General features: G+C 34.0%; 6 protein-coding genes across 8 annotated transcripts in view; 3 read left to right on the top strand and 3 right to left on the bottom strand.

Moving 5' to 3' along the window:
• Window positions 1–9,288: 9,288 nt before the first annotated feature.
• Window positions 9,289–11,576, bottom strand: LOC145091963 (uncharacterized). 2 transcript variants are annotated; one of them, XM_079029808.1, is made up of 10 exons: window positions 11,397–11,576; window positions 11,254–11,323; window positions 10,865–10,932; window positions 10,727–10,788; window positions 10,560–10,641; window positions 10,231–10,464; window positions 10,012–10,140; window positions 9,873–9,934; window positions 9,575–9,694; window positions 9,289–9,486 (listed from the first exon to the last, which is right to left on the bottom strand). In XM_079029808.1, exons 1-10 carry the CDS (start codon window positions 11,445–11,447, stop codon window positions 9,453–9,455), a joined length of 912 nt encoding a protein of 303 aa, XP_078885934.1. In that variant the 5' UTR covers window positions 11,448–11,576; the 3' UTR covers window positions 9,289–9,452. The 2 variants fall into 2 exon arrangements, with proteins under 2 accessions (XP_078885934.1, XP_078885935.1); XM_079029809.1 differs by having other exon boundaries at window positions 9,289–9,482.
• A 3,008-nt stretch (window positions 11,577–14,584) lies between these two features.
• PAM68 (PAM68-like protein (DUF3464)) lies at window positions 14,585–15,393 on the top strand. The gene has a single exon (XM_079029806.1). It carries the CDS (start codon window positions 14,734–14,736, stop codon window positions 15,322–15,324), a length of 591 nt encoding a protein of 196 aa, XP_078885932.1. The 5' UTR covers window positions 14,585–14,733; the 3' UTR covers window positions 15,325–15,393.
• Window positions 15,394–15,406: 13 nt separating this feature from the next.
• LOC145091961 (uncharacterized) lies at window positions 15,407–17,669 on the bottom strand. Its single transcript, XM_079029805.1, has 5 exons — window positions 17,238–17,669; window positions 16,093–16,188; window positions 15,977–16,025; window positions 15,758–15,860; window positions 15,407–15,564 (listed from the first exon to the last, which is right to left on the bottom strand). The coding sequence occupies exons 1-4, from the start codon at window positions 17,589–17,591 to the stop codon at window positions 15,766–15,768; spliced, it is 594 nt and encodes a 197-aa protein (XP_078885931.1). The 5' UTR covers window positions 17,592–17,669; the 3' UTR covers window positions 15,407–15,564; window positions 15,758–15,765.
• Window positions 17,670–28,946: 11,277 nt separating this feature from the next.
• LOC145091960 (adenine phosphoribosyltransferase-like protein, putative (DUF2358)) lies at window positions 28,947–30,497 on the bottom strand. Of its 2 annotated transcripts, none has more exons than XM_079029803.1 (8): window positions 30,341–30,497; window positions 30,080–30,210; window positions 29,894–30,000; window positions 29,748–29,813; window positions 29,580–29,662; window positions 29,457–29,503; window positions 29,307–29,385; window positions 28,947–29,208 (listed from the first exon to the last, which is right to left on the bottom strand). In XM_079029803.1, the coding sequence occupies exons 1-8, from the start codon at window positions 30,401–30,403 to the stop codon at window positions 29,122–29,124; spliced, it is 663 nt and encodes a 220-aa protein (XP_078885929.1). In that variant the 5' UTR covers window positions 30,404–30,497; the 3' UTR covers window positions 28,947–29,121. The 2 variants fall into 2 exon arrangements, with proteins under 2 accessions (XP_078885929.1, XP_078885930.1); XM_079029804.1 differs by having other exon boundaries at window positions 30,080–30,202; window positions 30,341–30,483.
• A 6,356-nt stretch (window positions 30,498–36,853) lies between these two features.
• On the top strand, window positions 36,854–40,314 carry LOC145091959 (uncharacterized protein At4g15970-like). The gene is made up of 4 exons (XM_079029802.1): window positions 36,854–37,168; window positions 37,975–38,340; window positions 38,915–39,399; window positions 40,060–40,314. Exons 1-4 carry the CDS (start codon window positions 36,926–36,928, stop codon window positions 40,118–40,120), a joined length of 1,155 nt encoding a protein of 384 aa, XP_078885928.1. The 5' UTR covers window positions 36,854–36,925; the 3' UTR covers window positions 40,121–40,314.
• A 30,625-nt stretch (window positions 40,315–70,939) lies between these two features.
• Window positions 70,940–72,089, top strand: part of LOC145091958 (SH3 domain-containing protein 1-like) — a 2,598-nt gene continuing 1,448 nt past the window's right edge. Inside the window, exons 1-4 of the mRNA XM_079029801.1 lie at window positions 70,940–71,234; window positions 71,624–71,728; window positions 71,839–71,908; window positions 72,007–72,089. The exon at window positions 72,007–72,089 is cut by the window's right edge and continues 66 nt beyond it. Coding sequence (XP_078885927.1) covers window positions 71,175–71,234; window positions 71,624–71,728; window positions 71,839–71,908; window positions 72,007–72,089 — 318 coding nt within the window. The 5' untranslated portion in view covers window positions 70,940–71,174. The remainder of the gene's footprint in view (window positions 71,235–71,623; window positions 71,729–71,838; window positions 71,909–72,006) is intronic.

Below are 72,089 nucleotides of genomic sequence, written 5' to 3'. Positions count from 1 at the left end.
AAATCAAAGAGTATTTACTAGAATCAACAAAAAAATCGGTAGATTATGTTCTTGTTTTGTATTATAATAATCGATTCTCCAAGAGTTGTTTACTGAAGTTGCATTACGATATTTCGAAGAAGAAAATTTGGAGTAGAATGAGGAGTACAAGGTCGAGTGCTTTCAAGACGAAATTTAAGAACACACCAGCAACGGTGTTGAATCTAGATGAAGACGATGATGATTTCGTTTCTCCCCCTAAAGGTAATTTTTGTTTTTTTATTTTCGGTTGAATCCTTAAAATTTTGTTTGAATGTTTGAACAATGTAGTATTTGTATGTGTTTTTGAAGTTGTATAGAACAAAGTTGATAAAATATATGCCAAAGAGGCGTAATTTTTTTATTAGAGTTTTGTCAAATTGAAAACAAAAAATCTTTTAGAATGTTTGAATAATAGGGGATGTGATTGTGGTTATGTAATAACAAGGGATGTGATTGTGGTTTTGTTATGTATTTTTGAAGAATATAAAGTCAGTTTTTGTTATGTTTCATGGTTGTGACTTTGGGGGTTTTTTTATTGGTTATGTTATGACTTCCATAATTTGTATTTGACTTTCAATTCTTTAAGAATAAGTGATCGTAAATGTATCGCATTCTGTCGGAATCAAAACATACATATTATTGTATGTGGTTGAATTATGGATCATTATTTTGGAAAATATTACTAAGTAAATGTATTTCTTTGATTCTTCAGTTGTTGCCCACGCTGAGCAAGAGCCTATTAATGTTGTTACTACAAGTGAAAAAAAACATCAAAAGGAAATATTGTACAAGATAAACACCTGTACAAGACAAGATCATTTCTCCACCTAGAGGTAGTTTTCTGCATTTAGTTTATGATTTATAATACAAAATTATTTTAGAATATGTTATAATGTTAATATATGGTATCCTTTAAGAATTAATGTACACTTTATCATTCTATCAGAATGAGTTATATTAATTGTATATTTTATTCACTTATAATTTAATTTTGAAAAAAAATATTTTGTTAAAATAATTTGAAATTAACTATATGTTTTTATTTGATGAAGCAGTTGGTGAACAAGGTGAACAGATTCATATTAATATTGTTGGATCAAGTAAAATAAAGGTAAACAGGAAAAATTCTTCAAGATCAGAACCTAGAAAAGATAATATAGCTTCTGGACATTCAGGTAATTTCTTAATTTGGTTTATTTTCTTATTAGGTCCAGTAAAACTTGTAATTGTATAATATATAATTCTGTTAGAATTATTGTACAATTAAGTGTTCTAACATACTGATTTATAATATATAATTATGTTAGAATTAGTATACAATTAGAACTTGTAATTGTATAATATATAAGTCTGTTAGAATTAGTATACAATTAAATGTTCTAACAAACTGATTGATAAAACTTCTATTATATATTTAAATAACAGTTAATGGGTTATTAAATAATTATTGTGTAATAATGAGTGGAGCATAACTAAGTATGTTTATGTGATTCAATAGTTGCTACCAAAGTGAACATGAGACGATTAATATTGATGGTACTAGTGTAAAAAGGGTAAAAATGAAGTATTCTGCAAGAACAACACCTAAAAAGGATAAGAATAATTCTGTAGAAGCAAGGCATGAAAAGAAAAAAAAACAAGCAGTTTGAATGAATTACTTGTGGAGAGTATGAGTGGATCAAAGAGAAAAATGAAAAGTTAGAAATTGGTATGAATGTGGAAGTTAAGGAAGTTGTTGGTAAAGGTAAAAAGGTAGTGAATGATCCACAGTCAAAGCAATCTCCAAAGAGAAAAAATGGGAAAAAAGAATATGAGAATGTGAATGTGAAAAAGATGGAGGGCAAGGTTAGAAAAGTTAGTAAGGAGCATCCAGAAGGTTTAAGAAAACTTGCAACTAGAATGAATCTTGGAAGGGTTAGTGCAGCTGTGAAAGTGATGTCCCCTGCACAAAAAAATGGGAATGTGTCTATGGGTTTTGGATCACTTCTGAATATGGACATGGACACTACTATGGGGTTACTTAACTACTATCTCTTAGATCACTATGATCCACAAAGTAGCCATCTAGTTCTAAAAAATAATGTTATTACAATTACCAAAGAGACGGTGCATGATATGTTGGGGTGACCAAATGATGGGGAAAACTTCATGAACATGCCTAGTTGTGAAAAAGACAATGAAATTTTGCAAGAATGGAAAAATCAATATGAAAAAAGGTTTAATGGTGAAAAAAATACCTGAAGAGAAAAAAAACACAAAGCAAGACAATCTTCTGTTTAGGCTGAATTTCCTTACCCTTTCCATTAACACATATGGAATCAACATTGAGTGGTACAAATCAAATAAATGTTGTAAATTAGTTGGTGTTGGTGAAAGACTTCTCGAAGATTGATTGGTGTAAGTATATTCTAGATTGTTTGGTTAGCGGAAAATAGTTGTGGAGAAGGGATGATAAGACATGCTATTATAGTGGACCTATACTCGTTTTGACGGTAATCTTATTGTTTTAAGTAGATTTATACTTTAATGTATATTGAATTATATATATTGAATTAATAAATCTACATTTTTTTTGTGATGTAGCTGGTGTATGTGTATAACATGAAGTTCTCAAACGTGAAGTTAACAAAAAGGGTATTGTTTGTCCGACATGTTATGGGTGATGTTCTTGAAAAAATAGAGAAGTTGGAGATTAGTATGGGAGGGTTTGGAAGGAAACTACAGGAGGACTTTGAAGATGTTTATGTTGATGATGAAATGATGGATGAAAATGAAATGTTGGATGGTCTTAAGCGAGATTACGGGGATGAGGAGGTAAGACATAAACTTATAATAAAAAATATGTTATATTTATAAACATTGAAGTAGATGTGTATTTTTAAGGTAAAAGTTAAAAGTAATAGGTAAAATTATTTTGTTGACAACTAATTCTATTCGAATTTTGGCACTCATAATTTGATCTACCATTTTCAGGCTTATGCGACTATTATCGAGCATAGCTATGGAATAATTTTGTCCGAAAAAAGACTATACAAATGGCTTTGAAAGTTGGAATGGAAAATTTTCCAGATAGTATGCTGTTGAAGGAGTGGTACGAAAAAAACAATGAATTATTCAACGAAGTCAAGAATGAAGGAAGTGGAGGAAGGAAAGATAAAGAACATGGTTTTGATGATGATGCTAACAAAGGAGCGGACGATGATGGTAATGAAGGAGGAATTTCTCCGATTAGAGCTTTGGTAGTTTATTGGGATAAAAAGGATGATGGTGGAAGTTTTAATACTCCTAATGTGGAAAAAAGTTGATAATACAGACCATAAAACCTGTTCACAATATTTGGAGCATCTTGAAGTGTTGGTGAATGCCATAAAAATGATAGATGAGGCTGTGATGAACAGTTATAGAAGAGAAAGGAAAAAAGGAAAATAAATCTTGGAAATAGTGGCAGTAGATAGAGAATATAAAACCAGAAATGTAGGTACGGAGATTGCAGAAGGTGTGGAAGATGATGATAATAAAAAAAGGGGGGAAAGAGGACAAAAGTTAGTTGAAAGTCACCGTTTGTTGAAAGAATCGTTCGAATAGGTGACAAAGTGAAGAAGGATGAGATGACATTATACAATTCAATTTTTGCATCAAAAAGAGAATATGTGTAATTGAGAAAATATATTATATTGGTTTGCTTATTAAAAATAATTGTATAATGGATTTGATTAAAATTGTTGAGCAGGGACGAGATTTGGAACATTGGGAGCGGTCATGTATTGCATCAATGATTTGCATATCATTTTAAAAGCAACACATTTATACATTCTATAATCATTGACTGTTGGACAATGTTACTCTAAAAAATGGAGGAACTAAGGGATGTAGGATCGGTTGCTAGAGTTTTCTTTGATACAAACTTTTTGGTACGTAGTAAATTTAAGTTTATTATTAAATAATAATTTGGGTTTTATGATGAATAATTTATTGTTTCATTTATGTATACAGGCAGACGAGATACTGGATATATTGGTCAACACCATTGCAAGAAGTAACACTCATTTGGAAACAAGTATTTTCAGAATCTGAAATCTCTTTCTGAACCTGATAATGTAATGCTTGGTCCATGTATGAATTAATTCTAAGTATTTTTTATAAATATTGGAAGGAACTCAACGAGTTGGGAGGCTCCAACTCGACGAGTGGAAAGCTTTCCAGCCACGTAGATTGGAGGACCTACTCGACGAGTTGGGGAGCCCCAACTCGACGAGTTGGTACTGGAAAGGAAAACCCTAATTTTTTCGGGTATTGCACCCTATTTAAAGGACTTAACTCTTAGGGATGGCCTCCTTACCAACCTCCTTGCCCAGAGAAAACCCTAGAATCGCCTTCCTCCTTATTCATTGAGTTTTGTGAGTGTTCGAGTGATTGTTGAAGATCTTTGAAGGAGGTTTTGAAGAGAGAAGTATCAAGCTTGTAGAAATGAACTTGGATCCAGAAACTCTACATCAAAGGCTAAATCTCTGAGGTATAAAGTCATAACCTTGACATGTAGCTTATTAGATCTCATTCCTTGTAGTTTTGGCTTGGTTTTGGGACTTTAACTTGAGTTGCCCAAAGAACAGAGGTTTTCAGGGGTTGAGGGTGTAGATCTGGCCTCTACATGACCTCTAGAGGAATAAAGTTGCAAACTTTAATGGCCTCCATGTCCCATTCATGCAATATGTTCATTTTTAAGCCTAAAGTGGACCTTGGAGTGTGTTTCAAGCATTCATAGGCGTAAAGTTAGAAACTTTACGTGCTTTGTCCACCCTTGGACATCAAATCTGTAATTTGGAACGTTGTAGTAAGGGTTTGAGGGCTTAATGAGTCAAGACCTTCCTTAAAGGGACTAGGGTTTGGGTTTAGAGCTTATTTGGTGAACCTTGAGGGTAAATGTCACACCCCCGAACCAGACGGCGGAAACGTCCGAGGGCTCGCGTGACTTTAATTGAATACCATCACAATGAATATACATGAATCATAACATAAACGTCACCATGCATCAATATATTACAACTGGAATTGTTCACATCAACTACATTGTTTTAACATTACACATTCATAACATAAATAGTTTGAGTGTTTTTAACAACATAACATCTAACATTACTTCATAATACTCTTCTGATTACTTGTTACCTGAGAATACAAGTTATTTTGGAAAAACGTCAACATATGAAATGTTGGTGAGTTCATAAGTAATGTTGTGATAAAATGATTTGTATAGTTGTAAAACCCAGAAAATCCAATATTTTCTGAAAAGACTTTTGTTTATCATAGTGTGAAGATCCATAAATTGATGCATGAATGATTTCAAAAACATATATATATATATATATATATATATATATATATATATATATATATATATATATATATATGAAGGGTATTTTGTATTATAGTTATGAGATTTCAAGTGAGTAGTATTGAATTCCCCGGAAAACCCGATATTGAAATGTATTCGTGATTACTGATTTTTGCATTGTCTTAACGAATGAATATTGATTAATCCACATGGTATATCATCCTAATTTTGTATGTATTAGGATCGTTCCATGTGAACGGCCTCCCAGTTCAGGTGTTATTTGATTCGGGTGCATCCCGATCATTCGTTTCCCTTGCGCTTAGCAAAAAGTTTCATGAGTCATCGGGCGAGTTAGATTGCCCTTTGGAGGTAGAGATTGCTGACGATCGATCGGTGCGAGCATCGATGGTATTTCGAAATTGCGTGTTGCGTTTGTTTGAGGAACGCTATTTGGTAGATTTGGTTCCCATTCCGTTGCGTGGGAACAAGGTGATTATAGGCATGGATTGGCTGAGCCCTAATGGGGCGGTGGTAGATTGCGCGCAGCAGCTAGTGCGGGTCAGGACCCCAAGCGGGGGGGAGTTAGTGATTCATGGAGAGAGGCCTCAGTGTGGACCCACTGTATGTTCAGCTGTGAGGGCTAGGCGCTACCTTCAACTGGGATGCGCAGGTTATGTCGCGTATGTGATGGATACCCGGGAGACGGGTAAGGCGACAGTGAGCGAGGTTCCGGTGGTCCGAGACTTTGCAGACGTTTTCCCAGAGGAGCTTCCTGGGATACCTCCGGAGCGACAGGTGGAGTTCAGGATTGACCTTGTTCCTGGCGTGGCTCCGATAGCCAAGGCGCCGTATCGGTTGGCTCCTCCCGAGATGCAGGAGTTGTCTACGCAGCTGCAGGAGCTGCTAGACAAGGGGTTTATTCGCCCGAGCAGTTCGCCCTGGGGAGCCCCGATTCTGTTTGTGAAGAAGAAGGACGGGTCGCATCGGATGTGTATAGATTATCGGGAGCTGAACAAGGTAACGGTGAAGAACCGTTACCCGCTTCCGAGGATTGATGACCTCTTTGACCAGCTTCAGGGAGCATCTTGGTTCTCTAAGATTGATTTGCGTTCGGGTTATCATCAGATGAGGGTCAAAGAGGAGGATATGCAGAAGACCGCGTTTCGGACACGCTATGGCCATTATGAGTTTGTGGTGATGCCGTTTGGGCTCACCAATGCTCCTGCCGCGTTCATGGACCTCATGAACCGCGTATGCAGACCGATGCTGGATCGGTCTGTGATAGTCTTTATCGATGACATCTTGGTTTATTCCAAGACTCAGGAGGAACATGAGGAGCATCTGAGAGAGGTGTTAGAGACCCTGAGGAGGGAGAGCTTGTATGCCAAGTTCTCCAAGTGTGAGTTTTGGTTGCGCGAGGTGCAATTTCTAGGACACCTCGTCAACCAGAACGGGATTTTGGTCGATCCGGCCAAGGTCGAGGCCGTGATGAGATGGGAGGTTCCGAAGTCTCCATCTGAGATTCGGAGTTTCCTGGGATTGGCAGGCTACTATCGGAGATTTATCCAGGATTTCTCCAAGATAGTCGTGCCCCTGACACGGCTGACGAAGAAAGCCGTGGTCTTTCGGTGGGGGCCCGAGCAGCAGGCTGCATTTGAGACGCTGAGACAGAGATTGTGTGAGGCGCCGATCTTAGCCCTGCCAGAGGGCGTAGAGGATTTTGTGGTTTATTGTGATGCGTCCATTTCTGGGTTGGGCGCGGTACTGATGCAGAGGGGGCATGTCATTGCCTACGCTTCGAGACAGCTCAAGCCTCACGAGGCGAACTACCCGACGCACGATTTGGAGTTGGGGGCGGTGGTCTTTGCCCTCAAGATTTGGCGGCATTACCTCTATGGGGTTCGATGTACCATCTACACGGACCAAAAGAGTTTGAGGTACCTCATGGATCAGCCGAATCTGAACATGAGGCAGCGTCGGTGGTTGGATGTGGTAAAGGATTATGATTGCGAGATCCTTTACCACCCGGGGAAGGCCAGTGTGGTGGCCGATGCGCTTAGCCGCAAGGCGGCGCCGATCAAGGACGTCTGCTTGAGGATAACCGTGGTGACTCCCCTGTTGGGGCAGATTCGGGAGGCTCAACAGGAGGCTATCAAGGACGACGAGTTAGGGCTACCAACTCGTTGAGTTGCTCTAGAAAATCGAATAGTTTAAATACATACCATGAACCAGGCGTTACAAACAATGTGTTGAAATGTTACATATGTCTCATGAATTCTTTGTTCGACTATGTGTGCATTTTAGAGTAAATTATTCATTAAAGGATAGTAAACATGTATCGTTTGAGGAAAAGATGGCTATGTTTTTTATGATGATCGGTCATGATCAACGTGACGAAGTTATCGAGCGTACACTTAAAACAAATAATTCATAAAAAAATTATATGAAGTGTTGGATAAAATGATGTTTTTTCGCAAAAGATGTGATAGTACCAACTTCTTTCAATCTGAATACAAACATTCAGGGACATAATAAAACGCTACGACATGTTTTCAAAGGAGCAGTTGGTGTACTTAATGGAATTTTAATACATGTTATTGTCCCTACTAACAAACAAGATTTATATAAAGTAAGGGGAAAAGGGGATTATTATCAAAACATATTGATAATTTGTGACTTCAACATGATTTTTACGTTTTATTGAGGCTAGTTGGAAAGGGGTAGCACATGATTCAATAATATTATCAGAAGTATTAGTGAATCCACATGCACAATTCCTGTTTCCACCACCAGGTATGTTTATGGTTTGTTAAATATTTATATTTTAGTTTAAAATTATAATTAATTATTTATATCTTTACAGATAAATATTATCTTTGTGATGCCGCGTATGCACACACTCTAAGATTTATGGTGTCGTATCGTAATGTGAAGTATTGGCTTTGAGATTTTCCTCAGACATCCATTGACTAATAAAGAAAAATTTAACCATACACATGCAAAACTTTGAAATTTCATTGAACGTGCTTTTGGTGTCTTGAAATATGATTTCCTATATTGAAGAAGATGACACCATTTTCTTTGGTTAAACAAAGGAACATTACCATTGCATGTTTCGCGCTATATAATTTTATACGGAAAGAGGGGTTGAGTGATGAGTTCTTTACTCAATACGAGCAACCCAATGTATCGTTTCAAAGTAACCATGTATGCATTGATGTTAATGAAGATGGGGTTCATGGATATAGTATTGCACTAGATCGAGATTACATGGCTAAGTTACGTTATGAAATTGTTGAACAATTAATGTAAAATATGAAATGAATTATTTTAAAATAATGTTATTGTGGTTGTATGATTTATATTTCAATGTTGGAAAACTAAAATTATTTAAATTTCAATGTTGATCTTTAAAAAAAAAAGTTGTTTAAATTTCAGTTTATTTTAACAGTCTGTAAACCTTATAAAAAATAGTCTTTTTCTTACGGACCGCAAAAGTTTTCCACTAAGTGTTAACAAACCATTTTACGTTATTAATGGAGTAGAAATCAGTTTTGGGAATTATTCCAAGTTACAGAAATATGATGGAAATGGTATGTTATGATAAGACTTGGATATTATAATCATTATCCAGTTTAATAGAAGACAAACAAAGTCAAAGTTGACATGATATTGATAAGCTATCATGCAAAAACGCATATTGATCCCGATCAATATTATGCATATCAAACTCATTGGAGGTCCATAATATTATGTATAATACAAACATTTTATCATATTAGTCTTTATGGCTAAGCAAACCGAATAACAATATTTGTATATTAATGTTATGTGGTTATGAAATTTTCCACCTTATTCCTTATGTTTATATATAGGTCAATTAGTTTACACGACAAGAGATGGAATTTGGAAAGGGTAGGAAGAACATTTTGACCTTAACAAAAAAGTCAACCTATGATTTCAATAATGTTACATAATAAATATATAATTTTGGGCAATACATGTTATGGAACACTCTTTACAACATTAAACAATGTTAAAAATGAAAAATACTTGTAGCAGGAAAATTGTAAAGAACTATAGCATCATATACCAGGCATCAGCCTATTTTTGTAGTACTTCCATCTCTCTTCCTTGCAAAACAGAGTCAAAATTATTAAAATTTCAAGAATTGAAAGATCCCAACTTTATGTTTTTAAATTTTAATGGAAAATGACTTACCAGCCTAACACTTCTTCTTTAGGAAGATTCTTGTTGTATAAAGGAAACTCAAACAGAAAACCTACTTTCAACCATGAGGGCAAGCTTCCATACACCACAGGAGGCAGTGGAATGAGAGGACTGAAGAATTTACAAAAAAAAAAAAAAAAAACAATTAATTAATTTGTTTGTTATAACATCATACTTTCATTTTTTTTTTAATATTATAGCAATAGTTGGATGGTTTTTCAAAGTATAATGTCATAATAAGAAAAAAGTTGAAAGTACAATGCTGTGATTGGGTAGAATTTTAACCAACCTTGTTGTGTTTTTATAATGTCGATATGCAGCCACGTTTCCATACTTCTTATCTGCAGAAACCTGAATCCATGTTTTTGATAGATTTAATCAAAGTGAACAATTACAATATTTATTAAAAAAATAATAAAATAGCAAACCTCAAGAAGGGGTATCCCACTAACGAAAAGAAGCAACAATGTTAAAAACACTGGCCCAAGTACAACTAGCCATTCAGCACCATCTAAAACAGGGGTAGACCCCACAAAGATTCCCCACCAAAGAAAAATCTGCATCCCCAATTTCCCAAGATTTATTTAATTCTCAACATATATATGTGTAAAAAAAACAAACAAATAAATGACTTAACAACCACTAACCTCGCCAAAGTAGTTAGGATGACGAGAATACCCCCATAGTCCAGCATCACACCATTTTCCTCTGTTTGCTGGAGAATTTTTAAACATTAACTTTTGTTGATCAGCTGTGGCTTCAATTGTGAGGCCCACACCCCACATAATCCATCCAATTATGTCGCGAGCTTCAATTCCTGGATTTGAGTCACTTGCATTCACAATTGTCACAGGTAAACTTACTGTCCAAACCCATACAGCCTGTTATATAATAACATAACAACAATTATTATTTACTAAAATACCCTTTTTTTCATTTTGGCAGTGATGTTTATTTATATACATAACACAGAAACCTGAAAGATCCAGAAAACCGCTAATTTTCCCAAATTTTCACGCATCTCATCAAAACGTCGATCTTCTCCCCAATTCAAGATCCTGAAAAGATATGTGAAAGTGGAAAGCAATGAGCAAAATGGATTTTTGATTGTTTGAGAATGAACAATTGTATATTCATCATTACCTCATTAATAGAAACACTCCAAGGCGAAGACCCCATACTACAACAAAGAAGCTCAAAACCACCTGAATGAATATTGATACATTATTTTTAGAAATATAAAATTATGAAGAAAAAATAGATAACAGAAGGGCTGGTTACCTGTCTAACGTGCCATGATCCTTTTAGAATCAATGTTAATAGAGCGAGTATGACAAAATTTGTGCTTCCTGTTATTTTAAAAAAAAAAATATAAGGTTTAGATCAGACTGAGTAAATTCTTCCAAAGTGATGAATTTCATCATGAATCTCTAACAAAAAGGAAAACAATAAACATGAATTTCATCTATACATGTTCAAACAAACTTGGGTACAATAAACTGATCAGAAATCACATAAACCACAAACTGAGAAAGGTTTAATATAAAACAAGTAAAAAGCAGATAAGAATTATACAGCTGAAAAGTAAAAGCCTCCCGCTGTCTTGGGGAGAGAATTTACAGAATACAGGTATGGAGTGAGTAAAATTGAAGCAATGGGAAAAGGTATACCTGCAAAATCAGTGACTTTATCGAATTTGAGAAGTGCTGTGACTACGAAGAACGACAACTGATAGCAAAACTGCAAGGAAAGAGAATGATTAGAGTTATTTACAATATGATTGAAATGCAGGAGGGAGAGTGTGTGTTTGTACAGTAACGATGGCTGTGAGTGCCAAGAAATGAGAGTCGATGACGGTGCCCATGACAATTGATAATCTTCTTCAGGCTAACCAAGTTTCCTCAGTGTTTTCATATAGAAGAGAAGAGAAAAGTCATCAATGGGGATTTCCGTTGACGATACGAGCGTTCGTGGACCGGAGAAGACGGATGTGTGGTTGAGGACTTAACGCGACGGATCACCCAATACCGCATACGTTTGGATTCGAATAAATCGTCCCTCGAATATCATCCAACTTCGCCTTTCAGTCCCTATTTACTTTTTCTTTTTTCTACTTTCTTATTAATATTTTTATATTTTTATTTTAGGAAAACCATTAATATTTACAACAATATATTGAAAAGTCGTTATTTTATTTTTATATCAGAAAAAAACCACTTATAGAACTTTCTAGAAGACCATTTATATTTAAATACATTTTTCAAGAAAAACAATTTTTTATATTTTTTTTTCATTTTTGAACATAAAAAGGATCACCATTAGATTGAGAATGATTCGCTTTATTAAAACCAAAACTGAATAGAAAGATTTGGTTTTTTAGTTTGAAGAGAGCAAACTATTGTTTTTTCGATTTATGTTTAACGTGGGTTATAGTGACTTTATAATACATATAGAAGATATGATAGATAATATATTGACTCATATTCATGTTCAAATTCTGACACAAAAACAAACCTTATTTTAATTAACTCTTGTCTTTTTTTTTTTTGTTAATATCCCTTGTGTTATTTTACTCGATTTGGATAGGGATGACTATTTTTTTACTTAATTTGGATAAAGCCATAAAGGTGACTTGAGTGGTTGTTAAACCAAAATAAACATGATATTAATGTTTAAAACACTAACAATTTGCTCAATAGATTTCACCTTAGAACTATTTAATTTACATTTGTTTTTCGGAATAATAAAATAGACATTTAATCTTAGATTTTTATGTCATCCAAACAAATATCATTATTCACTTTGTCAACAGTCTAACCCACATGTTCTTATCGGTCATATCTAGTTATTTTTAGAGAAAATGGATGGTTAAGAATTACTTATTTAAAATATTTAAAATACCAAGTGAGCTTATCAAGGCTTTGTTTAGTGACGAACTGTTTTCAATTTCAGAAAAACAAAATGAGTTTTTATTTTTAATTTCTGTAGAAAATTTAGAAAACATGTTTAATTAAAACTGATTGAGTTTCATTTTTTATTTTAAAAAATTATAAAATATGTTTAGATGTTTATTTTCTATCATTTTATTTTTTTAGTTTTAATTATTTCAAATAACATACATACCCACCCACTTATTCCCCTATACCATGACAGTCATATCTACCATACTCTCACCTATACCCACACATCTCACCAGCCTTAATAAGAAAATTTATGAAGAAATGGGGTGTAACCAAGATGAATATTTGTGTATTTTAGAAAAAATTTAGAGCTATAAATTTGTGAAAAAACAACCTTGATTGTTTTTTCAAAGTTCTTTATAATTTTGTAAAATGATAAATTTTTCTTTAATTAGAAAATTTATGAAGAAATGTTAACTAAACAAGTTTTCAAAATTCTTATTTATCTTATAATTTTTTTTTTCTTTCAAAAAACACCTTATTTCACGGAGCCTAAATTTTTTGTAAAGTTCAAATGTTTTTCATAAATATTATTTTAGAAACGTCATTTGTAAAATAAACCCATATATAACTTTATATTTGGTTATAAACGTGGATCATAAATTATTGGAAAAACCCTCATTTTTCAAAAATTCTTCTTTTAGGAAAAATCTTCTCTTTTGCCAAAAAAAAATGTTTGGACAAATTTTCATTTCGACTAATAATTCAATTTTTATGTTATTATTTATGGTGTTTTTTTTTTTTTGATGTTTTCTAGATTAAAATTTGAAAGAAACATTTTATATTTTCTGAACAAAGAAAAATGATTTCGTATTCAATTCTTGTTACCAAAATTCATATCAAAATCTATTTGCATGGTACTAAAAGATCGTAGAAGTTGAAGAACTACAGTCTAAATAGGCTTAGCATCTTAGAGTGTTTTCAAAATTAAGAAAAAAAAAACAACTTTCAAACTCCTATGGAAATTGGAATCTATTTTTTTAACTTTCATATTTTCCACGTTAGAAACATTTTTAATCTCAAAAGTAATGTGACGGATTTTTGTTATTGACATGACAAAAGAATTTGTTAACTACGTTATTGATATAACTACCGGGAAAAAAATGAGTCTTAAAAAATCTCATGATGTACATCACAATTTAGGTACAATGAAGGGTTTGATGTATGTCATTGTTTGTATGAGATCGAATATCGTTCATTCATTGAGTGTGTTTCTTGATATATGGCGTATCCAAAAATGATCTCATTAATGGAGGTGCTCGGAGTGTTTGGTTGTCGAGTATTTGGATTTAGATTATGCTTGGAACTTAGATGCAAAAGATCGCTTATGAGTTATGTGTTTATGATTGTGAGTCGGAAGGAGACACTTCAACCTTTGGTGGTGTTGTCAACTACCGAAGTGGAGTACATGGCATTGACAAAATGGTTTGGTTGAAAGGATTGATTAGTGATCTTGGGATTAGTCAAGATCAAGCTTGAGTTATTGTGATAGCATGAGTACTTTATGTGTGACTAAGGATTAGACACAATAGCATTTCTCTTTGTCTTGAAAAAAATCACTTGTTTAGTTAATGTTCTAATGCTGATGAAAAGCACCAAGTATAAACAACGAAAAGAAGAAGAAGAATAGGAGAATTATAAGTCGATAAAAAAGTTAGTCCAAACAAAAAAATCATTACCTATGAGGATTTTTTTGGAAATTTTTTGTGAAATATGAGAGTTTTTACAAAAAGGAAAGTTGAGAGTTTTTTTCGAAATATTTTTTTTAAACCATAATATTAGCCGGTAAACCTACTAAAATAGCCACACGAAAAAAAATGTAAGACTTTTTTTGAATAAAAAAATGTTTAACTTTTAAACGGAAAAAATTATAAAAAGTGAAGTCCATTTTCAAAATTTGTATCCTGAGCATTTATTTTACATACAATTTGTCCTAATTTATTTATGAAATTCTGATCTGTTTACTATTTTTTTTAATTCATTTTTTTCTTTTTAAAGGTTCGTTCAGTGGAGTCGTGGTTGGGCTCGCCAAACACATCCCACAAGATGATCAATGATGAAGTGATGTTCGGACTTCGGCCATCAGAGGGGCAATTCAGTAATTCCTGATAATCTCTATGAAGATAAACTATCTAATCCAAAACTCTGGAAACAGATGCAGTGAAACAAAAGCATCCGCAAAACACAGAAATGGAAACCACCACTACTACCTTCTGTTCATACCAGTTCTCACGTTCTCCAAATAACCTCTCAAAACCCCCATTTCAAGTTCCAATTCCAAAGCCACCCCACAAAACTAATCAGAATCGCCAATTCCGATTCTCACCCATCTCAGCCACATTCAACTCCCCCAAAGGATTCGGCCCTCCTCCCCCCAAGAAAATCACCAAAAAGACCCTCATCCCAAAGAAAGACGAAGACGAGGAAGAAGAAGAAGAGATAGAGAGAGAAGCAGGTGTGATTCCAGAGATAGTAACCAACAGAATGATGGGTAGAATTGGGCTTTCCGTTGGAATCCCATTGTTTATAGGCCTATTGTTCTTTCCATTCTTTTACTATCTAAAAGTAGGGTTGAAGATCGATGTGCCCACTTGGATACCCTTCATTGTGTCATTTGTGTTCTTTGGGACAGCCCTAGCGGGTGTTAGTTATGGGATTGTGTCCACCAGTTGGGACCCTATGAGGGAAGGCTCTTTATTGGGTTGGAATGAAGCTCAAAAGAATTGGCCTGTTTTCTGGCAATCTCTTTGGGGTTCACCTGGTTCTAAAAACAAGTTCTGATTTCTCAATCTTTTTTGTATGATATTGCTAGCTATTTCCTAATAATAAAGATAAACAACATTTTGTATACTTTGGAAAGTAGTTAGCTTGCAAAATTAACTGATCCATATCTTTTAAGTTTTAACATCTTCACATGTATTGACAAGTAGAAAGTCATAGTGATCTAAGTAAGAACATTAATTTGAAGGGAAAGTTTATCACCTGTTCGGCGACTAACAAGACCTTATTCATGATGGATTCCTGATAAAAAGTGAATATGCATGGTATGATATTAGTATTGTACTTTCATTTCTTTCTATTACAACATTGTACTTTAGATTTTTTTTCCTATTAAAACATTATACTTTAAACTGGGTTGATTTTCAAAGTACAATGATGTAGTATTAAGAAATGAAAGCAGGTTGTTATAATAACGATATATAGTACTACTTACCTGCAAAGCTATGATGAAGTTGATGCAATCCCATAACGACTCTTCAGAGCATCAATGGATCTATCCACAGACTGCAGAAGTTCAGGAATGGTTGTTTTGCACACTGGAATCAACAAACAAACAAACAAACAACTTAACAATGTTATACAACAATTGTAATAAGAAATTGGTTATTGGTTATAAATATGTTTTCTTGGAAGTTAAGTCATAGAAACATACCACGATTAGTGCTGGCTTGTGTTTCTGCTATCAACTCCATATATGATGCCTGAAAATGTGATCATGTTATAAATGTGAAAGTTCAAATTATGAATGTATGATTACATGAAAACTACCTTCATTGCATCACGGGTTTCCTTTATTCGGTCATTCATCTTCATGAATTCCTTCTCTGCTTCATTCATTGTTTCTTGACATGCTTGGTTTTGAATCTTCAAAACAACAAGGAGATAAGAATCTAAAGTATCAATGTATCATATTATAGTAACAATCACAATATGACATTACTGAAACTTTTTGTAGTATCATCTATATAGTGTTGATATCTGTAATTCACTACATTTACTTCAAATACTCATAGAAATCATAATGTATTGCATTATAGAATATCAAGCTGACAAAAAGAAGTTGTTTTCACATAACCTTTTCTTCTGTGACTCATTATTATCATAGTTCTTCAATAATACACCATGTATATCCTACTTAACCTTTACTTGCACCCCCCTTGTTTGATTGGCACTTACATATTTCTCAAGAATGGGAAGTCATAAATTAGGTCTGCCTCATTAAAAACCAAAAATCTTCATAGTACACATCAAATAACAGACACATCACACATTAACCTAAATGGGGACCTGATTTTAAGCAGTATCCACATAGGTCATTCATCACAACATTAAGGTCCAATTCAAATTCTGAATATCAACCTAGTGCCTTACAAATTCAAAATGTACATTGATGTTGCTAGTTTTGTAGATGGAAGATTTCAATTTTAAGAATATTCAATTCTATAATCGAATATAGTCATCAGTTTTACCTCTACAGATGAATTCATTTTCTCATCAGTATAGAAGAGTAGCACATTGGTGCTCCAAGTCAAATCTAACTTTGGTACAGGGGACGCAGACATGAACTCCGTTTCTCATCAGTTTTAAGGAGTAGCACATTTGACGCTTTAGAACTTAGAAGTAAAAAAGTGGACTCTAATATGGGGACAAGAGGTAACATTAGCAATTTAGCATAAATGAACTCTTCGATAACTGATTTCTTCGGACCTCACTTTGTGTTCAATCAATTTTTATGGAAATACCTTAGTAAGCAGAAATATTATCCCGAGGCTAACTGTATGTAATATGTGATCTCGATATCAATAAGCACAAACGTTTCCTACAACTAAGGATTTTTTTCAGGAAGATATCTACGATAGAAAATTGAAATTTCTGTAAAAAAATGAACGAAACAGCAAACAACAGAAGTTAACCTTAAATCTCTTGTGAAGACGTGAGTGAGAAGCTTCCATGTCCTTGAGTATCTCGGAGTGCGAAAAATCCAAGTGACGCTTGATAGAATCGACGTTGGAGGACGCCATTTCCTTCAGATCAGCGATTGTGCTAGGTGCTTTGCTCAGTGACGTTAGTGGAGGCGCAGGTGATATTCCGGTAGGCGGCTCTGGAGATGATATGATATTCAGGTTGCTGGTGTTCTTCATTGGCGACGAGTATGATGTAGAAACGTTATTGAAGCAGCTGAAATTGAACTTGAACTTCGGCGGAGATTCGCTTGGTGATCGATTTGAAGTCGCCGCCGATGACTTTCTCGTTGATCTCTTCTTCATCTCTCAGGCCTCTACAAAATCTTCTGCAATGGTTGAACCTCCCTTTCCAAATTTCAACCGATATTTAAAAATCAAGGCCTATTCAGAATTTTAGGGTGGTAGGCTTAGTTTTTTTATGGCAAAAGTTTTTTGGAAAAGTTTCAAAAAGTTAGGTATTATGTAAAAAGTTGATTTTCCTTCTATAAAAATCTAAAAGTAGATTTTAAAATTGTTTTGCCAAACATTTTTGGCTTCTATCTTTTTCTAAAAGATCTTTTAGCTTCTCAAAAGCTAAGTCAAACACCCCCTTAGAGCTGTGTGTTCGCGTGTTAACAAACTGTTTAATTCATACCTCATCTATATGTTCGCAAAATAAAAAATCATTTATCTTTTATTAATAAAACTACTTTCATAATAAAATTTTAAAATTATTAATTAATTATTTTAAATAAATTATCTTAAATAAATTATTAATTAATAGATATTTTTTTATTTATATAAAATTCTAATCGTTGGTTTAAATAAATACATGAAATTATATTACTATATAATATATATATTTATTTTATTTTATTTTTTATTCTAATGTTATTAATTTAATATAATTAAAGTGTGAAATTTAAAATTTGAAATGAATAATCAATTACCAATTACTAATTTAATCTAATTAGAGTGAGAAATTTAAAATTTAAAATAGAAAATTAATAGGAGTGAGAAATTTAAAATTTAAAATTTAAAATAGAAAATCAATAGGTTAACATATGACATATAATATTAATATATTAATGAATATTTCTAATATTGTAACATTTGTTAATAGAAGAATAAATTTATTTATTTATTAGAATAGAAAGTAACATTGTTATTTACCGTTAGAATTCGACATTACCATATCCCCTATTTGAAAAAAAAAATCATTTATTAATGATAAATTTGTAATATAATACGATTTTATAATTAGGGTCTTTTCTTCTTTTTCAGATTTCTAATACTTTTCCTTAGGGGTGACCAACGAAGCAGGGTACCTGCTTTTGGAACCGGAACCGTCTCATAGTGTCGGTTCTGGAACCGGAACCAACTTAAGCGATTATGATTATGGTTCCTAAATTTTGGAACCGCCTTAAGCGGTTTTGATTCCGGTTCTCATTTTTTGGGAACCACTACCTGTCGGAACCAGTTTGTGTGTGTGTGTGTGTGTATATATATATATATATATATATATATATATATATATATATATATATATATATATATATATATAAATGTTCAAATGAGAACAAAAAAAAATTATGAACCCCTAAGAACCATTTTTTACAATCATATTATCATATCTGATGTTTAGATATAAAACTTTCAAACTTTATAATTTCTCATTTCTCTTACATTAAGAACTAGCTCTCTCTCTCTCTCTCTCTCTCTTTTTCCCAAAAAAAAAACAACACCTCTGATACCTTCTCTTCTCCGACGATGATACATCCTTTCTCCGGCGACTTCACATCCGTCGTCATCGACGGCGCAACCACCGACGTTGTCATGCCCTCCTTCTTCCATGGTGGATTTGCTCCAATATCGTTTCTTCTTCTTCTATAAAACAGCGCCATCAGACACCACCAACCAGATCACCTTCTTTGTTTCAGATCTGCTCCGACAAGCACATAAAAACTTGTTAGAATCACTCATATCTAGTTCGCAACTACTCTCCACCATCAAATTTAAAGCCTAAACCATCTTTGTCGCTCACCTCCTCCAGATCTATCATAAACCACAACTACCACCACCATCGATGACCGCCACGACCATCTCTCATACTGGATTTGGTTAGATATGATATAGATCTAAGTGAAATGCCACCAAATCTGTTCAGATATGGTTTAGATTTGTTCATATTTGGTCCAAATCTAGTCAACCACCAACCTCCGACGACTTTCCACCACCGCCACCATCAATCTCTGACGCATCATATCTATTACAAGATCGTAAGCGTTAAACCACTGCTTAAGCTTTAGTTTTTCTCACTAAATGACCGGAAAATGTTAGATCTTGATACAAATCGTCAAAATGTATTAGATTTGAAGAGAAACAGACAAAAAACAACCACCACACGCCGAATTTGCTCATATTTGAAACCTTAGTGTACCTACTGGAATGAACAGACAAATCTCTTAGCTCAGACGAGTGATGATGCCATATTTACAAGCTTAAGTCACCAACGATGATCCACCAGTACCTCTTCCATTTATTTCTTTCTCTCTGATCATTGTTGAAACACATCAGGTATGTCGATTTTTATTGTTTTTCCTTCTATTAAACTGTGAATTTAATGTTTTAATCTCTCATTTTTGTTTTTTATTTTTTTGTTAATTTTAGTTTTAACGTTGTTCAGTTGTGAATATATGTTAATTTTCTTAGTTGTTGCAACATTTTTAGAAATTTTTTATTCATATTTTTATTTTATTGTATTTATGTTGTAGATTGAGTTTAGAATATGTGTTATTATGTTAGTGTTTTCTCAAAAAAAAAAAGTTATAAACTACAAATTCATGATTTTTTATAAGTTTTAAACTGTGAATTTTGTGTATCAAAATTGTGAATTGGCTATATTAAGAGTTTTAATTTAATAATATGGTAGTGAATGCATACTTTTTATGTACTAAACTATAAATTTATTATATTAACCTGTGAATTTTGTGTATTAAGCTGTGAATTTTTTGTTTAACCTATGAATTTTGCACTTTAAACTAATAACTTATTGTATTAAACTATGAATTTTGTGTATTAAACTGTGAATTAGCTGTATTAAGAGTTTTAAGTTGATAATATGTTTTTCTACTTGCATATGTTGTAGATCTCTATGATATAGTTTTTTTTTGTTTGTTTTTCTTCTGTTAAAGTGTGAATTTGATATTTTAATCTCTCATTTGTCGTGTAATTTTGTTAATCTTAGTTTTATCTGCTATTAAGTCGTGAATGTATATATTTTTTTTTAAATTAAACTTTGAATTTATTATACTAGTTTATGAATTTTCTATATTAAATTGTATATTAATTGTAATAAGTGTTTTAATTTGATAATATGGATGTGAATACTACTTTTTGTGTATTGAAATGTGAATTTCGTGTACTACGTTGTGATTTTTGTGTTTTAAACTGTGAATTGATTGCATTAAGCTTTGAAATTTCTTTTTAAACTACAAATTGACTGCATTAAGCTGTGAATTTTCTGTTTGAACTTTAAAGTGACTAGATTAAGTTATGAATTATGTATATGAAATTATGAAGTTACTTGTATTAAGCTATGAATTTTGTGTATAAACTTTGAATTGACTATATAAAGAGTGTTAAACTGAAAATATGGTTGTGGATGCATACTTTTTGTGTACTAAACTTTGAGTTTTGTGTACTAACTGTGATTTTTGTGTTTTAAATTGTGAATTGACTGCATTAAACTTCGTATTTTCTTCTTAGATTATGAATTGACTATATTAAGCTGTAAATTTTGTATATTAAAGTTATGAGTTGATTGTATTAAGTTGTGAATGAATTGATATTAAGTTGTAATTACTTTATAATTTTTTTGTTTGCTTTTGAAAAAATGTAAACTTTATTCACGGCTTATTATATTAAATTCACAATTTAAAATATGAATGATTTATGTATAAATTTTTTTGTTAATTTTTTTTTTCTGAATGTATTTATTTTTTGTGTTGTATAAGTGTGCAAGAATACATTAGTTTAATAATAATTTTGCATTAAATTAAAAATGAGTGAAATAAATGGTTTTATTAGATTGTGAATGTAGTATTTAAGTTATTAATGGATGACTTTGTTTACATATTTGATTTAGAAGAAAATAATGGTTGCGATGCTGGTACAGATGGTTGGTGACAGTGTGTGGTGGTGGTAGTAATAGAGTTTGAATTTTTGATTTCTTTGAGTTTGTGAATTATTATAAAATGGTTTGTATTAAATTGTGAATTTTGTGAATTAAACTATAAATGGACTATATAAACTTGTAATTTATATAAATTTTGTGTTCAAATATGAGAGCATTTAATAATAAAAATATTATACTGCAAGAATTACAATTTTGCCCTTTTTGTAATTTATAAATTTGTAATTTATATAAATTTTGTGTTCAAAATGGTTTGTATTAAATTGTGAATTTTGTGAATTACACTTTAGGTTTGATATTTATTTAACCTTATTAACCAACTTATAATTATTTTTAGAAATACACTATAATTAATCACTTTGAACTGTTTACAAAAATATTCTTTGTGTTGCTTAAGTTCAATTAAAATTTACATTTAAGTTGACCCTGTAATATTCAAATTAATAATTTAAATATTTTATACAAATTGTTCCAAAATTGTATCTTTAAAATGATAATGATTTACATCCAACAATATATTAAGTATAGTATGTTAAAAGTTAAAAAAAACATAACTTTATAAGTAGAAGTAAAGATATTATTTTAATATTGAAATTTAGTTTATATATGATTACACTTTGGGTTTGATATTTATTTAAACCTATTAACCAAATTATAACTATTATTAGAAAGAAATTAAAAAGTCATGGGAGTTTCAAATAAATGTGGTGAAAGGAAAAATACTTCTTTTATAATATAGTATGATATATATATATATATATATATATATATATATATATATATATATATATAGAGAGAGAGAGAGAGAGAGAGTTAGGTTCATATATAAACTATATATATTGTGTGAATGTATAACCACTTTTAGACCAATCATTTAATAAAAATATTATAATAATTAACTTAAAAATTAAAACACTAATTGTAACTTATTATTCTATAGTTATGGTAACTTATTTAAATTGAACACTACAATTTTGGTAATGAGTTTAAATTCCGATTGGAAATAAAAAATTCTATCATAAGTTTTCTTTTAAGCCGATAAGGTGGTAAAGAAGTAGTCGTAAAATGCTACTCTAAAAAATGAAATCTTTTTGGTGTGTTATAAACTTATAATCACATTTGGCACATTTTGGAAGAACATACAAAAATATAATTTTTCTTTTTCATTTGTGTTGGAAGTGCCGATGTTAAATGAAAAAAAAAACGCACATAATCTTGAAGAATAAGTTATATTGTATAACTCAAAATGAAGATAAGGTCAACAATAATGCTTATTCTTTTAGAATTTATATCAATAATTCATTATTTATAATGTATTCTTGAAGAATACGTTATACCGTGTAACATCTTTCTATGTGTAAAAATAAAATTCATTATTCTTCAAGAATTTCTAATTGGTTTATAGTTTTGGTGAATCTATGTAAAAAAGAATATTACATATATTTCAAAATATATGTTATACAATATTGATGACCATTCTGAAAGAATGAAATCTATTTCATTGTATCACACTTGTTTTATGACAGTAATTTAAAAACATTTATCAATCAGTGTATTCTTATAGAATAAACTATGATTCTTAAGGAATGAAACCAGTTCCAATAAATGCTTGATTTTTAAAGAAAAAAAAATCATCTAATTCTTTAATTTCATGTTTTGTAATTACTATATAAAAATATTGTTAGCATTTTTGTATAATCGTCAATGAAATCATCTAATTCTTAAAGAAAGAAATTAATTTCATGAAATTGAAAATTTATTAAAAAAATGAAATATATTTCAATTATTTTTGATTATTCTATAAAAATAATACTACATATTCTTTAATATGGATTTCCTAACAAATGATTTGGTTTTTTTAAATGTAATAATAAGATTTTAGTTGATTTCCTAAAATTTAGTTTCTCTCTCTCTCTCTCACAATAAATGTCATATTTATTTTTTAATAACTATAGAATTAATTAATTGTAATTATATAGTTTTTTTTTTTGAACCGGCAAATCTAATCTACTCCTAAGTTAACAACACCTATTCCACCTATGTCCACGACAGGACTTGAACCCTCGATCTCAAAGAGGGAGGACACCACCTGATACCGCTGGGCTACAAGCCCATTAATTGTAATTATATAGTAATGATATCCTATGTTTATACCATGTCTCCTAATATCATAGGCATTCATTCTTTTAATCTAATGGAGCTTTTATATTATTATATAAATCTTGAGATTTAAATCTACACAGTGAGACAAGAATCAATTAAGGTTTATATGAAGCAGAGTGGATACTACAAAATAATTAATATCAGCCACTTATACATTTAAGCAAAATTATACTATGTAAAATAAATGTAAATGAAAAAAATGTAGGCGATGAAGTAATAAAGAAAACTTGATTTCAATCCTCCTATCCCACATCGTTCGTGGGATGGAAAATAGAGGAATACAACTCCTTATAAAATGGAATGCTTGTGGGCTGCCAAAGAGTGTTTGTAATTTGAACCAGTTTAAACAAGTTTATGTCTAAAAGAGATGTGTTTAAACCAATTTTTTCGAATAAAATGTTCAAACTGTTAAATTATGGTTATTATAATCATAATTGTATTGAGTAAATTTAGAAGTATTTTTAAATCGGGTACCCGGTGTGTTGGAACCACTTCTTTGCTCACCCCTATTTTTCCTACTTCCCCACACATTTTCTAATTTATTTGCAACATGCACCTCTATTTCATCTGCAGTATATGTTCATCACCGTTTCCATACTCGATCGTATAAGAAATGTTTAAATTGACTTATATGGTTTATTGGGTGTGTTTGGCACGGAGCTTTTGGAAGCGTTTGAGAGTTTTTAGCTTTTGGTTTTTGATAAAACGCTCTAGTTTAAACAAAAAACTTTGTTTGACAATACGAGCGTTTAACTTTTAGTTTTAACAAAACGCTCCGATTCTAGAAGCTACTTCATGTAGCGTTTAACAAAACGCTCCTAAGCTTTTGAAATCAATTTCCATAATTACCCTTAAAAATATATCTATATATTTATTTGTTTTTAATAAATTGTCATTTTATGTAATTTTATATATTTCAAAAGCTTCCAGCGACTTTTGCCAAATATTCATATAACAAATAAAAGCTACAGCTTCCCGCTACCAACTACCCGCTACACGCTACCAGCTAACCCCTACCCGCTTCCAGCTAACAGCTACTTTTGTCAAACACGCCCATTATTACAATACCCAGCTTAACGTAATTTACCTTGGGCTATTCCCGTAAGACCTAAGGCGACACACAATTTATTTTATATGGACTTTCTTGCGGTGTTCAGGAAGTCACTATTGAGGCTAATGCATAAAATGATTTACCTAAGGCTATTCTTGCAATATAAAGAAAGTCCTTAAATACAATTATAACTTTTCTTTTTCATAGCCTTCACCACGAGAAGCACAAAAATTCGCCATTTTTTCTTCTAAGTCATTACCACGTGGAGCATGTATAAGCATTTTACTTTTAGGGAACAAACATTACCTTGAAATTCAAAAATATATTTTCTCAAAAATTTGTTTGAAATTTGAAGTCTGAAGGTCAATTTGCTCGAAGACGGAAGTCATTTAATACCGGAGGCTAATGGTGGACCACACCTCTACCAGGGTTAGATGCACATTGGAGCCCGGGATACCCCTCAATTTTTGTCCAATAGTGATAACTTTTCGGAAAATTTCGTTTTATGTAACAGTGATATCCCGGAAAAAAAAGAAAAAAAAAAACAAAAACAAGGCTACCCTAGAAAAAGTTTAGGTTATTTCTAAATTATAAATGCAAATACAAAGTAGCCCAAGATAAATGGTCCAAACTTTTTAAGCTCATACAAACTAGTTTAATGAAACAAAGAGGTAGAAACCCAATTTTGCAAAAAATCGGAAGAAGCAAAGCCAAATCGACGTTCTGTACTTCATCGACCTCTCTTGTGCGCAAATTACGACTCACGCTGCTGCCTTGCCATCTGCCAACAATTTGTTGTTGTCGGTGGATTATTCTGACAGACCTCCTCCGGTGGATGGTGGTGAGTCATCAAAATTCAGATTCCATTTTTTGACATTGTATTGAAAAACTAGAAATTACCAATTAGGTTTGTTAAATTAGAAACTTAGGGTTAATAGTTATTGATTATTTGTTGTTGAAACATGTAACGCCCGCGTTTCCAGGCTAGGCATTATCATTGATGTAATAGTCTAGGTTAACCCTTGTAACTCTTTTTGAAGTATTAATGATGAAATATTTGAGTATTATGTGAATTATGTGTTTATTTTCTTAATTATTATAATTTAATGAATTAAGAATAAAATAAGCGTCAAATTTGAAGTGTGGGATAATCCCAATATCTTTGCATAAAGATGTAGTGGTCGAAACAATGATTCCGAAGATATAAAGAATGCCGAAATCCGAGTTATAATGAAGAAGTTATGACTTGTCGAAGTTTCGCGACAGAACCGACAATGCTGAATGACGTAATAAGTGAATTTTACGTTAGAACAATATTTAGCCTTAGTGGTCTAAACGAAAGTCGTAGAGTTCGTTAAACCGAGAGCGTGCATAAAAAAACGCCCAAATCTGATTTCGTATGAGGAAGTTATGATTTTTCGAAGTTTCGACTTAGCAGTATGCAGCCCGAATACTCGATTTGGCAGTATGCAGCCCGAATACTCGATTTGAGATCGAGCGGTTTTTAGCCGAAACAATCTAAATGAGAATCGAAGGTCTTGTTAATAGGAGTAAAACGATAAAAAGATAGGCGAAAACGGACGTCGGATGAAGAAGTTATAAATTTATAACGGAATTTTCTTGTCCCGGCCTACTAAAAATAAATAATAAAAATAAATTCAAAATTAGCCGACGGAGTCTAAACGAAAGTTGTAGATCGTAGTCTCACCTACGTGTGGATATAAAGAACGTCGAAAACGGAGTTCGTATGAGGAATATATGAATTTTTGAAGTTTATTAAATATTTTCGATATTATATATATATATATATATATATATATATATATATATATTCCGATATTATCCGAAGGGGGGGGGGAGTCAGCGATCTTATCGTCATTACGTCCAGCGTAATTCGACCTTCCAGCCCCTATAAAAGGAGGTCGAGGGCAACCGAGTTCATTGCTCATTTCTTCCCTTTTTCTCGCGTTTTTGTATCGTTTTTCGTGCAAGAATTATCCCGAAGCCCCGGTATCATTCCCGAGCCCCGAAGCAAGTCCCGAGGTCCCGAAGATCCCGAGAAGTAAGATTCTCGAGCCAAAGCTCTGCCCGCGAGGAGTCCGGTTTTTGTGAAGATCTTCCAGATCTGCCGAAGAATACTACTTCTACAAGCTGTAGTGCTGTCCGATCATCTTCTGATCAAGTGAGTGTGTAGTTACTTTCTTCTAACGCATAATTATGAAGTATTTTATACGAAATACGTGTTATGTGTATAATTTTGTTGTTATATGTGTGAATGTATATTCATTCTCTTCTATCTCATAGATCTGATTTATTTTCTATGAAATACGTGTTATGTGGGTGTGCCTCATCTGTTATGTGGAATATGTATTGAATAAAAATGCTATACAGGGTTTTAAACTATGTATGAAAATATATATTTTTATCTACTAATATGTTGGGTAGAACATGGGTAGATAGTTGGTGTGTAATAAACAGATGAGAGGCCTCGATGTTGTTGTTGTTGTTGTTGATCTAGTTATTCAACGGAGTATGGATAACGACCACAGACTCTTTCTAGACAGTCATGTGGAACGCTAGCAGGTTCATAACCTGTAGGTGTTGTGAACGATGTGTTCACCGGTGTACTCTATCCCCCTCATGGTTGCTTTTAGGATATATATTGTTGAGGAAACCCCTTAGCAGTAATGTCCGTCCCGATGAAAATTTTAGATTAGGTCCCTTGAGATAGATGTTGTTTTAGGGACGTAAAGTGAGGATAACGGGAATGGGTAATCGGGTTATTGTTGGTTGGTAAAATTAAGTATAATTTATTTATTGTGGGTTGAAAACCCTATATGCTCACCAGGCTCCCAAGCCTGACCCACTCAGTTTTATTTGTATTACAGGAAGTGGCGCAAAGGCGTAAGATGGATGAATCATCGAGTTGTTTTGTTTACAAGTCTGTATATGTATATATTTGTTGAATGACTTGTAATGTTATCGTTTATGCTTTATGGTCTGTATCGGAACATGACATCCCGAGTTTTGATTATATAATGAAAATGCATCTCTTGATGAAATGCTTTGATAAATATTATTTTATCATGTTTTGTTTTGGGAACAAATTCCGCAACACTTTTAAATCAAAAGGATTTACCCTGAAATGATTTTAAAAAGCATAAATGAAATCGGTCTTTTCTGGCCGTGATTTTGGGGATGTCACAAAACATGAAATCAAGTTTAGAGTTGATATATTTTAATTGTAAGTTGCTATTTATTGTTGGAAGTTGAAATCAAGTTTATAGTTGATGTATTTTGATTGTAGGCCAATCAAAAACCTTAAAAATATGGATTTAAGAGATTTTAACTCAAATGAAAAAAAATAATAAGAGTATGGGTTGTTTTTTTGGGCCATTGTCATATGTAGCATGTATAGTTGGACCGAAAAATTGATGCCCTCAAAATTTTGTCGTCCTAGGCCTTAGCCCAACTCTCTCAGGTATTGGGTTGGCCCTACTAGCACGAATGATTCGAAATTTTGAATCAAATCACTCGCAAATTATATTAATTTAATGCCGATACAGAAATGGATTGCAATTAGACCTTGCAAAACATGACATGACACGACACGAAATTGATGGGTAAGGTTCAGAGATTTCGACACGTTTATGTAAACGGGTTGACACGACACGATAATTAAACAGGTAGAATTAGGGTCAAGACTTTCAACTCGAAGATGACTCGAAGATGACCCGTTTAATTATATATTATTTATTATAAATTTCATTTTTTCATAAATATATTATATGTTATAGACTTATAGTGGGCAAACTCGAGAACTAGAAGTAATATTCAAATTTTCAAAGCTACTTAATTATTTTTATAAATATATTATATGTTATAGACTTTTAGTCATCATCACCACCTATCCTTTTGCTCCCCAACTTTAACTATTTTCATTTTTCCTTCTTAACTTACTATAAATTTTGTCATTTCATCCCATAACTTCAGTGTTTCACTTTTTCCTTTTTGCCTCCACAACTCCTACTTTCGAACCTTTAAAATATTTCAACCCGACATGACACAGCATATTTACAAGATCTAAACCTTAACCCGAAACCCGACACGAAACCGACACGAAAATAGACGGATTGACACGGCACGACACGATAATTAAACGGGTCGGGTTAAGGTCAAGCCCTTTCACCCCGTTTAATGTCTTGACAAGACACGAACCCGACACGACACGTTTAACAGGTCTAATTGCAATCATACATGGATTCTGGGATGACATAATGAATAGGATTTTTCAAGACTTCCAGAATACAAAAGAAAACAAAAATACAATCTATAATCTCTCATGTGAAACAAAACTTAATTTAAGCAATAAACTATTCATGATATACACATTTTATTTTTTAGTATACACAATTTCATTTAAATGCTTGGTAGTTTTTACCAAATTAAACTGGTCTGCCAGAGCTAGGGGTGAATATCTGGCCGATTGCTTCAAGAGGGGAAACACTCCAACTCTCCACATGCTTAACAATCTGCTAATTTACAAATTAAACAGTGACACCAACACCAAAATCTAATTTATCAAACATTTTAATGCAAACAAAAATTTTATTTATTCAAGTTGGCTTACCCTAAATCGATTATCCAAATCATAGATTGTAATCCCATCAATCAAAATGAGAGGCCTCCAAGGTAATTTAAGATACGTCCTGCAGATTTCAGTTTGTAAATACATTTCAAATGATCCGACATTATAGATGAGTTACAAGTAGCTAAGCACCTTAGTCTCCATGACGCCATTACAGACTCTGTTTCACTGTTGATAACCTGCATCATGATGTTCCTTTGAAGTCATCAATGGAAATATGTTCATATAAGAGTTTAACTTGTAGAGAAAAAGTACTTTCTTGATGCTTTGTAATGAGATTGATGGATGTTCGAAGAAAGGTACAAGCAATTTCAAGTTGCGAGAGTACAACTCCTTCCCTGGAGGGATGCATATGGGGATTTAATACGTATGAAGAATCATTGAAGGGGAAGCAAAGAAAAAACAGATTTTAAGCCGTCTTACCACGGAATCTAATGGTTGGATCTTCAAAGATACAATCGTCTGTATAAATTCCAGAAGTAAAATTTCCTGAAATCAATCAATAACAATTTGATTGCGCATATAAATGTTTATTGTATGAACAGGAGTAAATAAACGAAAGAAGGTACCTGTGACGAAATAAGCATTGTCATAATCTGATTTCAATATCATCATTATATCATCTAAGGAAGATGCAGATGTTTCATATTTCTGTTCAGGAACCATTTCATATAATCTGCAATAATAAGAAGAAGAGGAATTAATGACCTCGAAATTACATGATCAAAATTTGGAACCAAATCGACAGTTCTTACTCATTTTTGTTGAAGGAAGATAAGAGCCTTAGGATTTCTGTAGCTCCACTAACAACAACCTTCAATAGTTGTGGGGCATCATTACTCTTCGAACACCGAAAACCATTACGCTTTACGAAGCCTCTGTAGAGCTTTCCAGGAAAAAATTATCAAGGGTTTTGATTGTAAAATACCCAATCAAGCGTAACGAAAATCGAGCGTATGTTCTGAACTTTTATCGAATTTGAAAAGAGAAAACCGCAAGCGAGTAAAAAGCGATACCCGTTGTTGGGGCTGCGTAAGCTGTAACGGCAACCGCGCATGGAAGCAGATGGCTCCCGCCATGTTTATCGTCACCGTCTTTCTGCCGGATTCTTTCGTTACATGTAAAGCAACGTGTAAGGTCCAGGTTGTTTCATACTTTCATACTTACATTGCTGAACAAATGGGCTGTTTTGTTTAGCCCAAATGCTTGTACCAAAATCCCATAGTTTTCTCTTTTACTTTTCTATTTTATTCGTATAATTTGCACACAACCAAATAATCTTTTAATTTAGACAAAATTTCACCTTTGGTTCTTATGATTTTCAGAAGCAGCATCTTAAGAATAACAATGAGAACTGAGAAGTGATACACCGTAGGTGGGAGGGTCACGCTTGAAATGTGGATTAGAATTGTTGTTTTCGAAAGCAAAAAATATTATTGTAGTTGTAAACCTACTACTACTACTACTAGAAAATGAATTGTAATAGCGGAAGTAAGGGTTGCATCCACAGGGTTTAGAGTTAACAAAATGTGAAATCACGAATACGAATAAAACAAGTAAAGATAAAACAATAAAAAAATGATTTTGTTATATGATTGTAATTACTAACATGATATGAAATAAATGAAAATTCATATATAAAATCATTTTGATATCGGATTCATTCTTAATCTTAACTATAGTTCAACTTATGATCACTACCAAACATGGTGTAATGATTCCTTACAAATGAATTGTATCGACATTATTTATCGAGCAACCCCAATAACTCCTCCATTAATGTAATTTAACATGATGTTAGGCTCCCATTGTAAGGGTTAGATCAATATATAATATGTAGTCACCTTACTTTGAATAAATAGTTATCCAAAATGATTCATTAAAGTGTGGATAGTCAATAACATCTATATAGACAATTAAACATAATATCATCACTTAATTAAAAAACACTAATTTTAATAGAACGATTAAGACACACACATGTACTACCTTACTCTTAAATCTACATATTTTGTATGAAAAATGGCTTGAACCCTCAACCTTTGGCTAAGAGTCACCTTTTTGTCAATTCCTAAAAAGTCACTAATTAAGATAAGTTAAAACACAATTAGTATCACATTGTATCGTCTAACACTCTTATGCATTTTCATAAAGAACCATTGGATATGGCCAAATGACCACCAAACTCAATATGAGAAAAACACAAATTTAGAGGACTTATAGGGCTATACACAACACTGGTAAAAAATTTCTTGCCATTATATTTTTGTGTAAATGGTACTGGGTACATAAATGTTGAATTTTAGAGTTTGGTCTCTCATCTGATCTCATGATTGCTTTTAAGATTTAGCAAATTGGGTTTGTTGTGCTCAAGCCAAGGAATGCATTTCAGTATGCGTTGGCAGCTGTAGCCGCAGTCGCGATGCTCTACGATGTGGATTGCAATGTTTGAGACAATACATATGGTGCTCGGGGGCAAGTCATGCGATCCTTGAGAAGTAGGTGTGTGGTGTCGAGTAGCCTACATGCGGTGCTCGGACGAAAAGACTTGTTTCAGTTGATTATGTCTTAGGTTTGACCCACAAGCATAATTATATCAACTTTATCAATATAAACAGGACCTATGTATGTTTGTAACCTCCGTGACAAAAAATGTGTGTCCGATGTATGTATTTATAAAAATATAATAAAATCACTCCTTAGCTCATCTATGAATATATGGATTAGAGGCATAACTATATGGGTGAAATAGTGGGTATTAGCTCACCACACACAAATTTGAATTGAAATATATATTATATAGAATTTTTATTTCTTTTGAATAGGAAACCTTAAGGCTGTGAATTGTGAAATGGCTCACCACATACAAATTTTGAATAGATCAAATTGCATTCAGTCTTCACACTGAATTCTTTGTCATTAGGTTCGTATATTAATATTTTTTTTATTATCTTAATTAATCAATTTCTTCAAACTTAAGCGAACAGTTTACTTTAAAATTATACATTGTTACATTTTGTTACCAGAAGTATTTTGCTACTTGTTTATATTTTGTAAGCTATTTGGTTTATCCTAAAATAAAATTTTGGCTACTTCATCGGTGTGGATTACATTAATATATCTTGTTTTATTTATTTTCTTCACATCTTTATTGTTGTTGATTATCGATTATTCATCCTAGCAACATATAATGTAAAAACTTAACTGCTGATTATTTCTTACTTCTAATTGAAAATTGACCATTTCTCACTTTGGATTAATAAACTTTCTAATGTAATTGAAAAAAATATAAAAATATCAATTAAGAAAAATAAGTTTCAGCCACATGACCACGAGGCAGACGGTTAAGCACCTGGTTTCTTTTATTTAAGTAAGAGTGCTAATCTGTAATTATTATTTTAAATGTAACGATTTGTCTAATAATGTTTTATATTTTATGGTAGTAAGTACCTGAATTGATAATTTATTGATGCGAATATTTCGGCATGCTACATGTTAACTACATGTTAATATTATAACTAGTTTTAGTTTTTAGTTTTCTTTTCATTACGATATATATATATATATATATATATATATATATATATATATATATATATATATATATATATATATATATATATATATATATATATATATATATATATATATATATATATATATATAGGTGGGTTCAATTGAGAAAATAAAAAAAGTTGAGAATGGGGGAATGATTCTCAGCCACTCATTTAATCTAAACATAAAAGACACGGTGACAAACTTGTAAATATCGTAATAACCTTCAATCCCAAATAAGTAACTATAGAGAATTCGATAACAGTTCGTTCATCATCAAAAATTTTCCTCCAACCTTCAATAATCATTCATATTTCTTCAACTAAACCGGAATTTCTTTGCTATTCATGAAATTGGAATCGAAGTTCTGGACTCGCAGTTATAGTCGACATTGAGGGATTTAGAATCGGTACTCACAGGTTCCCAATCGGATTTTCGGAAATCAAAATCAAAATGAGAAATCGATCAGACATAGGATGTCGCATCTGAAGTCGAAATCAGAAGTATATGATAATTTGGAATTGATAACTTGATGTTTTTAACATTTTTAAAATAGTTAACTTGTATGCACTCCAACTGTTTGATGAAATACATAAATTAAATTATCACATTATATTCAAATATGAATATGTTTTCTCACCTGAATCAGTATATGATTATTAAAAATACAAAACAAATATGCAAGTCTATATGTTATTCATATGTGAATAACATATAAAAATTATATATATTTGTCAAAATACCTTCAAATATTCATAAGTGAATATATTCACAAGTGAATATACCTTGTAATATTCATATATGGATATACTGTGTAATATTCATAAGTGAATATATAATCTAATATTCATAAGTGAATATACTATGTAATATTCACATGTGATATACCATGTAATACTATGTAATATTCACATATGAAATATCATTTAATACTCATAAGTGAATATACTATCTAATATTCATAAGTGAATATACTATGTTAATATTCACAAATGAATGCATCGTCCAATATTAAAATATGAATATATTATGTTTATTATATGCTATATTCATATATGAATGATGCTTAAATTGTAAAAAAAAAAAAAAGCAAACTTTTTATTCATAACGAATGTACTATAATAAACCTGATGCATTTTATTCACTTATGAATAACGATAGCTAAAAATATAAAAAAAAAATTATTTTATCTTAAAACTATATCAATATGGGTGTCTATTTGTAGCAAATAAAAAATCATGAATTTTGGTATATTTAAAATCATTTTTTGATAAAAATAGCTTATAAAAATTTAAAAAAATACGAAAAAAACTATGTTTTTTGTATATATTAAGGTAATGATTAACATATTTTAAGGATAATATGTTTTGTTGGAAAACACATGTGTATTCATTTCTAATTTCCGCCAGTACGTTGGAGATTTTTGCGGTAAAAATAAATGATTGGCTGACCCATTCTCAATTTTTTTTTCTCAACTGAACTCTCATATATATATATATATATATATATATATATATATATATATATATATATATATATATATATATATATATATATATATATATATATATATATATATATATATATATATATATATATATATATATATATATGCACGAAAATGTATTTACGAGCCTCACAATCCTATATGGTTACTTTTAGCTTATACATAAAATGCATATTTATACTCTTAAAAAACATATGTATATGATGTTTAGTTAAACTTTTTTTTTGTATATAAATACAATTTTTTCTGTATTAATACGTATAATATGGAAAACATATTTAAAGTGAAAAAAAACATTAAAGAATTGTAAGCTTCAGATTTTTTTTGTTAATTTGATTTCATGGTATGTTGGGAATATGTTATTATATTTACATTAAACAATTGTAAAAATGACCGAAAGGCTCTTGGTCTAGTGGTATTAGGAGTTGACGGATAAGTGTCCCTAGTTAGAAGTTGAGTTTCAAGTCTCACTTGAGATGAAAGGTGTAGATTAAGAGTAGTATAGTATGTATGTGTTTGTAGCCATTCTAAAGAAAAACAATTGTAAAAATGATTTTTTTTACAACAAACATGAAATGGTTACAGAAACATAACCAGTAAAATATGACAAATTTAAGAACTTTTATATAAAAATCCCTATAAAATTGGTTTTTTATTATCGTCTACTTGTCTTCCTATAGTTTCATAACAATAACCCGTCAAAAGAGTCAAAATTGCCGATCTATGGCATTAACTTTTTGAGATATGCATAATATAAAAATTGTACGGATTCACATATCAAATTAACTTTCGCCTATATATTCTACAAATGCGACATTGATGACAACTTATAACAAGCACATAGAAACAGGCTTGACCGTTTCATTAAAAGTTTATTGACATAAATAGAAATAATTCATTGCCAATTTATGACATTAACTTTTTGAGATATTCATAATATAAAAATTATACGAGTTCACATATCAAATTAACTTTCACCTATATATTCTACAAATGCGACATTGATGACATAACAAGCACATAGAAATAGGCTTGAGTTTGCATGCGAGCTTCATCTTTCACCTAACCGTTATCATGAATAACATACCTGAAGTAGTAAATTCTTTTTTATTTTGGTTATTTTGTGATTTTTATATATATGTGATTTTTATAAAACAAAAAAACAATGACGATTAACGTTAAACATAAAAGAAATGTCTAAGCAAGGATGAAAGGTTGATACAAACACATGAATTTTAAAATTGAAGAATAAGTTAAGGGCCTATTGTCGAATATATAATCAACAATTTATTTTGTAATATTACTTAAAACAACTTATGTTTATATGTAAAAGTGTTTATTAATTTTTTTGACGTTAAAACAAAATTTAAAAAAATAGTATTTAAATTAGCTTAGCAAGTATAAAATTGCAATAAGTTAATAAGTTTTTTTATTAGGGTAGGATATATATAGCCATATACTTATAATAAGGTTCATACCATAATTTAGTTTAAATAAGTCATAAATTATTTTAGATAAGAGAAATTAAATATCCTTCTATTTTTTGTTTTTATTTTTTTTCCTATCTATTTAACATCTCAATCAAATAAAAATTAAATTGAACGTGTCATTGTCTAAAATAAATAGGAAAATAATAAGAACAAAAAGTAGAAAAATATTTAATTTCTACCTATTTAAGATAATAATAAATATACAAATTTAACATCTAAAACAAACTTAAATTAATTAATAAATAAATAATAGGATAAAAAGTACAAGGATATTTAATTTCTTAATAACCACCATTTATAAAAACTATTTATTTAAATAAATAAAACATTCATCCTTTTCAACATTAAAACTATTTATTAATGGTGTTAAAATGCAATAGATATCTCAAAGAAATCCCAAACGCCCAATACCAAGCAAATCCCAAACACGCCACAAGTGATAAAGACACCAAAACTCAAACTCAATATCTTCAAATAAATATAAGTCAAAGGTCAACCTAGTCGTTCTTATAAAATATAAAAACAATACGCTCCTAAATACTAAGAAAACATCCGTTCATTTCTTCACTTTTAAAAAACAATCTTTTGCCCATTCTGTTTATAATTTGTCTCGCTTAGAAAAAAATTATTTAGATGTAGTTATCATATTATCCATTATAAAACTTCCAGAATAAATCTTTTTAATTAAATCTCAGGTAGCATGAGATGTTTGAAAATAAAAACACTATAATTTTAGAATATAGATTTAAAAGCGAACACGCCTTTCGCCTTTTGCGTAAGCTCTACTTTTTTTTATATATGGTCATATATAAATAAAAAAAAGTTAATTTGAATATTATACTATAACCAAAAATATAAAACCCCATTTTTTTAAATTTAATTAATGTATGAAATAATAGCACCTCCTTGTCATTACCTTAGCCTTATTAGTTGACCACTAATTGTATATTATAAAGAGGATTAGCGTCGCCTTCATTAAATACATACAACCCCACCCAAGGAACAAGGAACAAGACACTAAACAACCTACCAGGCTTCTACCACCGTATATGGGATTAGAAACTGGAACCAACACGGCGGTTGCCGGTCATCAACATGACACGCCTCCACCATCGGAGTCAACACACCACCACCACCACTTCTTCCTCCCTCTTCCCTCTAATTTCCTCCTTCAAACTCCAAAATTGGTGATCATCTTTGCTTTGGTGGCATTTTCGTGCTTGCTTCTTTATCAATCTTCTCCTTCTCTACGGTTTCCATTCAACTATAATTCGTTTGGGATCAATTCATCAGTAAGTATTTCATCTTCATTGAAAAGTATACATATATGATTTCTTGATATCTATGTATAATGAATATTTTTAGGTTTTGTTATAACGTGTTCATGTTGTATATATAGTTTTAAGAACAATATAATTAGATTAATCATGTTGAGTACTACACATAAGCGTTGCTATAAATAACGTTAGTTGAGAATGACATATATATGTGTGGCGTTTATAATTAATCTACTTTCGTTTATAACTTGTATCGTTTTTGTTATACAAATATTTTTATATGCATGTACGATAATTACAAGATCATGAATTCATTGTCATTACGTGAGATAGGTGGATAGTTGTGATTGATGTGCAATGCTAATTAAGTTTACATAATACGGTTTACCATTTTTATGAAATTTACAACATTATATATATATATATATATATATATATATATATATATATATATATATATTAATTACATCCTAATATAATATGAAATTTTACAAGAAATCTATAACATGTTTCAATCTAGATTAGAATAATTATGGATAAGTACTATTACACTTTCTACATCATCTCATGAGTCATGAACCACTTCCTGAATCATTAGATTAGGTTTGATGCTTGGCATTTTGATATAATAAGGTGTAATGAAAATCCTATAAATTAATACAAATCTTTAAATAAAATTAGATTATTTTATATTTTCTAAAACAAGTTGCAAATTCTAGAATAGCTGGCTGCATTGACGAAGTATAGCTTTGAATTTTCAAAAAAATTGAATTTTATTATATGCTACTTTCTTTTTACTTTTTAATTGTTGAATTGTATAGGAGAACAAAGCAGATGAATTGAAAAGCATACTCAAAAGAGCTGCAACAAGTAACAATACGATAATACTAACTACTCTAAACGATGCATGGGTGGAACCAAACTCTATGTTTGATCTATTTCTAGAAAGCTTTAAAATCGGAAATCAAACACAAAGGTTTTTGAAGCACTTAGTCGTTATAGCTATGGACCAAAAAGCATACACTCGTTGCTTGAAGTTGCACCCACATTGTTACAATCTTAGTACCGAAGGGATGGATTTTTCAGAAGAGGCATATTTTATGGCAGCCGATTATCTGAAAATGATGTGGAGAAGAATCGACTTCTTACGTAGTATTCTAGATTTAGGCTACAACTTTCTTTTCACGGTAATGCTCTTTGCTTTCATATTTGGAAAATTCTCCATAAAAGTTTTATTATTTTGGGCAAGTTTATAGAAAAATCCTAATTTTTTTAAATGAAAAGTTACGATTACTAGATAAAAAATAATTCAAATTAGCAATTTAGTCTGGTTTCACATAATTTACCCGGTAATTTGTCATTTTCTGTTAAAAAGCATAAGAGCTTTTCCATAAATTTAATCAAAATATTATGATTTTCCGAAGGATTTTGTGCATAGTTGTGTTATTTTTAAGAAAAGTTCTAATACCTTGACCAAATTTACAGAAATGTTCTTAAAAGAAATGACAAATTATTGAGTAAAAATATGTGAAATGGGACAAAAAAGTTGATTTGATCTTTTTATCTAATAATCAGAATTTTTCTGTTAAAAAACTAAAATTTTGTATTTTGGTAAACTAAGCCATTAATAAGATAACTATTCATATTTTGTTAACTGTTATTTTCATTTGGAATATGCAATCAACATATTGTAATTTTATATAATTAACTAGTATAATTTCATTAGATGCTTAATTTATAAATCTTTTTTTTTTCGAGCAGGACGCAGACATAATGTGGTTTAGGGATCCATTTCCACACTTCCATGAAGACGGTGATTTCCAAATTGCTTGTGATTACTTCAGAGGGAACCCATTTGATCTAAACAATTTGCCAAATGGAGGTTTCACTTATGTAAAGTCAAACAAAAAGACTATTCAATTTTACAAATATTGGTTCGAATCAAGGTTAACTTATCCAGGTCTACATGATCAAGATGTGTTCAATAAGATCAAGTTTGACCCTTTCATTCAAGACAATGGGCTACAAATCCGGTTTCTTGATACAATGTTTTTCGGTGGATTTTGTGAGCCGAGTAAAGATTTTGACAAGGTGTGCACCATGCATGCGAATTGTTGTGTTGGGTTAGAGAACAAGGTTCATGATCTTGGAATCATGCTTCAAGATTGGCGAAAATACATGCAATCGTTCGTGAATCAAACGACCAAGGTTCACACCGTTTCTTGGACGGTTCCTCAATCCTGCAGGTACTTTTTTTTTTCTCTGTAGTTTTACTATTTTATCAATTCATCATGAAATATCTTTTTTCTAATCTTAAACGTAATAAATTACTATTTTTTTTTTTATCATTTAGTCACAAAACTTAAACGTTTTTACGATTTTACCCAACAATTTTTGCATAGTAGGTAAAAGATTAAGTTTGTTACATTAAATGATTCAAATTACGTACTTATATTGCATTAATTAATAGAATGATAAAATAAACTGTATTTTTTTCTAATCATATCTAAAAAAAATTACCATATATAAGATGGAATTTGAAGATTTGTATGCATACATTGTTGACTATATATTACTATAAATAATAATATGCATATATTTCTTGTTAAAAAACATAACTAGGGTCTAGGAATTGAAAAAGTGGTAAACTATAACCTGACTTCTTGTAAAAATATCAGTCGCATTTTAATTTCAGTCTAACTCGACTTAATAAGTATATGATCTGAACACAATATTGATAAATTCAATATATAACGGTTTGGTTATGTGTGGTTGCATAGCAAAAGAACTGTGAATCCCTTAATTATATATTTTTGAACATGAAACTAATTCAAATTCTTTAAAAGCTCTAGATTTTGTTATGTTTGTTATACATATAAATCCTAATCATTAAGTGCATTTTGTAGAGGCTCGTTCAATAGGCCTCGTGTTGCCAAGAAAAAAGATCATCATGGAAGTAAGAGTTGATCGGGGGCAAACAAAACGGTGAACATCTTAGTAGGAAAAAAAACATAACTGATTATTGTCATATATAATTCTTGAGAAAACTAAATGTATGTAAACATGACATAATATTACAATCTTTGTACAAAATATAAAACGATGTCGTTTTATATACCTCGCTTACATGTTAATACAAAAATTGTAAATTTTTGCTGGCCTCATATGTTCACTATTAGTGTATGTATTTGTAGCCCATGGTTGTATAGGCTTTAGCCCATTATACTACATGTCTCATAACATAACCTTGTATTTGTATACTAGTTAAATGTCCGCACGTTGCGCAGAAACATTTATACAGTTGAAGTCTTTACAAATATATGATTTTTTGAATATAACAATAACGTTATTACTAAATCTGATATAATAATTTATATATACTATATTGATATAATTTATTGATTATTTTGAATTATATGATAATATATATATTTATTATAACTTCATAATCTCAATCGTTTGAATGACTTCTACCCGCGAGTTACACATGAATAAAATTTAATATAATATATGATTTGATGTTATTTATAATTGTTTTTACTGTTAATTAATTTTTTAAAATTTATTTGTTTAATGTTTTAATTTCTATCATTATCATTATTTAAAACATCAAACATTGTTTTTTTTATTTTAAAGCTAACAATATAATCATTTATATAGAGTTGTTTTTAACTATTGTTATTGTAAGTTATTTTAAGCTACTTATTTGGAAACTTTTAACGATTATAAAAATATATTTTAGTTAAATTGAAATTACAATTTAGTTTTTGCTTTTATCACTACAATTTATCACTTTTTAACTATTTACAAAATATTTTTTAGTTTTTTTAAATGGAACTGAAATTTATATTTGAGTTGACATTGTAATGCGCAGAAACACCTATATAGTTGAAGTCTTTACAAATATATATTTTTTAAAATATAATACTAACGTTGTTGTTAAATTTGATATAATAATTCATATATTAATTTGATATATAATATATTGACTATTTTGAATTATATGATAATATATAAATATATTATAACGTATTAACGTCATAATCTCAATCGTTTGAATGACTTCTACTCGCGAGTTACACATCAATAAAATTAAATATTATATATGGTTTAATATTATTTATAGTTGTTATTTTTAACTAATTTTTTAAAATATATTTGCTTAATGTTTTAATTTCTATCATTATAATTATTTAAAACATCAAACATTATTTTTTTGATTTTAAAGGTAACAATATAATAATTTATACAGAGTTATTTTTAACTATTGTTATTATAAGTTATTTTAAGCTACTTATTTGAAATTTTTTAACGATTATATAAATATATTTAGAAAATATTTCAGTTAAACTGATATTACAATTTAGTTTTTTTGCATTTATCACTATACTTTATCACTTTTAACTATTTACAAAATATTATTTGGTTTTTTTAGTCGAACTGAAATTTATATTTAAGTTGACACTGTAATGTTATATTTAAATTAACAATTTAAGTATTTTGTCCAAACTGTTCAAAAATTGTAGCTTTAAACTGATAATGGTTTACATGCAACAACATTTTAAATCTAATAAATCAAGTATAATATGTTAAAATTTAAAGAAATAACTTTATAAATAGAAGTAAATACATTATTTTAAAATTGAAATTTAGTCTATTTATGATTACACTTTAGGTTTGATATTTATTTAACCTTATTAACCAACTTACAATCATTATTAGAAAGACACTACAATTTATCACTTTTAACTATTTATAAAATAATCTTTGTGTTGTTTAAGTTAAATAAAATTTATACTTAAGTTGAGCCTATAATGTTATATTTTAATTAATAATGTAAGTATTTTATACAAATTGTTCAAAAATTATACCTTTAAAATGATAATGGTTTACATCCAACAATATATTAAAACTAATAAATTAAGTATAATATGTTAAAAGTTAAAAAACATAATTTTATAAGTAGAATTAAAGATATTATTTTAATATTGAAATTTATTTTATATATGAATACACTTTAGATTTGATATTTATTTAACCTAATTACCAAATTATAATTATTATTATAAAGAAATTGAAAAGTCATGGGAGTTTCAAATGAATGTGGTGAAAGGAAAAAAGAATGGGGGTTTCAAATGCATGAGATTCAAGAAAAAAATGTTAGCTTTATAAGTATGTATGATATATATATATATATATATATATATATATATATATATATATATATATATATATATACATATATGTGTGTGTGTGTGTTTAAAACGACAGAAAATAAAATTAAACTAAAAAGGAAGTTGGGTAATAACATGAAAATTACACGAATAAGAACACCAAAAACTATATATATGATTAATGAGAAAATTTCAATCACGGGAAATTTTCATTCTAATATTGTATAGATATTTGAAGATCTCACTTCCTTTCGGTTTTTTAGTTCTCGATTGCACTAGTCGTTGGCCTCTCTCTCTCTCTCTCTTACATATTGATGTGTGATATTTATATATAATCATGTTTTAACTTTATAAATCATCAACTATCTCAACTACACAATCACATACTAACAGACAATGTACCTGGTCGCGTAGTAGTATAGTTAGGGTAAATAAGAGTGTCGAACACTAAAGGAACATGTGTGATTCTATCCAGATTAAACTAATTTATAACAAAAAAATAAAAGAGATTTTTGATAATTTTAAACTTAATTTCAACTATCAATTAAGACAATCAAACAAAGCTAAGAACTTGAATAAAACAATATTTTGGAGGTACTTATATTTACATTTTGAATTCCCCCTTCTTTTAGGAGTAAATTATTGGAAGTGCAATAGATTTAACAAAGTGATTACCGATTTGTAAGATGATTAATAATCTTGGTTAGATTAATTAATACTAATGATTATAAAGTAACTGATACAATGTTCATGCAAATAGTTACCAAATAATCAATTTAATGATCGAATTATTAATGAATCAATCTAATGGTTAATCTTAATGCTCATAAGGATTAAATCAAACACAGTTTATTGAACTAATACTCTCTTATATGCTTCAAGTTAATGATTAGTGTTACCTAATCCTAGGAATTAATCAATCTCTAGTCCTAACAGTTTATTATCACAAACTTATTAAAGATACAAATTAATATAATCAGATTTATAATATAAATCATATATAACTCGGATGCAATCAATAAAAACCGAAACTTTAACAAGTACGATAGAATGATTAATCCAAAAATAATATATAATCAACTTTTATAAATCCAAATCAATAATTCACACAATAGTAATTAGGGCTTATCTACATCTAAATAGAAGAATAGGGTTTTAGCCCTTAAGTTTAGAAAACAAGAATGCAAAACAAAATAACCAAAATTCACTCTTTGATTAATTGGAAAATCCCTCTAAACCAATGTTTTACAATCTGTTCTCATAATCATAAACTTGATTATGAACATATATATATATATATATATATATATATATATATATATATATACATATATATATATATATATATATATATATATATATGTATATGTATATATATATATATATATATATATATATAGACTAACAAACCAACTTGTATTAGACTAGGAAACTTATGACAAACTTGTCATAAACTAAACTTTTCATAAATTAGATTGCTTGGTCTCTAAGTCCTCATCGACTTAGGATTCCAACAATCACCCCCGAATCTCTAAGTCCTTCAAGAGAATCCTTTAACCCCGATCAACATCCTATTATCTCTTTTCACCAACCCGACCTCTTTAATCAAGCTTGTTCTGAGAGCACTTTTCCACCGAACAACAAAACAAGGTCACGGCCACCTTTACTGTCTTTCGTTACCCGCAAAATGAACCGAATCAAAGTCACGCGCTTTGACGTTTTCCTGTCCGTTTATTCTGCGCCTCCGGTTAGTCTCTCTCTACCTTAGAACAAGCCCGAGAAAAAAATTGAGGCTGCTGTTGAGATGCTTCAACTTGCGCTCAAAAAAATCCACATCCCTTAAACCAAACCTGGTTCCCGCTGCATCTGCCCAGCAGCAAAGGGCTACACTTTTCTTAAAACCGACTCTCAAACTGGCCGTCGAACGTCCTCACGAACCCTATGCTCTGATACCAATTAAAGTTTAGAAAACAAGAATGCAAAACAAAATAACCAAAATTCACTATTTGATTAATTGGAAAATCACTCTAAACCATTTTTTTACAATCTGTTCTCATAATCATAAACTCGATTATGAACATGTATATATAGACTAACAAACCAACTTGTATTAGACTAGGAAACTTTTGACCAACTTGTCATAAACTAAAATTTCCATAAATTAGATTGCTTGGTCTCCGAGTCCTCATCGACTTAGGATTCCAACAAGCCCATCATTTCTACAGAAAAACAAAAGATAATCAATATAGTAATGCTAGACATAATTCCTATAGCAAACCTAACGATTTTCTCGGTTTCCTTGCTGTGATCTTCAAAAGTATGCTTCCTTCTTTTCTTTTTTTTTTTAACACTGGATACGATTCAAAGGGTTTATTTTTCGTAACAAAGAGTTGTATTTTTCTACATACCGAATTGCATCGCAAAAATCTCGTATTTATAGAAAATAAAAAGTTGTGTCGCTAGGCTTCAAATGTCATGCCGCTATACGTGATATGCCTCGATGGTTCTCAAATCTTTATGCCTCTTCGCGACACTAACTCTAGTCTTCGAGACGCTAAACCTGTATTTTTTTATGGTAAGTATGAATTTGATCCATATCAGCTCCATTCTTGTCCCAATATTTTCCTTTCTCTTCTCAACTACGATTTAAACTATATGTATCCAATATTAAGCATATTAAGTATCAATTATCTTAAAATAAAACATTCTAGAAAAATTTATTAAGATATATACCTAAAATATATGACTAATTTGTGCATTATCACTACACCTAACCCTATATATCAATGAACTTAGTTACGATGCATGACATGAATTGTTCGAGACTCAATACATCGAATTTGGAGTTTTTTTGTCACCACGACGCCTCTTACACACCCACTAACGAAAACTAGTTTTGAATGACATAATCTTGACTCGATTATCAAGATGTGAATATATAGGCCAATCACCCAATATCTCTTCACTGTAATTCTAAAAAAAATAGACAATTCTAAAAAAAGGCACCACTTAGTATGGAAAATCCTTAACAATATATTTTGCAAAAACAACATGCTCAAGTCATTGAGTTGGATAATGAATTGTGCACATGTTTTTTGGAGATCGCATGATTTCCAAATGTCGCCAAAACGTGATGCTTTTGTATGATCGTTTCGCAAACAACCATTCCCCTGTTTCGAAAAAGATGCATGTATCCTACCTCATTAATGACATGTACCTACAGTTTGATTATATAAACACTGTTCTCTGACACGGATTCCCATTACCAACTTTCCTTCATGCTCGATTGAAGCTTCGACCTCTCCACTCGTAAAACGATCATCTTTCGCCATGTTGTTTTCTTATGAAATAATATTCCCTTTCCATTCCACGACACCCACCGTAGCTCCATCATACTCCTTCCTTGATAAGTATACTGACTTGTCTCCCATCTCTCATGACTTTCTCTATTCGACATCCCACCATCAACGCCACTATCACAACTAAAACATTTCTTATGCTACATCTCCCTAGAAACATATTTTAAGAGAAAACATACATATATAAGTAAAGAGGCTAAAATTTTGTTTTATCTTTTATTCAATTGTATTCTTCATTGTAACCTACTTAGGTAATAGTTGTAACCATCGATTCTAGTTTTAGATTGATTTCATGAAATTAAACGGGTACATGTTGATGTCCTCTCATATGTCAAAAGAAGTCAAATTAATGTGGTAAAAGACAAATATATTGTAATATTTGTATTCAGGTGTAACGCTCGTGTTTCTAGGCTAAACATTGATAATATGATGTAACAGTGAGGGTCAACAATTGTAACATATTTTGAAGTAATGAAGAGGAATTATTGAGTATTATGTGAATTATGTGATTTTATGTGCATTATACTTTCTATTAACGACGTAATAAAATAATAATAAAAATAAGCATCAAAAATAAAATAATAGATTGATCCAATATCTATGAAGAAGGTTGAATTAGTCGTAACATGGATTTCGGGGATATAAGGAACGCTGAAATCTGACTTATAACGAAGAAGTTATGACCTGTCGAAGTTTTACAACAAAACCGACACGACGTTGTGTGTCGTAAAAATTGAATTTCTGATAAAATAATTTTTAGCCTTAGCGATCTAAACGAAAGTCGTACTATGCGTTAAACTGAGAGCGTGCATATATGACTTTGTATGAGGAAGTTAAGATTTTTCTAAGATTTAGCATAACAGTACACAGCCCGAAAATCGAATTTTTGATTGATCGATTTTTAGCCGACACAACCTAAATAAAAATTTAAGATCTCATTAATGGGAGTTCGACGATAAAAAGACAGTCGAAAACGGAGTTCGTATGTAGGAGTTATGAATTTTACACGGTCGTTAAACAATGTAATCTTCTCATACTGTTAAATTTAAAATCAATCGAGAACTATTCGATGGAGTCAAAAGGAGAGTTGTAGATCTTGTCAGTACCTACGCATGGAAATAAAACCGGTCAAAAACGGAGCTCGTATATGAAAGTTACGGATTTTAGAAGATACTTAGTTTTTGGAGTAATCTGCGAGTAACACGTGACACGATCCTGACCATTGCTTCCTCCCCATGACTTGCCACCAAATGGTGACACTTGGAACTCAAAACGACGAGTTGGAGGCCCAGAACACGCTGAGTTGGCCAAATTTTCAGCCTATAAATAGATGTGTAATTCACCTCATTTTTTCACACCTTCACCCATCTTTCTCTCTCAAACTTCTCTCTACACCCCTCCCAATCCTTAGTAAATCCCAAGTGCTAGAGGCGAGTCCCGGAGCGTCAGAAGGCTCCGAGAAGAAGAGCTTTTGGCTTGGAAGTTCTACCCCTGCAGATCCCGGTTCCTAGACAAACCTCCCGGTAAGTGAGTCATGCTTATCCTACTATAAGTATAGCTTATGTTTAAGTTTAATATTGTTATTATGAACTTATAAACAATACATATATATATATATATATATATATATATATATATATAATATAATATAATATAATATAATATAATATAAAGTGTTCTTATAATATCTTTTAACTACTTGGGGTACGGGGAATCAGGTTTGAAGGGCCGCATAAGGTTGTTGTATTTCAGAAGTGCTATAATGCCAAAATGGTCCTGCCCTCCGGTGTTTCATTTCTGGCCTTGTCTGTGCATAGTGGTTGAAAAGTATTGTTTAACACTTATAAAACAATATCTCTCGTAAATAGTCGCAACAAATATTAGACTAAAATCTAGCGGTAATGATACTAGGTTTCGTTGAAGGAAAATAGAAATGTTAGAAGCGAAACGTCGTCCGGGTTTGGAATCATCACTTTAAAAAGTGAGTGCATAGTTACTTTCAACTTACACATATATATGAAGTATTTAATATAAATTACGTGTTATGTGTGCATATTAACTATGTTCTTGATATCTATGCTGGATGAACAAAATATATATGTTTTATTTGATTTAAATTGTATATGTATTTTATACCTATACATTACATGATTTATATGATTAATTATTATTGAGTAATCGATTGATATTTGGAAGATTAATTATTTTGAGAGATTAATATTTGATTAAAAGATTGATCTTAACTGAGAGATAGATTATTAATTGAAAGATAAATTATAAATGAGATAGATCCTTGATGAGACAGATTCTCATTGAGATAAATTATAACCGAGAGGTAGATCATATTGAAAGATAAATAATTTATGAGTAATTGTTTGTATTAGATTGGTGATGTATGTGATATCTGTGATGTTTGTGATATAGGATATGTGAATTATATAGAGATCTAAATAATGTATTATTATTGAGAACTATTCATTACTGAGAGATAGATTTTATCGAGATCACGAGTGTGGAATTGATCATATTGATAGATAGATCATGATTGCTAGATTGATCACTGTCACACCCCAAAACCTGAACGGCAGAAACGTTCAGGGGTGGAGGACGTCATGTACAATATCACAACAAAGCATAGTAGTAAACAAGCAACAACATCATCCATTGCATTAATAATATAATTTAATACAAGTGTGTTCTCTGAAGTTTATAAGACACCAAAAATGTAAATGAAAATAAGAGATGAATCTTGAACGAGCTCCATCTTCTCAAAACCTAGCATCGGTACCTGTCTACTGATGACCTGAGAATACAAGTTATTTTGAAAGAGTTGATCAACTTTAAAGTTGGCGAGTTCATAAACATTTTAGTGTCATTGTTTGTATGAAGATGTTTTTGTAAGCGTTTGATGTATAAGTTTGTAAATGTTTGTAGTAAATGTTTGTATCTCCTAGAAAATCCTATATTTTCTACTAAACGTAGCTTTCTAACAATGCATCAAATGTTCTGTATGTTTTTTTTTCTTGTAAGAGTGTGTATTTTCCCAAGTATGAATATCATTAACCAAAAATATAGTTTTACATTACCGTTTATGTGAGAAGATCACAAAGTGAATGCAACGGGGAAATAATAAAGTACTGTAGTGTTGTATTATAGTAACTACTATTGTACCAACTACCTTAAACCAATTGTTATTTAAGGTATAATGTGATATGATTGTACCACACTATCGACTAAAAACACCATGATGAAAGATGTCAGAAGAAATAACATTTGGCACCCGTAGACTTGCAAGTCCCACTGTAGCTAACAACAAGGTGTAGTATAGTCAATCCAGTATAGATCTATACACAAATTCACGCTCTCCTTCTAGGAGACTCTGGATACAAAACGAGCCATGATAGGTGATGCCATGCCCCGAAACTGTGGCTCACATTTATGTTATAGTATTCTTGTATATGTATTGTATGTACTAGTGTAATGTATGTTCTCTCTGTCTAGTATGTACTATGTTCTCTTTGTTTCTCATATAGTATGTTCGTTCTGTTTCTCATATAGTATGTTCTCTTAGTTTCTCATAATAGTATGTATTGACTCATGTATGAACTGACTCTTTGTATGTTTCATTGTACTAGAACTAATGAGTAGTATCTTCCTAAACTATACCTATTATAGTTTACTAGTAGAGTTGTTTGTATAACTAAGTGTATTGAACTGCGATAAAAGCTTTTATGTCTATACATATATACATAATATATAACTAAGGATCAAATGACACTCGGAAAAACAACAGGGTACTCTAAGCCCACAACCAAACAAGGAACAGGAAATAAAGTGTGTTATCAGTCCTAAGTCCTTCCAACCTTACTTATATAACTATACATGCATTAGACATGGTTTTGACCATATATAAGTTTAAAAGAGTTAAAGGAAAAGGTTTGTCATGTAAAAGCAAGTTTGATAAGGAGTTTAACATGTAGAAGAGTTCGATAAATATTTTGAAGTAGTTTGTTAGATAAAACAGCTAACAGTATAGCAAATCCATTTGTTTGATAGTTATTAATCACATGTGATTGATATAATAACTATAATGTTTCAACTTGTATCCCCCCCCCATAAAAGCATTTAAAATCATTTAAAAGATAGATTAAGGGGTATGAACTCACCTTTAGTGAGTGATACGGAAGTATGTTTGGAAATAGGATGTAGAGTGTCAGGTGAAACCTTGAGCACACAAAGATCCTAATAAACATATAATGACATGTATGTGTATTTGATTAGTGTATAAACGACTAATTACAAGGGATAACACGTTGATAGACTAGGAAACTCTTAGATTGAAGGGATAAAATCACATATGATTGCATAACTAGGGTGCATGGCCAACCTATTGAGTTTATGGTCCAAATGGCATGACCATAAGAGTTTACGGTCAAGGTGGCATGACCAAGGGAGTTCACGGCCCAAGTGTTCACGGTCCTTGGAGTTTACGGTTCTTGGGTTCACAGTCTAATGACCTTACGGTCATGGAGTTCACGGTCTAAGGAGATCCAACCGTAAACTCACGAAATCTTTCACAAATGATGGTTTTCAAGGGCTTCAATCAAAGGCATTGGATTCTAGGGACCATGCTTAGCCTTAGTAGGGTTTAAGGTATCTAATGCACCTTTCATTAGAGTTTACGGTCTAAAGAGATACTCTTAGACCGTAAACACCTTGTTCCTGGCTAAAAATGATGTTTTCAAGGTGATTAACTAGTGATTCAAGCATGTATCAAGTTAGGGGTAGTGTAGTTACTTATTAGAAGCTTGTAAGGGTGATTAGGATCCAAGAACACTAGTGTGTGTTCTTGGTGAAATGAAGAACACTTGAAGATCTATCAAAATGAAGAGATTTCATGGATGAAATCATGCATAATCACTAGATAAAGAGATGTAACAACAAATCAAAGGAAAGAATTCTTACATTTGTGGAAGATCAAGATGAAGATCTTATGATACTTGAGAGAGAATTTGGTTTTCTAGGCTTGGAAAGGAAAGAAATGATCAAAATGATCATGAATTATGTATATATAAGGAGTTTGCGGTCACCATGACCGTAAGCTCTAAGCTTCCTGACCGTAAATTCCTTTTGAGGAGTTTTACAGTTTGCTAGATGGCTTGGAACATTACCTGATACATCCAAACAGTGATTCATTTGATGCATTAGGCTCAGAATGCTCAAACAGACTCTAAACAGTGCTAAAAGTTAGCAGAAACGAGTCTGACTTAGATTGAAGTGAATGGTTTGTAGAAGATAGAAATTTCGGGTTGTCACATCATCCCCCCGTTAGAGAGAATTTCGTCTCGAAATAGAATTAAAACAATTAAGTTACAAATAACTAAGCGAAAAGATGAGGATATTTCAGTTTCACTTGATCATCGCACTCCCAAGTTAATTCATGTCCTCGCTTGGCGTTCCAGCGAACCTTCACTATCAGGATACAGCTTTGCTTCGTTTGCTTGACTTCTCGGTCCATGATCTCTACAGGTTCTTCCACGAAGTTGAGTCTCTCGTTGATCTCGATCTCGTCGAGTGGGATAACAAGAGTCTCGTCGAACAGACACTTTTTCAAGTTCGAGATGTGGAAAGTAGAATGTGCGTTACTAAGTTCACAAGGTAGGTTGAGTTTGTAAGATATAGGTCCGATTCTAGCGAGAATCTTGAAAGGCCCTACGTATCTTGGATTGAGCTTCCCACGCTTTTCGAAGCGTATCAAGCACTTCCAGGGTGAGACTTTCAAAAGAATGCGGTCTCCCACCTGGAATTCCAATGGTTTCCTCCGTTTATCTGCGTAGCTTTTCTGTCGGTCTCTAGAGGCTTTCAATCGTTCACGAATCTGAACGATCTTCTCTTTCGTTTCCCGAATGATCTCCGGACCCGTGAGAGTGCTGTCAGGAACTCGTCCTTTAGCTAACTGGGTGTCACCCACCTCAACCTAACACAAAGGGGATCTGCACTTTCGGCCATAGAGGGATTCAAATGGAGCAGCATTTATGCTCGTGTGATAACTGCTGTTGTAGGAAAACTCGGCAAGGGGCAAATGAGTATCCCATGCCTTCCCAAAGTCGATCACACAGGCTCGCAACATATCCTCCAAGGTTTGGATAGTTCTCTCACTTTGTCCGTCGGTTTGTGGATGGTAGGCTGTACTCATGTCCAGCCTCGTTCCAAGGGAACTTTGTAGCGACTTCCAGAACCTCGAAATGAATCTACTATCTCTATCATAGATAATGGATATGGGAACACCGTGTAGTTGTACAATCTCCTGAATGTATGTTCTTGTGAGCTTCTCCATCTTGTCAGTCTCTTTGATGGGCAGGAAATGTGCGGACTTGGTTAACCTGTCTACGATCACCCAAATGGTATCGAGGCCACCCGTTGTCTTGGGAAACTTGGTTATTAAGTCCATTGTGATCCGCTCCCACTTCCATTCCGGTATCTCTGGTTGCTGTAGTAAACTTGAGGGTTTCTGGTATTCGACCTTGACGTTGGCGCAAGTAAGACATTTACTTACGAAGGTTGCAATCTCTGCTTTCATGTTAGGCCACCAATATAACTTTTTAAGATCCATATACCTCTTATCTGAACCTGGGTGGACAGAATATCGAGTGTTGTGCGCTTCGGTCATGATCAAGTCTCTGAAGCCACCGTGTTTTGGTGTCCAGATCCGATCCATGAAATATAAGGCTCCGCCACCCTTGACTTCCAAGTTCTTATCCATCCCTCTCAGGGATTCACTCGCCACATTTTCAGGTTTCAAAGCGTCGAGCTGAGCCTCCTTAATTTGTGTGGACATGTGTGAATGGATAGTCATAGTCAATGATTTGACTTTACGACCAGAGTATTCTTTTCGACTTAGGGGGTCAACTACTACGTTGCCCTTGTCGGGATGATAACGAATTTCGCATTCGTAATCACTGAGTAGCTCGACCCACCGTCGTTGTCTCATGTTGAGCTCCTTCTAGTCGAATATACGTTGTAGGCTTTTGTGGTCTGTAAAGATAGTGCTCTTCATACCGTATAGGTAGTGTCTCCAGATCTTCAGAGCAAACATAATTGCTCCTAACTCAAGATCATGCATGGTGTAGTTGACCTCGTGTGTCTTCAGCTGCCTTGAGGCATAGGCGATGACCTTACCTCGTTGGATCAGAACACAACTGAGCCCTTGATTGGATGCATCGTAGTAGACCACAAATTCTTCTATTCCTTCTGGGAGAGATAGTATCGGTGCGATGCATAAGGCTCGTTTCAGCATTTGGAACGCTTTCTCTTGCTTCTCTTCCCAGTCAAAGGCCACACCCTTCTGGGTCAAAGTTGTAAGAGGTTTCACAATTCGAGATAAGTTCTGAATGAACCTACGATAGTAGCCAGCAAGGCCTAGAAATTGACGAATTTCTGTAGGCGTCTTCGATGCTGACCAGTTATCAATGGCTTTGATTTTGGAAGGGTCCACATGAATTCCCTCTTCACTAACAACGTAACCTAGGAATTCGACTCTTCGAATCCAAAACTCGCATTTAGAGAACTTCGCGTAGAACTTCTCTGATCGTAACGTTTCCAAGATCTGACATAGATGCTTACTATGCTTTTCCTTACTACGAGAGTAGATAAGTATGTCTTCTATGAAGACGATGACGAACTGATCCAAGTAAGGACGACATACCCTATTCATTAAGTCCATGAATACGGCGGGCGCATTGGTCAATCTGAATAGCATCACTACAAACTCGTAGTGTCCATAACGAGTTCGGAAGGCTGTCTTCGGAACATCCTCCTCAAGCACTCGTAACTGGTGATACCCGGATTTCAGATCTATCTTCGAAAAGTAATTCGCTCCTTGAAGTTGGTCGAACAAATCATCTATGCGAGGCAGAGGGTAACGATTCTTAATGGTAAGCTTGTTGACTTCCCTGTAGTCGATGCACATACGAAACGATCTGTCTTTCTTATTAACGAACAAGATCGGAGCTTCCGAGGGTGAGAAGCTTGGTCTTATAAAGCTCTTGGTGAGCAGTTCGTTAAGTTGACCGGACAGTTCTTGTATCTCTACAGGTGCTAGTCGATAGGGCGATTTGGCTACTGGGGTAGCCCCTGGAACTAAGTCGATTCTGAACTCGACTTGACGTTGTGGAGGTAATCCTGGGAGTTCTTCTGGAAAGATGTGGGAAAATCGTGTACTATTGGAATGTTCTTAATGTCCTTCATCTCTTAGCTCACATCAACAACATGAGCAAGGAATGCACGACATTCCTTTCGCAAGTATTTGTGGGCTTGAATACTCGAGATGATACGAAGGTTCGTGTCGGGTTTGTCGCCATAGACTACTAGAGTTTCGCCAGACGGCAGATTAAGTAAGTGAACAAACTTTTGATTTCGCAAGTATTTATGGCTATCTAGAGTTAGAGTACATCCCATGTATATATTGCTAGTGCTCTCAGTCTTCCCATTAGACATTTCTACAGTGAACGGTTCTTTAAGTGCTCATGATTTTTGCTTAAGTAAGTGAGCAAACTTTTGATTCACGAAACTCCTCTCCGCTCCAATATCAAACATAATGCATGCATAAGAGTTATCGAGGAGAAACGTACCAGTGACCACTGTGGGGTCGGCAACTGCTTCCTTGTGGCCTATAGCCAAAACTCTTCCTACTCCTCCGACAATCTTTGCCTTTGGGCAGTTCCTTTTGTAATGGCCCACCTTGCCACAACCGTAGCAAGCTTGGCCCACACCAGCGCCGGGGATTTAGTTGATTGGCCTCGCCAGAGCTTTGCAGAAATGGGCAGTGTGCCCCTTCCTGTTGCAGTTTTAAACTGCATTTACCGACAGGCTCTTGTGTAGTGGAAGTTGCATTTGTTTCACTTGGGCAAACTTCCGACGTACTGCTTTACCGGAGCAACAATGGCAGGTGCTATCGCAGCATGAACTGCCACGACCTGCTGCTTTTTGGAAGCTTTCTACTTCTTCTTGTCATCCCATAATTTCTGCTTGTTAGTAGTGGATTTGGAAGGTTCTGAGATGGATAGGGTTGTTGTTGTTGACGGGGTACGGACTCCATGGTCAATGAGCCGTTGTGCCAACCGCTTGGCACTATCGAATGTAGTGGGGTTTGAAGCCAAGACATTCCTTTGGAATGGAGGCACCAGGCCCCCAGATGTACCTCTCTATTTTCTTTCCCTCCATGTGAACCATGTTGGGACATAGGGCTACCAACTCGCAGAATCTGGCGGTATAGGAAACTATGTCAGAGCCCTTCATGGTTAGGCTCCATAGTTCTTGTTCTAGTTTCTGGATTTCGCCCCTCAGGCAGTATTCTTCAATCATGAGCTCTCTCAAAGCTTCCCAGCCCATAGAATTTGAAACTATTAGAGTTAGTGACTTGACATGGCTATTCCACCATGTCAGGGCTTTTTCCTCGAAGGTGCAAGCAACAAATTTGACTTTGCTCCCTTCTGGGCATGAGCAGATCTCGAAGATCGACTCTGTCTTTTCGAGCCATTGCGAGAGGGAAATGACTCCGCCAGTCCCTTTAAAGGACAATGGCTTGCAAGTGGTGAAGTCCTTGTAGGATCACTCTCTCGAGCGCACGGGGACCTCACCTTGAGTAGAATGAATAGGTGTTCCACCTCCGCTGGCACTGGTAGAATGATATTGAGCCATGGCTGTTGCCATAGCCGCAACTACTACGATATTTAGAGCTGCCGTATCGATTTGTGGATGAGGTGGTGGTATTGGAGTTATTCGAGGATCGCGTCTTGTTGATCGGCGCGGAGGCATCTTTTAACTAAAAGTTTACAAAGATGACGATACCGGTAAGAATTTAATAGAGATAAATGATGAGAGTGACTCATGGACTAACTCTCCATAGCCCAACAACACAATTGAATAGTATGATTGAATAGTACTAATAAGATGACAACATTTGGATAATAATTTACATGAGATTAGATATCTGTCAATAATACTGGTATTACAGATGATGTGTGTGAAACAAACTAGTTTTAATCCTACTAACTTAGACACAAAATAAACACACGGAAGGCAGTGTACCTATCAATTAGTAATATAGTTCAAGCAAGTAGGGTATCGAACACAGGGAACGGTAAACAATTAAAATAAATGCTAATATTATCTAAATAAAACAAGTAATAGAAAATGGGTTTTCTCTAATTTTGCAAGACTAGAAACTTATACAGTTAACTAAAATTTAAACTAAGAAACTAAGAACTAGATAACAAAGATTCAACTAAATTCAATAACGAAGGGAACTTCTGTTTAGTTCAACTCAATTGATCCTATGGTTGATATTATTGTAATAGTGCAATGGATTAATTCTTTTATTGGCTACCGATTCAAGTGATTAGATTCACGTTCGCTGCTCTAATCCTTAGAGAACAAACTAACTCAAACAGTGGCCAGTTGTCTAATTTAATTCAATTCACTAGGTTATTTATTCGGGTTAATTTAGACTTGTAATGGTTAACTAATTTGGTCCTTTAGTTAGCCTCTTGTTGATGGTCATCACACAAGCTCACACATGAATTTACCTATTTTTCTTATTAATTCTAGTTTCATGTTCATTAATCCTAGACATATGATAAAGTGGTCACATAAACATATGAGGTTAACAACTAAGAGATGTTCATGCAGCTCAATTATCTTCCTATTAACAGAAAAATAGTTATCATTCACACATAAGGTTCTTTAACAAGCTAGAATCAACAAAATCACCAATATTAAATCAATCCTACCATAAATCAAACCATAATCACAAAATCATCTATCGTAAACAGAAGTTATGAGTTTTTAGCTCATATCTACAACAAATAACAAACTAAAAACATAATCTAATGATTGAAACATGGTTTATGCAAAAGATTAAGATAAAAGTAGTGTGTTATTGCCTTTGATCTTCTTCCAAGTTGATATCTAGGTTGAAATCTTGAAAACCACAGCTTCTAAGAACCCTTTTGGCCTCCAAAATTCGTCCTAAACTTCCCCCATTCGTTAGGGTTCGAATGAGAAGCATTTCTATATATATTTTATGAAAACGGGGGCTACTTGGCGAGTCCGGTGACCTACTCGCCGAGTCCATCACTTAAAATCCCGTGTACGGCAAGGCAAAGTCAAGAATCGCGAAACTTCTGACCAACTCGGCGAGTTGGTGGCCTACTCGCCGAGTACATTTGGAATCAACATTTTCTCAAAACACAAAAGTCGTCCGAAATTGTGTCTAGTTTTCAGAACATTTTGAATCTCGTCAATCAGAGTTACGGTTCATGAGATATGGCCAAAAAACTGACGAGGGCTCAAGCTGTCCAACAACATCCTTCTTTCTTCACAATCCAAGATCCAAGCGTCCAATCGCCAATTCTGCTTCATTTTCCATCCGAGCATGTAATTGTTGCTGAAAATGAAATTATATACTAATTAAGCACCTTTTTTTCATTAAATGAGATAAAATCAACATAAAGTATTGAGATAATGTATGAATTTTATAACTAAATATGCCCATATCAACAGATGTAACAAGTTCGGGAAAAATGACCTAGAATAGGTCTTACATCAAACCAAGATGGGAAAATTTTGATAGAACTACGACCTAATCAAGACTTAACAGATCCTAAGTCTTCACAAAGATAGGAAATTAAGCTAGAATTTTTACATAAACTAAGTTATTATCCAAAAGAGAAAGTTGAGTAGGCTCTATCTACGATGAGAACCACTAGAATGAGTCCTTGACTCTGACAGACGGCGCTCTATGTCTCTCATGTGCCTTTCATATGCTGCCTGTCGAGCTCGAAGTTCCCCGACTTCAGCTTGGGTTGCAGCAAGGTCTCTCTGCAAAGCCTCATTTGCTCTCCTAGTCCCATCTAGATCCTCCCCTAGATGGCGAATGCAGACCGTGTTAACGCCAGAGTTGGCGTCAATTTCCATGACTCGGTCGATGGTTGTCTGACCTTGCTCAGCATTCCGAGCAATCCTACGAACCATGATGGGCAGGACTCGGTCAGCTGAGCCTCCCTCGCTTAGATTATAAAAGCTTCAGTCTCCATTGAAGGGTAAGGTCTGACCCTGCTCAGCACTCCAACGGTTCAAGTTTGTCGCCCACAAGAGTGTGGGACCTTGAAATGTTGGTCAGGAGTTAAGGTTTGGGATTGGAGCCTCTTGTGGTAGGTTGTTGACTTTTGGCTCGGAGTCAGAACCATCAGAAAAACCTTCAGCGTGGTGATCATCCAAAGGGATGGGATGATCATCTTCTGGCTCTTCTTCAAGCCATCTAGCATTGCCTTTGTTTGGGAAGTATGGGTCACTGTGGGGATGGAATCCAACCATGTTATCTACGCGAGAAAAGGGGTAAAGAAATAATTAATAGACGTAGTAATTAGACAATTATAAGATGATGTTAATCAGTTACTTCAATACTTGCATAATGCATACCAGTTACATGCAATCAAAACAAGATAGACCTTCGAATAAGTGACCCTAACACCAAATTCACAACCAAACAAGGAACATGAAGTAAAGCAAAGATCACAGATTCTAAGTCTATGATATCCTAGTCACATATAACCTTAGTGTATCCACTTAGCAACTATTGACCTACCAATAAAGATGTAACACCCCGATTCTCAGGTATTGATTTAAATAAGAATTTCTTTAGTTTTAAGTCCTACTCGACAAGTTGGTTGCCCTACTCGTCGAGTAGTAGCGGGGTGGGATCGCGTGTTTAGTGACCTACTCGCTGAGTCCATTTAGGGACTCGACGAGTAGGAGCTGGTAGTTGAAACCCTAAATCCTGGGGTTTTGCACCCTATTTAAGGAAGCATAAGCCTCCTTTGGCCTCTTTGCAGTCCATTGAGAGCTATGAAAACCCTAATTCGTGTGGTGCTTCACTCTTGTGTGTTTAAAGCTTTGGAGAGGGGATCTTTTGGGAAGAAGAGCTTGGAGGACAAAAGGCTAGGGGCAAGGTGGTGTGGGAAATCAAAAGTCTACCTCATATAGCATCAACTGGAGGTATCAAGTCGTCACCTATACCTCATCTTTCTTCTAGACCTCTTTTGGTTGAGATAGGGACAGAGGAGTTGGATGCCAGGATCCAGGAGATTCTGCACGATGAGGTCGCTGTGGCTTTCCGAGCGCAGCTACCGGAGCTGTTTGGGTCGATTAAGACCGCGATGGTCGAGTATTTTGATGACCGATATGCAGCTCTAGCAGAGACAACAACCATTGCAGCCACATCGGCTGTAACCGCGGTAGGGATTGGACGAGGAGCCAGCAGGGCTTTCCAGTACCGGGACTTTGATAACACGAAGCCCCCGACGTTTGATGGTACACAGGATGCGATTAGGTCTATGAGGTGGTTATCTGACGTGGAGGGATGTTTCTTCACGTGCTCATGTCCGGTGGACCAGAAGGTCAGGTGTGCCCTGAACCTGCTGAGGCTCGGGGCAAAGGACTGGTGGAGATTGACGACAGGGTTGTACACTGATGACAAGTGAGCTGTTGTTACTTGGGAGCAGTTCTGGGATATGTTCCGCACTCGCTATGTTCCATGTGTTGAGCGAGAGCGACTGGCTCAGGAGTTTTTGACATTGAGGCAAGATGGGGAATCTATGATGGAGATTACTCGCATGTTTACGGAGAGGGCTATGTTCTGCCTGAAGTTTTCTTTGGAGCAGTCTCAGATGACTCGTTATCTAAGTATGTTCAAGACGGATATTCGACAGTTTGTAGCTACACAGCGTTGTGATGCCCTCCTGGATCTTCAGGAAGCCGCGAGGCGACGTGAGTTAGAGATTCAACTACAGTTGAGGTAGCAACATCAGGTTCCAGTACAGTCTCAGTCGGCACCTAAGCGGTCTAAGACTGCTGATACTTGGACCGGGGGCCAGCATAGCCACGCTTGTGGGAAGTGTAGACGGGGTCATTCTGGGGTTTGCCGAGCGGAAGGTGGTTGCCACAAATGTGGCAAGGAGGGGCATTATGCCAGAGACTGTCGTCAGTCCGCCCCTCCAGTAGATATGGGGATTTGTTTCCATTGTCATCAGGTTGGTCATGTGAAGACCAACCGTCCTCAGCTCGCCGCCAAGCCGGCGCAGGGTTCCGCATCGACTACTTTGAGGATTGGGGATGGGAGGCCAGTCAAGGTGGAGCTTCCGAAGGCTCAGGGGTGCACCTTCCATCTTACGGTCGAGGAGGCCAAGGAAGCACCGGATGTGGTTGCTAGTATGTTTTTAGTAAATTCTTTGCATGCTTTGGTATTATTCGAATCGGGGGCGAGTCGATCGTTTGTATCTCAGGCTTTCAATTGAGGGTTCAGTGTGCCAGTGGATGAGCTTAAGTGTTCGTTGTGAGTGTCGATGAGGGAAGTATACGTGATAGTAGGGATGGATTGGCTTGGTTGATTTGGCGCCATGATCGACTGTGAGGGACAACGAGTGGTGGTTCGAACCCTAAGTGGGGGAGAACTGGTGGTATATGGCGAGGGCACAAGGATCGGATCAGGGTTTTGTTCGGTAGCCAGGGCTCGACAATATATTCAACACGGGTGTGCCGGTTATTTAGCGTATGTGGTGGATACGCGGGATAGGGGGCAACCCTCAGTCTCAGAGGTCTCAGTGGTTAGGGAGTTTGTTGACGTATTTCCGGAGGAGTTACCTGGAGTGCCTCTGGAGAGATAGGTTGAGTTTAGGATTGATCTAGTGCCAGGTTCAGCCCTTATCGCCAAGGCGCCATACCGTCTGGCACCGCCTGAGATGCAGGAGCTGTCATCTCAGCTGCAGGAGCTGCTGGGTAAGCAGTTTATTCGTCCGAGTAGTTCACCCTGGGGAGCACCGATCCTCTTCGTCAGGAAGAAGGACGGTTCGCACAGGATGTGCATTGACTATAGGGAGTTGAACAAGTTAACGGTTAAGAACCGTTATCCACTCCCGAGGATATATGATCTTTTTGATCAGCTGCAGGGTGCATATTGGTTCTCCAAGATCGATTTGAGATCCGGATATCACCAGGTCAGGGTGAGGGAGGAAGATATGGAGAAGACCGCGTTCCGGACTCGTTATGGTCATTACGAGTTCGTGGTGATGCCGTTTGGGCCCACCAACGCGCCGGCTGTGTTCATGGATTTGATGAACCGAGTCGGCAAACCGATGCTCGATCGTTCGGTCATTGTGTTCATAGATGATATCTTGGTGTATTCCAAGACCCGAGAGCAGCACGAGGAGCATCTCAGGGAGCTGCTGGAGGTTTTGCAGTGAGAACAGCTGTATGCCAAGTTCTCGAAGTGTGATTTCTGGTTACGAGAGGTCCAGTTCCTCGGATATCTCGTTAACCAGGAGGGGATTTTGGTCGAACCGGCCAAGGTGGAGGCGGTTATGTAGTGGGAGATTCCGAAATCTCCCTCAGACATCAGGAGTTTCTTGGGTTTAGCAGGGTACTACCGGAGATTCATTCGAGATTTCTCCAAGATTGCAGTACCCCTCACTCGTTTTACGAGGAAGGGGGTGGATTGTCGGTGGGTCCCTGAGCAGCAGAAGGCATTTGAGACTCTCCGACGGTGTTTATGTGAGGCGTCAATGATGACACTTCCCGAGGGAGTCGAGGATTTTGTAGTATTTTGTGATGCATCTATCTCGGGCCTGGGGACAGTCCTCATGCAGAGGGGACGAGTGGTAGCTTATGCATCACACCAGCTAAAGCCACATGAGACGAGATACCCTGCGTACGACCTTAAGTTGGGAGCGGTGGTTTTCGCACTCAAGATTTGGAGGCATTATCTGCACAGGCTCCGTTGCACTATATATACGAATCACAAGAGTTTGAGACACATCATGGATCAGCCGAACCTGAACATGAGGCAGCGCAGGTGGCTGGATGTGGTCAAGGACTATGATTGTGAGATCCTTTACCATCCAGGTAAAGTGAATGTGGTTGCGGATGCTTTGAGCCGTAAGTCAGCTGGGTCCTCTACCCCAGCAAGGTATATGAGGATAGCGGTGGATTCCCCGCTTGTGATCTTGATTAGGGATGCTCAGGTTGAGGGTATGAGATCGAAAAACTAGAAGTTAGAGAGGATTAAGGGCGAGAGCGCCCAGTTTGTTCAACATAGTTGCGGGTTATTGACTCGATACAGTCGGATTTGGGTTCCGATGTCCGGAGGGGTCCGCCAGCCAGTGATGGAAGAGGCTCATAAGTCGCACTTTTCCATTCACCCGGGGGCCACCAAGATGTACTGCGATTTGAGTTTGAGCTATTGGTGGCCTAGTATGAAGCGAGAAATCGCTTGGTATGTGGAGAGGTGCTTGACCTATAGGATGGTCAAGGCCGAGCATCAGAGGCCACATGGTAAGCTGCAGCCTCTGGAGATTCCCATGTGGAAATGGGAGCAGATCACGATGGACTTCATTACAAAGTTTCCGAGGACGGAGAAGGGGTGCGATGCTATATGGGTCATCGTGGATCGATTGACCAAGAGTGCTTGTTTCTTGGCCATAAGGGAGAGTTTGTCGGTTGAGAAATTGGCCGACATGTATGTCCGCGAGATTATCTCTCGTCATGGGGTCCCAGTCTCAGTCGTCTCCGATCGGGATGTCAGGTTTACTTCCCGTTTCTGGCAGAAGTTCCATGAAGAACTGGGTATGCGGCTGCATTTTAGTATGACGTTCCATCCGCAGATCAATGGGCAGAGTGAGCGGACCATTTAGACCCTTGAGGATATGTTGAGGGCGTGCATCATTGACATCGGTGGGAGTTGGGATTCCCACCTACCGCTTGCAGAGTTCGCCTACAACAACAACTAACATTCCAGTATTAGCGCCCCACCTTTTGAGCTGTTGTATGGCCGGAGGTGTAGAACCCCAGTCTGCTGGGGTAAGATTAGGCACAAGGTGATGATTCGGGCATAGGTAGTTCTGCAAACTACCGAAAAGATACATCAGATTAGACAGCGATTGCAGACCACTCAGAGTCGACAGAAAAGTTATGTCGACCGACGCCGATCTGAGTTGGAATTTCAGGTGGGTGACATGGTACTTCTGAAGGTCTCGCCATGGAAGGGTGTGATCCGCTTCAGGAAGAGGAGAAATTTGGGCCCCCGTTATATTGGGACGTTCAGGATCATTTCCAGGGTTGGCAAAGTAGCTTATAGGCTAGAGCTTCCGAAGGAGCTTATTCGGATCCACAACATGTTCTATGTTTGGCAGTTGTGAAAGTGCATTATGGATCGGGAGACAGTAGTATCGTTGGATGATATTCAGGTCGATGAGTGCCTAAATTATGTGGAGAGGGTTTGTGGCCATCTTGGAGAGGAAGAAGAAGATTTTATGGAACAAGGAAATACCTTTGGTGAAGGTGCAGTGAGAACATCAGAAAGGATCTGAGTGGACATGGGAGCCGGAGGTGGAGATTCGAGGGCGCTACCCGACATTGTTTATTCCAAAGGACTTCGAGGGCGAAGTCTATTTCAAGTGGAGGAGAATTGTAATGCCTCAATTCTTAGGTATTGATTTAAATAAGAATTTATTTGGTTTTAAGTCCTACTCGACGAGTTGGTTGTTGTGACAACCCGATATTTCGACTCTATGTAATAACCTAAAAAGTCAAGTATTGTAACCACTTTTGAAATAATGAAATTAACTTTGAAAATAAAATATACAAAAGTCTCTATTGGTTTACCTACCATGCTAGATATTGAGTCAAGGTTTACAGAAATACTAAAAACACTAAAATCCGAGTTATAACGAAGAAGTTATGACCATTCTAAGATTTCCGACAAAACCGGCAACACCGATTAAACGAAAAACGCGAAGTTTCAATACAATAGTTTTTAGCCTTGAGTATCTCAATGAAATATGTAGATATCATTAAACCGTGAACGTACATAAAAAGAACGTCCAAATCTGACTTCGTATGAGGAAGTGGAAGTTTCTGACCTAGCAGTAGACAGCTAAAAACTCGAAATAGAGATCGAGAGACTTTTGACCAAAACAACCCAAATGAGAATCAAAGGTCTCAACAATAGTAGCGCAACGGTGAAAAGTCTGACGAAAACGGACATCAGATGAAGAAGTTATGGATTTTAACGGACTTTTCGTGTCCCGGCCCGTTAAAAATTGATAATTAAAAATAAAGTCAAAATTAGCCAAAAAAAAATCTAAAAGAGAGTTGTAGAGCATATTTTCAGCTACGCGTGCATATAAAGAACGTCGAAAATGGAGCTCGTATGCGAAAGTTATGGATTTTACAATTTCGGGGTCCAAAATCCGAGGCTGTCAGGTCTGCCACGACGCGGCACAGTTTTCCGCGACCTGACAAGTGACTGAGGGCGTCCAATCAACGGAAGAGGATAAGATTTGCTCCCCACGACGTGGCCATCCTTAGCCACAACGTGGCACCCAAAAAATCCACCCTATAAATAGAACTCTAGGGGCGCCGGGTTTAGGTGCTCCATTCTTCCATCGCTCGTGCTGAAACTCTGCGGTTAAGCTCCCAAAGCCCTCCCGAAGCCCCGGTTTTCACACTAAAGTTCCGAAGGAAAGTTCTACACTCCCGAGATTTCCGAGATTTCCGAGATTCCTGAGAATCCCGAGAAAAACGACTTTCACAAGCCGAAGTTCTGCTCGATTGTCATCTCGCTTACTCCAATCAATCAAGTGAGTTCATACCCCTATAAACTACACTTTCAAATGTTTTATCAATGCTTTTTATACACTTTTAAGGGGGGGAATACAAGAAACACTCGGTTATTATCGTGTGTGACATAAAGTTTCACTATATACTCTTTTCTATCAAGTGAATCATATATGATTCATAAGTACTACATGGGAACTTTTGTATACAATATATATTCACGCTAACGTCTTGTCTTTTGGAAATAAAACATGTTTATATATATAGAAATCAAACACTTTATTTATACTTTAAGTATATGTGATCATTTATGTCACTTTAAATGTTATACTTTACATAACAAGTGAGCATTACACTAGGATTTACCATACGAACGAAACACACACTTTGAATAACTATAATAGGTATAGTTTATGAGGAAAAACCATGAACATTTACATACTAGAAACACTATATCAAAGAGATATTTTCATACACAATAACAAATGGACTTTCTCATACGTAAATATGTTTTATACTAAGTTTTGTGAGACATTTCACGTACTTTCGAGTATGCATTTTAAGTCCTGTATTATATACTATAATCCCTTGTAGGGGAACGTGATACTTGTGTATAGATCTATATGGGATTGACAATCCCGCACCTAAGCTGTTAGCTACAGCTAGGCCGACAGGCCTGGGGTGACAAACATCATAACATTCCAACGCCTGAATAACGTTGTTACATGCAGTCTGGGTCATTAGTATGGTTATAAAACTCACATGGAGTATTAAGAACACATTGATTTACAGGGTTATCAAATGCCTTAGTGATTTTATACTTACACAAATCTACTACTCTAGGCATGAAAAACACGATTGCATTTCAGTTTTGGAACTTTTAAACTACCACACACTTATGAACGAATATTGGATTTCTAAAAGCAAACAATCAAAACAGTCGAGTCTTTGTAGAAGACTACTTTTATACTAGTAGGAAATATTGGATTTTTTAGGAGTTTTTCGAACATCTACAAACAAATTTCATTCGATTTTATTCAAACAGTGACATTAAATACTTATGAACTCACCAGCTTAATTGTTGATTTACTCTTTCAAATCTACTTGTATTTCTCAGGGATTCAGTAATACAAGTAAACTTCAACTTTTGCAGAAGGGATGCTTAGGCGTCTAAACAAATATTTTGACAACATATTGTAATTGATATTTTGGAACATGTAATACCTAGAAATGATGTAACTTTTTCAATTATATATATGTTGGTTGTGTTTACTTTCTTCACTATGTATCCAATTGTTACGATACTACATGAAGTCATCCACCCTCGAACGATTCTGCCGTTCTGGTTTGGGGTGTGACAGTTTCCCTACTCGTCGAGTAGCAGCGGGGTGGGATCGCGTGTTTAGTGACCTACTTGCCGAGTCCATTAAGGGACTCGACGAGTAGGAGTTGGCAGTTGAAACTTTAAATCCCAGGGTTTTGCACCCTATTTAAGGAAGAATATACCTCCTTTGGCCTCTTTGTAGTCCATTGAGAGTTCTGAAAACCCTAATTCGTGTGGTGCTTCACTCTTGTGTGTTTAAAGCTTCGGAGAGGGGATCTTTTGGGAAGAAGAGCTTGGAGGACAAAAGGCTAGGGGCAAGGTGGTGTAGAAAAATCAGAAGTCTGCCTCAGATAACATCATCTGGAGGTATCAAGTCGTCACCTTTACCTCATCTTTCTTCTAGACCTCTTTTGGTTGAGATCTAGGGCTTTTCTGGATCTTTGAGTTGATAAGGTGGACTATGGACTAGATATGAAGTTGTAACATTAGATCTGGACCCTTCTTAAGTCCTAGATTCATAAAGTTTATGGTTTGGACGTGAATGGAGCCTTTATAGCTATGAATGCACGTAAAGTTTGCAACTTTACGTGAAAAGCATGCCTTAGAAGCTTGAATTTGTAGTTTGGAGTCGCTGCATGGCTCAAATGAGTCTGTATGGCAAAAAGGACTGAAGAGACTTGGCGAGTCGCATGGTCGACTCGGCGAGTCATATGAAGATAGGAATGAACTCGACGAGTTGGAAGAACAACTCTGCGAGTCCGTTGGAGATTGCCATAGACTTGACGAGTTGTATGAACAACTCAACGAGTCAGATGAGATTTCCCCAAGTTATGTATGCGTGCATATCCTTTGAGTTGCATGAAGGAAACTCGACGAGTGACCGTAGATTTTCGATCTTAAACCGAAGGAACTTAGCGAGTCACCCCGGTGACTCGACGAGTGGGCAAGTACTTCAAGGAACTCGGCGAGTAGCCGAAGGTACTCAGCGACTTAGGGTCAACATGGATTGTTGACTTTGACTGAGGAATTTGACTTTGACTAAGGGTTGACTAGTTGGTTTATGAAGTACTTTGTAAGGTTGAGGTCTTATGGGTATATTCGTATTATGGTAATAGGTGGTGGAGTCTTTGGCAAGTGATCCGGGAGTTGGATTTTATCTACCGAGTCGACATCTGCAAGGTGAGTTATCCTCACTATATCAAAAAGGGCCTAGGGCACCAAGGCTGACCCTTTAGTTGTTATGGTTATGATATGATATGTATGAGATTATGATCTGATATATCGAAATCAGGATAGACAGTATGTTATGTTTTTATGAACCTTAGGGATTAGTATGTTAGTGGCTTGCTGGGCCGGTGCTCTAGTTATGAGGGATTTCTATGATTAATGATCAGTAAGATATATATTATATGCCAGTATATGCCAATATATGTTAGTTATGTCTGTATATGCCAATATATGATTATTTGCTCCTTGGTTGGGTTGAGGCGGTCCTGCTTTGTGCTGAAGGCCAACATACCCTATGAGAGGTCTGGGGAGACTGTAGGCCCATGTGGCGGTCCAGTCATGTCGTAGGCTCGATATAGATTCAGTTAGACTGTAGGCCATGTAGGGCGGTCCAGTCAGGCCGATGGTCCTGTATGCATGTTGATTGATTGATTATTACTGATATGGTATTATCAGTGTGGTATTGGTATTTTGGGAGTAGCTCACTAATCCCTCGGGCTTACAGTTTTCAGTTATTATTTCAGGTACATGCATTAGACATGGATTAGACATGGTTTTGACCATTTATAAGTTTAAAAGAGTTTAAAGGAAAAGGTTTGTCATGTAAAAGCAAGTTTGATAAGGAGTTTAACATGTAGAAGAGTTTGATAAATATTTTGAAGTAGTTTGTTTGATAAAACAACTAACAGTATAGCAAATCCATTTGTTTGATAGTTATTAATCACATGTGATTGATATAATAACTATAATGTTTCAACATGTATTGCCCCCATAAAAGCATTTAAAATCATTTAAAATATAGATTAAGGGGTATGAACTCACCTGTAGTGAGTGATACGAAAGTATGTTTGTAAATAGGATGTAGAGTGTCAGGTGAAACCTTAAGCACACAAAGATCCTAATAAACATATAATGACATGTATGTGTATTTGATTAGTGTATAAATGACTAATTACAAGGTATAACACCCTAATAGACTAGGAAACTCTTAGATTGAAGGGATACAATCACATATGATTGCATAACTAGGGTGTATGGCCACCCTATTGAGTTTACGGTCCAAATGGCATGACCATAAGAGTTTACGGTGAAAGTGGCATGACCAAGGGAGTTCACGGTCCTTGGAGTTTACAGTTCTTGGGTTCATGGTCTAATGACCTTACGATCATGGAGTTCACGCTCTAAGGAGATCCAACCGTAAACTCACGAAATCTTTCACAAATGATGGTTTTCAAGGGCTTCAATCAAAGGCATTGGGTTCTAGGGACCATGCTTAGCCTTAGTAGGGTTTAAGGTATCTAATGCACCTTTCATTAGAGTTTACGGTCTAAAGAGATACTCTTAGACCGTAAACACCTTGTTCCTGGCTAAAAATGATGTTTTCAAGGTGATTAACTAGTGATTCAAGCATGTATCAAGCTAGGGGTAGTGTAGTTACTTATTAGAAGCTTGTAAGGGTGATTAGGATCCAAGAACACTAGTGTGTGTTCTTGGTGAAATGAAGAACACTTGAAGATCTATCAAAATGAAGAGATTTCATGGATGAAATCATGCATAATCACTAGATAAAGAGATGTAACAACAAATCAAAGGAAAGAATTCTTACATTTGTGGAAGATCAAGATGAAGATCTTATGATACTTGAGAGAGAATTTGGTTTTCTAGGCTTGGAAAGGAAAGAAATGATCAAAATGATCATGAATTATGTATATATAGGGAGTTTACGGTCACCATGACCGTAAGCTCTAAGCTTCCTGACCGTAAACTCCTTTTGAGGAGTTTTACAGTTTGCTAGATGGATTGGAACATTATCTGATACACCCAAACAGTGATTCATTTGATGCATTAGGCTCAGAATGCTCAAACAGACTCTAAACAGTGCTAAAAGTTAGCAGAAACGAGTCTGACTTAGATTGAAGTGAATGGTTTGTACAAGATAGAAATTTCGGGTTGTCGCAATCACGATTGATAGATAGCTTATGATTAAGAGAGAGATAAATCATTACTGAGACATTGCTTATGATTGAGAGCAATAGATCTTTATATATAGATTGATTCCTATTGAGAGAGATAAACATTGATAGAGAGAATGGTTAACTTTGAGAGGGATAGATCTTAAATCATGATATATATATATATATATATATATATATATATATATATATAAAGAGAGAGAGAGAGAGAAAGAGAGACTTTGAATAAGAGACCGGTCATGATTGAGAAATAAATCACAATAGAGAGATTGATCACGAGTGAGAATTTGATTACGATAGAGGGAGAGGGAGAGGGAGAGAGATCACAATGTGGGAGAAAGAGAGATTGTTACTAAGTAATGAATCATTATTGAGAAACTGATTATTTTAGAGTCGATAAGAGGGTATAAGAATACCACTAATTGTTGCAATTTATTTGTTATTAGTGATGATTATTTGATTGTGATTTATGTGATTATGTTATTTGTAGTTGTTATTTCACTAAGTCGTGAAGCTTGTGTTTCTATGATGATTATTTTGCAGTTAGATTATTGTGATGTTCGACTTGATCTTGCACTTGAAGCAAGTACGATCCTTGTAATAACTTCTTGTATTCCAGAATACCAATGTACACCTAAATTAATTGTAAAATTTTTAAATGATAAATGAAAATTTTGGATGTATTTGGTATGAAAACTTGGGCGCTACAGAAATCATACTCCGAAATAGCATGTTTCGGAATAATTAATTATTTTACAAAAAATGAGAATGTTAATCATCAATTTATAGTAGCTAATTTAATTAATATTCTTAAATATTTGTGTTAGGGCGTGTTTAGGAATGTTTTCGAAACTTCTTATTGGCTTTTTATAAAAGACAATAATTTTTGGCTTTTTTAAAAAATCTTTTTTCCCTAGAAAACAAGTCTTTACCACATTTTATCTCTCCAAACTAAGGATGAAAATTTGGCCTAGAAACTCGAATCGAACCGAAACCTGAACCGAACCGATAGGCCCGAATAAGCAACTCGATTCGGTTCTTGATATCTATATTAGGCTTATTCGGTTCTCGGGTTATTCGGTCCAGGTTATCTAAATAAGGGTTTATTCGGTTCTAAATACCTGACCCGAAATTGAAAAGTCATTCTTTTAATCGTATTTTTCTTGCTACACTGAATGACCTACATTCAATCGATTCGATTGTAGAGGCTTTGGTTTGCAGTCAAGATTGGGTATGGAAATCAAGAAAGCCAATTATGGATAACAATGATGAAATTTTGAAAGAAGATGAGGTCGCGAAAGCTTTAGAAAATGCGATAATCAATAGAGGTGAAAAGGGGGAAAGAACCAATCAATATTTCTGAATAGTTAATTCGTGTTTGACAAATGTTATTTTGGATATCGTTAAAAACTTAAAATTATTTTATTTTGGGTGATGAATGTTTAATGTTTAACTTATATACTTATATATAAATTTTTAGGTGTTTAATGTTTAATGTTTAGTATGTTGCTTCATAACTATATCTTAAAATTTTGGTGTTTAGATTTTACATTCTTATATCTCAATAATAGTTAATTCGTGTTTACATTCTTACTACATAAATTCTAACATTTTTTTCACCTTTGAAACAATCATGTATACTTTATTTTTTTTTAATTAACAAATTTGTTTCTTTAAAAGATTTGTTATGGAATCATAAGCTACAAAAGTCATAAAAAATACAATGTTTATAATCATATTGTAAATGTCATTCAGGTTATAAAATCTTAATACGGTTTATTCGGTTTTTTCGGTTATATCTTGTACATGTTATTCGGTAATAACCGAACCAAACCGATTAATACCGAACCGAATAAGATCCCTACTCGGTTCATTCAATTACTTTTATTTAGTTTTTAGGTTATCCAAGTTCGGATCAGATTGGTCCGGTTCCGAACAGAATAAGATCCCTACTCCAAATACACCTTTATTTAGAATAATTTTCTTACAACATATTGTCGGTTTATGTTGTAACACGGGGATGTAAACCGTACTTGTGATTACACAAAAAGACTACTACCGAGGCGATGAGTAAATAGGCGCGCCTAAACAGTTACAAACTGTGTCAAATCGTATCTTTCGAATAACTTTCTAAAACTCCTGTCATTGTTCATATTCATACCTTTTTCTGCCATCAAATTTCTCCTATACGCGTTAACAACAGATATCTTCCATCGAACAACAAAATCAAAGTTTCTTCATCATTGGTTGATTCATCTGTTTCCATAAGTTCGGTTTTGACTTGGAATATCGGAAATGGACGCTATACGAAAGCAAGCAAGCAAACTCAGGGAACAAGTAGCGAAACAACAACAGGTAGTTTTATCAGTAACTATTAGAAGATGATCAGCCCTAATATTCGTGATTCCTTCTTTAGTTAGTTTCATAGTTTGTTTAGGATTTCGTGAATCGCTTCCGATTTTTAAATTACCCTAAATATGGAACAATCTGTCTGATCGAAGGTTTAAAACCCTGTGTGAAAACGTTGTGTTTTGATTATGATTGTTGGTTTAACTTACTCTTCTACTTCATAGAATCGATTTTGTGTATTGAAGATAGAAAACTACTTATGTGTTGTCATTTTAAGTGATGATACAATACATGGAAGAAAAAAACCCGCCCATTTTTGTTGCATCTGTGGAAACTTTTCATTCCTGTAACTTTGCTGTCAAATTGCAATGTTTGTCTACTCTTCTTTTTGGTAGGCTGTGTTAAGTCGTCTGGGTAAAGATGCCGAAATATTTGATGATGACGAACTTCATTGTCACCAAAAACTTCAAGATCTATGTAATTCTACAAGGGTAACTAAGGTATGCTTAAAGCCCCTTTTAAGGTTCTTTCATTGTTTATTTCTTATATATTCAACCATCAAGAATCAACAACTTTCTGATGTTACTTAACCCCTTAATTTATGTCTCAGCATTTTCAAAAGGACATTGTTCGTGGTGTTGAAGGGTTTATTTCAATAAGCAGAAAACAAAAACATATAGGTGTGCAATTTTTTTTTCTGTTTTGTTTCTTTCTATTTTATCAAGGTCTTCTATATCTAAATTATTGGAAAATGAATCGTTTGTCTCAACATTTATAGCAAAAAGATTGGCTGAAGATTGTCACAAATTTGGTACCGAAAGTACAACTGCTGATTTTCCCCTTGCAAAGGCTGCTCTAGAA

Source organism: Lactuca serriola, chromosome 3, assembly GCF_051521515.1.
Source record: "Lactuca serriola cultivar US96UC23 chromosome 3, Lser_US96UC23_V15, whole genome shotgun sequence".
Classification (NCBI taxonomy): Eukaryota; Viridiplantae; Streptophyta; class Magnoliopsida; order Asterales; family Asteraceae; genus Lactuca; species Lactuca serriola.
This window is presented reverse-complemented; position numbering and strand designations above follow the sequence as displayed.

Excerpts from the sequence above, each read along its gene's own strand:
- LOC145091959 (XM_079029802.1), top strand. The coding sequence starts at position 36,926 with ATGGGATTAGAAACTGGAACCAACACGGCGGTTGCCGGTCATCAACAT. Across the intron at positions 37,169-37,974 it reads CGTTTGGGATCAATTCATCA|GAGAACAAAGCAGATGAATT; the intron begins GTAAGTATTTCA and ends TGAATTGTATAG. Across the intron at positions 38,341-38,914 it reads GCTACAACTTTCTTTTCACG|GACGCAGACATAATGTGGTT; the intron begins GTAATGCTCTTT and ends TTTTTCGAGCAG.
- LOC145091961 (XM_079029805.1), bottom strand. The coding sequence starts at position 17,591 with ATGAAGAAGAGATCAACGAGAAAGTCATCGGCGGCGACTTCAAATCGA. Across the intron at positions 16,189-17,237 it reads GTCTTCACAAGAGATTTAAG|ATTCAAAACCAAGCATGTCA; the intron begins GTTAACTTCTGT and ends GTTGTTTTGAAG. Across the intron at positions 16,026-16,092 it reads AAACCCGTGATGCAATGAAG|GCATCATATATGGAGTTGAT; the intron begins GTAGTTTTCATG and ends TCACATTTTCAG.
- PAM68 (XM_079029806.1), top strand. The coding sequence starts at position 14,734 with ATGGAAACCACCACTACTACCTTCTGTTCATACCAGTTCTCACGTTCT.
- LOC145091960 (XM_079029803.1), bottom strand. The coding sequence starts at position 30,403 with ATGGCGGGAGCCATCTGCTTCCATGCGCGGTTGCCGTTACAGCTTACG. Across the intron at positions 29,814-29,893 it reads CAATGCTTATTTCGTCACAG|GAAATTTTACTTCTGGAATT; the intron begins GTACCTTCTTTC and ends GATTGATTTCAG. Across the intron at positions 29,504-29,579 it reads CATTACAAAGCATCAAGAAA|GTTATCAACAGTGAAACAGA; the intron begins GTACTTTTTCTC and ends ATCATGATGCAG.
- LOC145091963 (XM_079029808.1), bottom strand. The coding sequence starts at position 11,447 with ATGGGCACCGTCATCGACTCTCATTTCTTGGCACTCACAGCCATCGTT. Across the intron at positions 11,324-11,396 it reads CACTCACAGCCATCGTTACT|TTTTGCTATCAGTTGTCGTT; the intron begins GTACAAACACAC and ends CTTTCCTTGCAG. Across the intron at positions 9,487-9,574 it reads AAAGAAGAAGTGTTAGGCTG|GAAGAGAGATGGAAGTACTA; the intron begins GTAAGTCATTTT and ends CTGTTTTGCAAG.